General features: G+C 46.7%; 2 long non-coding RNA genes across 2 annotated transcripts in view; one reads left to right on the plus strand and one right to left on the minus strand.

The window, feature by feature from the left end:
• The window catches only part of LOC125940830 (uncharacterized), a 13,276-nt gene extending 2,776 nt beyond the window's left edge, over positions 1-10,500 (plus strand). Inside the window, exons 2-3 of the long non-coding RNA XR_007464036.1 lie at positions 8,412-8,512; positions 10,374-10,500. This is a non-coding gene — a long non-coding RNA (uncharacterized LOC125940830). The remainder of the gene's footprint in view (positions 1-8,411; positions 8,513-10,373) is intronic.
• A 17,519-nt stretch (positions 10,501-28,019) lies between these two features.
• On the minus strand, positions 28,020-39,382 carry LOC125940827 (uncharacterized). Its single transcript, XR_007464033.1, has 4 exons — positions 38,059-39,382; positions 37,294-37,403; positions 32,719-32,844; positions 28,020-28,341 (listed from the first exon to the last, which is right to left on the minus strand). It is a non-coding gene; the product is annotated as an uncharacterized LOC125940827 (long non-coding RNA).
• Between the last annotated feature and the right edge of the window lie 32,707 nt (positions 39,383-72,089).

Genomic DNA, 72,089 nt, shown 5'->3' on the forward strand with positions numbered 1-72,089 from the left:
ATAGGAATGACAATGGCCTCTTTCCAGGCAGAGGGGATCTTGCCGGAGGTCCATATAGCATTGTATAGGGAGAGGAGAGTTTTCTTTGTTTCATGAGAAAGGTGTTTCAGCATTTCATAAGCTATGCGGTCAGAGCCTGGCGCAGACTTATTGCAACAACTAAGTGATGCATACAGCTCAGCAATGCAGAATGGCTGGTTGTATGCATCGTTTCCCGTACCTTTTCTTTCTAGTTTCTGTTTTTCTATTGTAGCCTTGTGCCTTTTAAATGTTTGGGAATAATGAGATGAGCTGGCCACATGTTCAAAATGTGCTCCCAGGCAGTTAGCTTGGTCTTCCAGACTGTGGCCTTGTGTGTTTACCAACCGGAGTGAATAGGTTTGTAGCCCTTTTATCTTATTAACTTTCTTCCAGACTCTTTCCTCGTCTGTATATGAGTTTATGCCTGATAAAAACTTTTTCCAACTTTCTCTCCTGGCGTGTCGGCGCGTTCTTCTGCCCTCCGATTTAATTTTCTTAAAATTAACAAGATTTTCCGGCAGTTGGGGAGTCGCGTAGCAACCCCCAGGCTTTGTTCTGTTTCCTACGAGCGTTCCGACATTCCTCGTTCCACCATGGGACACGGCGTTTGCAGGTCGCACCATTCATTTCTGGTATACATTCAGTAGCGGCATTGATTATGAAAGATGCAAGATACTCAACCGCAGCATCAATTCCCAGCAAAGATATGTCAGGCCACGAGATACCACTTGTAAGACTTTTGAATTTCTCCCCAATCTGCCATATCCAACTTCCAGCGGGGTGCCTGTGGTAGAGGTTCGTTTTGTAGTGGTGATCTCAGCAGTATCGGGAGGTGGTCACTCCCGTAAGGATTTTTTATAACTTCCCATTTAAGTTCAGCAAATATAGACGGGGAAGCTACACTGAGATCAATGGAAGAAAAAGTTTTGTTTGCGAGATTGTAGTAGGTGGGCTCCTTCTTATTCAGGAGACACGCACCAGAGGAGAAAAGAAATTGTTCAATTAGGCGTCCTCGCGCATCAATACGTGTGTCGCCCCACAAGCTGCTGTGTGCATTGAAATCGCCAAGAACGAGGTAGGGTTCTGGTAATTCATCTATAAATGGCTGAAATTCATGCTTGTGTAAAGAATGGTGTGGGGGTATGTAGAGTGAGCAAATGGTTATGAGCTTACCCAGAAGTACAGCACGAACGGCTACCGCCTCAAGTGCCGTTTTGAGTGGAAGTGACTGACAGGCTACACTTCTGTCGAGTATGATGGCCACACCACCAGATGATGCGGCAGAATCCTCGCGATCTCTTCGGAAAACAATATTCTGACGTAGGAAGTTGGTGTTTCTGGAGTTTAGGTGCGTTTCTTGAACACACAGCACCTTTGGATTAAATTTATTGATAAGTTCTTGGATGTCGTCTAGGTTGTGGATTAGTCCCCTAACATTCCACTGCATTATTGTGTGTCTCAAAAGGGAGGAGAGTGACTTTATTTTACAGGGCCTTTGTTAGGCCTTGTGATTGGTGTTTTGTCTTTTTTGGAGCGGTCGAGAGAACCTCGCCGCTCCTTCGACGCTACCTGCGCCGTTTGGCTTGGACTGGTGTCCATAGCCTCTTGCGAGGCACTGGACACCCGCTCCAGAGAGCTATGTGTGCGTCGCGTAGACTTCATCTCGAGCGACGAAGTTTTTGTCCCCACCGGGCCGGAGGTCGAAAGGACCCCTGTGGCCTCTGCGGTGCCCTGGCTGCTGCCGGAGCTTGTAGATGCCACTGGTGTGGAGACTGAGAGATGGCAGGGCAGTGTTGGCTGCTCCCACCGTAGGGGCGGATGGCGTTGACCTCGGTACGCTAGGCGTGGTCCGGGCTGCCGCCAGAAGCCGTTGTGGTGCCGCCCCCCGTTGCACCACTTCGGCGAAGGATGTTTTCAGTGACAATAATGATGAGATCCGTTGTCGAGCTTCACGGAATGTTATATTCTCCTTAACTTTTACTGTAATTATTTCCTTTTCTTTCTTCCAGGCTGGACAAGCTCTGGAGTATGCAGGATGACTGCCGTCGCAGTTCGCACAATGTAGCTCATCATTATTGCAGTCGTTAGCAGAGTGAGCGGTTGTGCCGCACTTTGCGCAAATAAGCTGCCCTCTGCAGCTCTGGGATGCGTGACCAAATCTCTGACATTTGAAGCAACGTCGCGGGTTTGGAATATAAGCTCGAACATGAAGTTTTACATAGCCGGTTTCGAGAGTCTCAGGTAAAGTAGTTGAGTTGAAAGTGAGTATTAAGTGCTGTGTTGGGATTTTGATGTCATTCCGCCTGATTTTGATGCGCTACACGTCAGGCGCGTAGCCAGGGGGGGGGGGGCTGATGGGGCTTCAGCCCCCCCCCAAAATTTTTTCGTGCCGGCATGCACCGCCGACCAAAACTACCACCGACGCCGGGAATAATAATAATAATAATAATAATAATAATAATAATAATAATAATAATAATAATAGTAATAATAATAATAATTTATTTCCCATGAAAAGAATTACATGGTGGGGTTCTGGATAAAAAGTTGCACGCTGGCAACTTGACCAGCCCAAAAACCCATCAAAGGCAACAGAGGGCGTCGGGCGCTCACATGTGAGTAAACAGATGGGAAGGTGTCAATTTACAAAAAAAATGTGTATACGAGACAGGTAGTAATACACTTTAACAATTAGAAAAACAAGTAGTCTGCATTAACAAGGGAATATTCAATTTATACATGGGCATTTAGATTACATAAAGAAAGTCTTATTATACACAAACAGGAAGAAATATAGGGAGAAAAAAACCTAACATAGCACTATATTCAGGGCAGTATAAACTAAAGCAAATAAAGGGGGGGAAAGTCATACAGTATTGCATATGAACAAACTCATTAAACAACAAGGATTAGGTTGACTGAAAGTAGTTGTGCAGGCTGCATAAAGACAGAAGGTCTATTCTCGCAAGGCAAGGTTATTGAGTAAAGTCGGAAGTGTATGTCGAAGCATTTGTTGACCATAATTTGTTCTTGAGTGCGGAATGTTCCATTGTTCAGGTGTCTTAGTGTCATAGGCTGCGACATGTTCGTGTAGGCGAGTTATGTTCAATCATTCTGCATTCTGTCTACAATGTCTTTTTCACGCTCGAAAGACATTTCGGCACGAACATTGCGAACTCGGGCTGGATTCATGGCACCTGGGGTGGATTTCGTGGCACCTGGGGTCACGTAACGCAAGGAGCCCCATCCGAGCACGAACTTTCAAGGGCTTTTCGATAGCGTGCGGGCGCGTTGCGGCATCTCGCAGCGGCCGCGGAATCTACGGAGCGCATGGATTTCAATTCCGAAACTGTATGGGTGTAACGTTCTCTTAAACTTTTGACGCGAAAGGTGCACTGACATTTCCAAAGGCGTGCTTAAAAAGATTTTCAATTCTGGAACTTTATGGGGTTAATGCTGTTATAAACTTGCACCAACATGCGTGCACTAGAGCCCTCGTGTCCAAGCCGTTCCAGAAATGAAAGCACGCGCTCGCAATCTTCCACACGCACGAAAATACCAAATATTACCGTGACTGTGAGCTAGCAGCTGATAATTTTCTCCAAACATTTGCAGGACGTGTGCCCAATGTGATCGATCAGCTGGACCAGGGCCGGCAAAATAAAATTTGAGAAAACAGGTGAAAGGAAATGGCCAATTATTGAGGAAATTATTTTTGCGGGCTACAAGGTCTGGCTCTTGTTGGCCACAGGGACAGTGGTCCTATGGATTTAAGCATAGGCCCCGCTGAAAATACAGGTATTTTCAGAGCGCTTCTTCGCATACGAGCTAATTGTGGATATACATATCTGAAGAACCATTTGGAAAGTTGCCCTAGTAATGCCTCGTATTTAAGCATAGATGCACAAAACCAAATTATCGAAGTTTGTGGCGAAATTATCAAAGAAAGCCTAGTTGCAAAAGTAGGCTGCTTCTCCATACGTCCTGACGAAATGACGGACATCGCCGGAATCGAACAGCCTACTGTTTGTGCCAGGTACCTAAACAAGGATGAAAACAACATAGAAGGAGTGTGTTTAGGTTTTAGCACCGGAATAGATGCCCTCTCCCTTTGCGACTGCAGGTTCTATGTAAATGTGTACAAACTGTTCCAGATTCTAGTCACCCTTCCAGTGACCACTGCCAGCGCAGAGAGAATATTTTTTAACAAGAGTTTAATAAAAAACTACTTGCGCTCTACAATGTCTGTCGAACGCATGGTTAGACTGGTGCTTCTATACACCCACAGAGACGTCGGCATCAACGTGTCCGAAGTCATTGACCGCTTCGCTCAACTTCCCCGCCGAGAGAAGTTTGTCCTTTAGATAGCGAAGCAGCAAAAATCAATGCAAGTAAAGAGCTCTGTTCCTTCAGGTCCATAATCTCGTAATTATGAAAACGTATGAGTGTTCGTTAGCTTTTAAAACCGGAAACATTTTAGCCGTTTATTCTAGCAGTTAGCATCATGATCAAAATTATCATGCGAATACGATAACTACGAGGACATCAATAACCAATTTTGACCGACCTTGCTCATTGAAAGCCCGGCCCACGCGGCGTTTGCCGAAAACACACTCGGATATTGGGTAGTATAACTTGCCGCATCATCTGTGGCTTTAGTTTGCCTTTTTCTTTCCTTTTTTAGCTACCTGCTTTTACTTCTTTTTTGAACCGAAGCAATACCCAGTTTAATTTTGGGTGCAGAATATTTGTTGCTGCTGTGCATTCAGTTAAATTACACATTTTCGTACTGATTTCTGCATTATTCCTCTATTATTCTACCCACATGGCGCTGTCGCGACCGCCGCATGGCCCGAATACATAACACGGTTTCTGCGATCATAGTTTTGTTCTAGCATAGATCATCTGTCTTTCTGTACGCAAAGTTTACTATCTCTGACTCCGCCACGTGTTTATTTGTCTTGTTTGACGCATAATATACAGTGACGTTTGCTTAAATACGTAGATTAATTGGAGACTTAGACGTATATTTAAATATCTCGTTGCGAGGTGTTGTGTATACAAGCAGTGAACTTTGTTTCCAGCGACTCGTTTTTGCCCTTTAGCGAGTTGTATCTTCGCATTTGTATATTCCATTCTATCTTCGCATTTCTAATGTATATTTTGCAGAACTCCTACTTTTATGTGACTTCCACAGATAGGAAGATGAGAGGATTGCCCTTCGGACGGCTTTGGGGCACTTAGACGACAGGCCTTTTACGGAGGAAACGATCTTGGGCGCGTGGCCTCGTGCGTCTGCTGTGTGGAGGGCTACAAAGGCGCGGCTGTGTTTTTTGAAGTGCGCAAGCCTGTATGACCGCCTGTGACGAAACTCAGCGATGAACGCTTAACTTTAAATGTGCAACGTGTGAACTGTGAACTTCTCTCTTCCTTCTCTTTCAATCCCTTCTCCCCCTTCCCGCGTGCAGGGTAGCCTACCGGGCTCAGCATAGTTAACCTCCCTGCCTTTCCCTTATGTCTTCTCTCTCTCTCTCTCTCCTACTTTTCATTTGTACTCACTGTTGCGAGTATAATCTCGGTGTAATTACAATACACTACCGGTAACACCTGCTCCTGCGCAATCTATTGTAACGACGGACAGCGTCATTGAGGTTTTTTTCCTGGCTGTTGCATATGTTCAAAAATGTAAACAAGGTTCTTGAATGACGAAGATTCATCAAAATATTTGTCCTCAACTTATTCATTTCATGGCCTTTACGTTCTTCATATCAGCTGTATACACTGCTTTGCTGGTTTCGAACTGATAATAGTTCTAATGTCTGTGTGATATTTTCTTTCCTTATTAAATAGACAAAAAAATAAACGCGGCCGCATTGATATCAGTTATTTCTGCCAGAATTTTTAGGACATCCGAATATATTCTTTTATGAAAAAATACATATTTTACTTGACAGTGCGTAGCGTTCAATAATTCGTTTGCAGCATCTAATATACAATGGCATTAGCAATGCAGTTATTATTCATGTATTTGATCCCTCGACAACTTCTATAAGGAGGAGGCCGCGCTGCAACCTGAGCCCCCCCCCCCCCGAACAAAATTTCTGGCTACGCCACTGCTGCACGTGGAATACGCCTTGGTCCTTCCATCCATCCAGGCGTACTTCTTCATTCAATGTCATTAAGTCTTCATCTGATACCACGCCTTTCACTGTGTTCATAGTTCGATGTGCGCTCACAGAAACAGGTATGTTACTAAAAGCTACGAGGTGTGCGAGTTTGTTGTGTTGTTCCTTGTCGTTTAGTTCGAGGAGCAAATCTCCACTTGACATCTTTATTACCTTATAACCAGCTCCAATGGTCTCTTTTAGGCACTTGGCCACAAGAAATGGGGAAATTGCTCTAGCTTTCGTAGATGACTGTTCACAGTGAAGGACGTGGAATTTGGGGAAAGTTTCTTTGTTTTTGGGCCAGAATAGCGAGGTTGCGTCGGTGCGTACCCTTTTCGAGGCACGATCGGTAGAAAAGGGGTTTGAGGATCCCATGGAAAGAAGTGATTTATTCGGCAACGGCGTCTGCCACCCACCACGGAGCCCAACAAGGGGACGTGGCAGAACAATAAAGTCTGCACAGCGCCAGCAGTATGCCGTTACTATAACCCAATATGGTATACCCAAGGTAGCACAGCCACACCAGGTTAACCCTTGCCGCAAGGAAAAGTGGAAGTGAATAGAAAAGATGAGAAGACAGGAAATATGAAAAGTGGGAGAAAAGACGAAGATTGGAGAGGAAGACAGGAAAAGGCGACTGCCGATTTCCCCCGGGTGGGTCAGTCCGGGGGTGCCGTCTATGTGAAGCAGAGGTCGAAGAGGTGTGTTGCCTCCGCCGGAGGGCCATAAAGGTCCGAACACCCAGCATCGGCTGAGCCTCCAGGATCCCCCTTTCCCCAGACACGGCTAAGCCGCGCACGCTACACGCGGGAGGGTCCAACCCTCATGTGCTCGGGTCCGTGGTGTCGCAACACACCAAACGCCTGCCCACGCAGACGCCCCTGCGGGGGTGAAATAAACGTTTCATCAACAGCATAAATACATGAATCAGAAATCCGGAAAGTGTGTTTCTCCATTACACTAATTTCGATCGTGAAACGTGTACCTTGGGTTAGCCCACATTTCCTTGAAGTAGGCAACTGCTTATGGGGCGGCGGCGGGCGAAATGCGGCCGCCCTTTTCGCCCGCACAAAAAATATTTTGCCTACAAATGCAAAAACGCCCGTGTCTCGTGCATTGGGGGCACATTGAAAAACCCCTAGGGGTCAGGATCAATCCAGAGTCACCCGCTATCCCGTGCCCCTTAATCAAATTGTCGTTTTGACGCGTAACACTCCCGAATTCAAGGAGACAACTGCTTAAATTATGAATAGCTGGTTATTTGCGATATTCCGCATATAGCAGTTGGTTTAAGCAGCTTTTACTGAAGATATGAAGTGCTAAGATTTAGGTCTCTCTGGGGTGGTTCTCATGCCCTTCGAAAATTGTCCACTATAGCCCAATTATAATTCGTAAAAATGGAATTTATAAGGCATGCCCTCGGACTCGAGAATGTGTTTGATTGAGCTGTAGGTTTAATTGAGAAGGTTGCAGTGAGTCCAATAAATTTTTTTAATGCTTTCTCAGTAGGAGTGTCAAAGTGTTAAAAAAAGCGTGTGTGTGTGTAAATTGTTGAAAGCGAGTCATGTGGTGCAGGTGTGCGTGTGTGTGTAAGACTTCGCTCCTCGAAAGGGCAGGACTTGTGTAAAGTGACTTGTTGAACAACACTTTGCAAATGTGGTCAACATGGTTTAAATAATGGATTTGAGACCTGCAAGGAGTTGCGACATTCTAACGCATTCCTCTTGCATTTACCACGGATTTGCCACTGAATTCTACAACTCTCTGGTGCTGTTTGGCCAGAAAGGGCAAGGAAACAATAATTAATCAAATTTGCTTTATTCACACTATTTATAGCCAACATAGTAGCCCAAGTCACTAGTGTGATCGAGTATATATTTGCAATGTGGCACTAAGATTACTCATTACATTCAACTTAGCCGCTTTCATAGCTGGTAATAAACTTAGTGAGCACTAAAAGAAATATTAAACAATAGAAATACCGCTGGCACAGCACTGGCAACAGTGTATGAGCAGGCAAACGTATATGTGTGTGGAAATTTCAATGCAATGAACTTTCACTGCAACATCCGTGGTATGAGGCTTTTTTTTTCTCAGTAAGCTGTACTGAGTCCATACTTTGATTTTTCTCTTGCCAACCAAAATCACCTTTATTGCCAGTGATCTTGTCTCTCGTTCTGGTAGCATTTGTTTATGTGGAACTAAAAATGTCATTTCTTGCAGGTCATCCAGATGACAGCCTCACAATTCGCAGCCTTTGTGCTCTCCATCAGAAACCCATCAGGGGCAAGCCACTTATGTTTGCCTTCAGACAAGACAACATTGTAAATAGATATAGGCGTGTAGTCGAATATTCTGAAACAAGTTTCCATTTAATACTGTGGGGCTCCTTTGATAGCCTTAGGTTCATATTTTGTGCAGTTGTGTGTATGCAGTTTTTAGATATTGCCGATGGCACAGTGCAGATTGCAGATATGACGACTATGAAGTATATACTTGCAATTTCATTATTGCCTTTCATAATGAAGTTTTTCTTTTGTGCAAGGATATTCAGAGATCGGGGCATTTCAGCATCATATTCTGTATTGTGCATTCAGTGCTCATTTCAAGTTACCTTCCTCCTACCAATTTATTTGCGGGAAAAGAGTATTTGTTCACCCTCTGCAATGCGATTCTTATTTGCTCATTGCGTGAAACTCCTCTACGTTTGATTATCACATAATTATCACAACCTCAAAATTTCGGCTGCTATTGTTTTGAAAACAGTATCAAAATCAAAATGTGCTAGATTGCTATCAAGACTGCAAGGGAATTGAAGAAATTGCAAGAAACCGTGGCTTCTTATGGTAGTTGAAAACCTCTTTTCAGCAAACCATGTGCCTATTTCGTTTACTGAGCTGCTCATGAAATTCGCAAGCATGTTTGATTTAACACAGTCGTTACAGGAGAAGAGAAAAAAAAGATTAACAGGAGCACTTTTCATGACGATGCAATAGTTTTGGATATTCTCCAGGTGGCAAAATGTACATTTAGGAGAGAGAGTGACCTGGAATCGGAGAGGGTGGGGCAGGGAGCCAATTTGCAGCCATTGTGACTCTTGCATGTAGTGGCAACACAGGATGAGAAATAGTTGCGGCACTGCGGTCTAGTAAATAGGTCAGCACTTACATAAGCTCCCCCACAGTGAGGGGGACACGTAGGATATGTTGTCCAATAAAGATGGTGCTTTTAGGAGACAGCAGCAAATATTTTAGGCTCTAGATGAGCAGCTACAATATGAAGGACCACGTAAATTGTAGGAAGCCAACATAAACTGAGTAGAAGGACATACGTCACTGTTCGGAGCACGAAGTACAAATTCGGAGCATCAGGAAGGATTGTAAGTATAAATAAGGGAATAGTACTTGTCAGTGTATTGCCTAGCTAACAAGGGCAAAAAATAGTTGGCAGGACGTTCTATATTTTCCAGGGAAATGTGGTGAAACACTGATTCTTACTCAGTCAGTAAAGAAATATACATCAATAAATAAAAGTAACTACGTATACAGAAAAGGCGTTATAGACTGCAGTGGAGAGTTGGACATTGTTGAGCTAGATGCAAGTACTGCTTTGCTACTGTAATGCAGGGCAGGTGAGATTGCAGTTGGGGGTTTCGTCATTTTTGTCTGTTGTGCACTCTCTCTGTACAATAGTGCTCTTCATCTCGGAGTGTATAAATGTTGCATTCAAAACAATTATCATGCCTTGAGCACAGCAGTCTTATTGTGTCTTCTCCCATGAAGTCTTCTGCTGCAGTGCTTCTGAAGTGTAATGCACAACTACATTGCAGATTTTATATTGTGAGTTTTATATTGCGGTCACATCCATGCTCCTGGAGAAATGCCCATTGCTGAGAGATGTCGTTGGTAGAGTCTACATTTTATGCTCTTATTTTCCATAGTGAAAAGGCTACTGTATATTCATCTTTGCTTCTATGCCATCTTGTATTCACGATGACTTAGTGATCGCGGTTTCTAAATTTGAAAACTGGAACTTTTGCCCAATTGAGCTGTGCCTTGTGTTCGGTCACAATAATTAGGGTTGTTGTTTTCAGAAGCTTGATGCCTTATCAAATTCCCCGCAGTGTATAGGATCGTAATGAAATGTAGAGTCAACTCTCATGATTCTGTTATTTTGCTAATGCAGGAAGCAGGATTCCAGCACAGCCATCTCCTGCACTTATGGTCAGGATGCTCAGACAATGGAGTCCCTGTTCCTCGTGGTTAACCGTGAACAGTATTCTTGCTTTTATGAAAGCTAAAGGTGATTTCCTGCATAAATTAGAATTTTGCAGCTCAAATGTATACACTTTATTCTAATTTGAATCAACTAATATATGCTGTTTAATATTTTTATAGTGTTTGATACAATCATTTCTTGTTGGAAAATATTAACAATGATGTTTAACATTTATTTATGCATTACTGGCTGATGCATGATTGCCTGTGTTTAAAAAATGTGAACTCACACATTTGAAGCTTCATTCAGTAACCAGAGTATGGCTGATTTAATAAACATTATTTGCTCATTTATGTACAAGCCCTAATCTTCCATTATCGCACCAAGTACAAATAACTGAGAAATTGGCATTGTATTATCTGCATGTGGCCAGTAGAGTACCTTAATGAACAGTGGTTTGTTTTTATAAGGCCGCCATTGATACGGCCCTTCGCACCTAAACAGTAATAAATCTGGCATATTTAGGCTGTCTTGCAGTAGAAAAAAAACATTTTCAAGCAACATATTGTGAGCGCATTTTGCGCATATCGTCGTCGTCATCTGTACATACGTCTCATCATCTTGTGCGATCGCTATTTGTGCATATCGTCGTCGTCATTTGTACATACGACTCATCATCATCTTTTGTCTCGTGCGGTGCTTCGTCTCTGACTCGGGCAGCTGCTCGGGAATAAAGGCATCGCATCGGCCGACGTCTCACAAGTGGTGGAGAGTGCTTTCGATTCCCACGTCCTCTTACTTTCCCGATTCCCCTGGAGCTCCGATCCGGTCGTCGTTTGCTCTCGCCTACCACGGTGATGGCAGAAACCAACCCGTCCACCGGTGCTGCTACCACCTCTGCTCAGCCCGCTGGGCCTACCTGGACGGTGAACACCACACACCGAGATCCTCCCGTCTTTGCCGGCCTCCGCGGCGACGACGTCGACGATTGGCTCGATCACTGCAACAGAGCCAGCGACGCCAATCATTGGGACGACACGCACAAATTGCGGTATGTCGCTTTTTACTTGACCGAAGTTGCGAAGACATGGTTTTTTAACCACGAAAGTGACTTTTCGGACTGGCCATCATTCACCCAGCAATTTCGCCAGATATTCGGCATGTCCTCTGGACGTTCCGCCGTCGCGAAACAGAAGCTGGCAACGCGCATACACGAGCAAGACGAGTCCTATACGTCCTACATTGAGGACGTCCTCTCTCTCTGCCGCCGCGCACAGAGTGACATGGCGGAAGCTGATCGCGTTCGCCACATACTGAAAGGCATCAACACGGTCGCCTTTAATGCTCTCGTCATGCAGAACCCAAACTGCGTTGGGGATATTATCACGGCCTGCCAGCGTCTAGACACGCTCCAGTCTATTCGCCTTCCACGCGCCTCTACCGACCCTCATCTCAACGGTGATGCTGAGCTGCGCGCCCTGATACGCACTCTCATCAGGGAGGAGCTTCACGGCCATCTTTCTGGACCTACGACGCTTGCAACCGTTCGCCCCACTCCTACTGGACTGCGTGACATCGTCAAGGACGAACTCGCGTCGATGACAAACGTCCAAATGGACAGGTCTACTGCACCATTTCGTCCGCCAAGTTATGCCGAAATTGCCTCCCGGCCTCCCTCGACCGTTCAGTCTCCACCTGCCGAAGCTTACCGCGACCCCCTAGCTTCGCTGGCAGCGAATACTCCTGCACAGTCGTACTACTCTCCGTGGCGGTCGTCGCGCCCTGTTTGTTTCTACTGCGGTATTCGCGGCCACATTTCTCGCTTCTGCCGTCGGCGTCAGCAAGATGAAAGGCGGGGCTATGCTACCTTTGAGCGAGACAGCGCACATAGGTTTGACTCCTACGTTCCCGGGCGTCACCCAGGTGAAAGGCGAGGCTATGACACCTTTGAGCGAGAAAGGATACCAGGGCTAGATTCGTACGTTCCCGGACCGTACACAACCTCTTCTGGTCGCTCTCCTTCACCTTCCCAGGACATGGCTCGAGCATTCCGCTCGCCCCGGCGTCGCTCTCCTTCACCTTACCGCCGTTCCTCATCGCCCTTGCGTGCTGCTTCCCACGTTGTGGACCCCCGTTCGGAAAACTAGAGGCTGCAGTTTTCGGAGGAGAAACTGCATCGTATCGGACTGTCCTAATTCCTCCTGCTCGCCCCGCCAATTTGCTCTCAGTTTGTGTGGAAGGTGTTTCCGTCGACGCCCTTGTAGATACTGGAGCCGCTATTTCTGTTATACATCGTGAACTGTGCTTCCGTCTGCGAAAAGTGCAAACGCCGTATGTTGGTCCGGTCCTATGTGGTGCCAATGACGTTCCCATCTTTCCTACCGGACAGTGCACAGCTCGCGTCCTGATAGACGGTATTCGTCACCATGTGCAACTTGCGGTGCTTTCGACGTGCGCTCATGAGATGATATTAGGATGGGACTTCCTGTCCGCTGCTTCTGCACTAATTTCGTGCGGCGACCCAAGCATCCACATCAGCGACACCGAGACTTACCCTGTTTTCGATTCCCCGTGTCCCAACCTCATTGCAGCAGCGGATTTTATTATACAACCAGACGAAGAACGTGTTCTTACCCTTGAGTCAACAGACATTGTCGACGGAGACGCATTGGTTGTACCTTCTCAGCGCTGCATTTCTCGAGGACTCGCCATCGCTTCTTGCTTGGTCCGGTTCTCGAGTGGCTATGCCAGCCTCACAGCCTTTAACACGACTCCTGAGCCACTACTACTGCCCAAAGGGTCTACCGTCGCCAAGCTCGCCGACACTGCGCCGGTATGTGTCGTCAGTGTTTCGCCTGCCACATCTTCCGCGCATTGTACGCCCGCAGAAGGCCACACTAGTGCTATTAAGGCCACCTTGAGTGGAGATCTCAATCCGGCCCAGACGGATGCACTCCTCACCATTTTAATGAAGCATGCAGCTTGTTTTGACGTTTCTTCGCGAAGCCTGGGTCAGACCACTGTAACTACTCATCGAATTGAAACAGACGGCTCTCGCATCATTCGCCGTCGCCCGTACCGTGTGTCACCTTCGGAGCGAAAAGTTATAGAAGAACAAGTGAACGACATGCTGACACGCAACATTATAAGGCCTTCAGCAAGCCCTTGGTCTTCTCCTGTTGTGCTTGTGAAGAAAAAGGATGGTTCTGTGCGCTTTTGCATCGATTATAGGGCGCTAAACAAAATTACCCGCAAGGATGTTTATCCTATGCCTCGTATTGACGATGCTTTGGATACCTTACAAGGTGCCGAGTATTTCTCGAGCCTCGACTTGCGCTCAGGATATTGGCAGATTCCAATGCATGAGCAAGATAAAGAAAAGACTGCGTTTGCTACACCTGATGGCCTTTTCGAATTTAACGTGATGCCTTTTGGACTGTGCAATGCGCCAGCTACGTTTGAACGTATGATAGATACAGTACTCCGTGGCTTAAAATGGAAGACATGCCTTTGTTACTTGGACGACATTGTCATCTTTTCGTCGAGTTTCTCCCAGCACCTACAACGTCTAGACCAAGTTCTGACGTGTCTAGCAAAGGCTGGTCTCCAACTCAATACTAAAAAGTGCCGCTTTGCAAGCCGAAGCATTAAAGTATTGGGCCACGTCGTCAGTAAGCATGGCATCCAGCCTGATCCCGATAAAATCGCTGCAGTGCTGCAATTTCCGCCACCAACCACACTTAAAGAACTCCGCAGCTTTCTAGGACTCGCGTCCTACTTCCGCCGCTGTGTCCGTGACTTCGCCACCATCGCCGCTCCTCTACACAAACTTCTGACTACGAGCGCGTAGTTTGTTTGGTGGGACGACTGTGAAGCCGCCTTCCAGACCCTCAAACGACTTCTCACTTCAGGGCCCGTGCTCCGTCATTTCGATGCAACCGCCCCTACTATTCTACACACTGATGCCAGTGGGCATGGAATTGGCGCTGTCCTGCTGCAGCGGAATCAGAAATCTGAAGAGCAAGTCGTGGCTTATGCAAGTCGTACTCTTTCTCCTGCTGAGCGCAACTACACAATTACAGAACAGGAATGCCTCGCCATCGTGTGGTCAATACAAAAATTTCGACCCTATCTCTACGGCCGCCATTTCACAATTGTGACCGACCATCATGCTCTCTGTTGGTTGTCGTCCCTGAAAAACTTGTCTGGACGGCTAGGCCGTTGGGTACTGCGCTTGCAGGAATATGACTTTACTGTCACGTATAGGTCCGGCAAACAACATCAAGATGCCGACGCTTTGTCACGCTGCCCGCTGTCTCCAAACGCCCATGCTTCACCTTCGGTCTGCACGTCCCCATCTAGCCACACGTCTCAGCACACGTCCAGTAGCCTGGGACAGGCGGTTGCCTCAGTTCACTTTCTTCCATCCACTGACCTCGTCTCACTCCAGCGTACTGACCCATACTGCCGAACGCTGATCGACCGACTTACTGGCTTGGCACGACCCCCCAACAGTCGCTTAAGACGACAACTTTCACGTTTTAAGCTTCAGGGTGGAGCGTTATTTCGATTAATCTACCATCCTTCCGGTAACCGGTGGGTACCAGTCATACCTCGCTCACTTCGACTCCGAGTATTAGAAGCATTTCACGACGACGCGACGGCTGGCCACTTGGGCTTTCTTAAGACCTACTACCGCATCAAAACGCGTTGTTTCTGGCCGGGTCTTTCCGTCTCTGTCGCCAAATACGTTAGCTCCTGCGCGTCATGCCAACACAGAAAACGCTCGACATCCCTTCCAGCCGGTCCTCTGCAGCCTCTACCATGCCCGTCCACCCCCTTCGAAATTGTGGGCATCGACTTGCACGGACCCCTCCCACTCACGCCCGCTGGTCATCGCTGGATCGTTACCGCAGTGGATCATCTCACGCGGTACGCGGAGACAGCTGCTCTCCGCTCTGGTACTGCCTCCGAAGTCGCCGACTTTTTCGTGCACGCTATCGTTTTGCGCCACGGCGCACCTCGTGTCCTCCTGAGTGACCGTGGCAAGATGTTTCTTTCGCATGTTCTTCGTGAAGTCCTCCAGGCCTCTGACACCACCCATAAGACCACATCAGCGTACCATCCGCAAACAAATGGCCTTACCGAGCGTTTTCATCGAACTTTGTCCGACATGATGTCAATGTATGTTCGACCCGATCACACCAACTGGGACACCATCCTACCTTTCGTGACGTTTGCGTACAATACTGCCGTCCAACGTACAACCAATTACAGTCCCTTCTTCCTTGTGTACGGTCGTGCGCCGTCTTTCGTCTTGGACACTACACTCCTTTCAGCACCTGCTGCTCCATCCGCGTCTCTTCCTGAAGAATTTGCTGCTCGCATCGCCCGCTGCCGTGAAATTGCCCGCGCCAACACCGCTACCATTCAGGACAAAAGGAAAATTCGTTATGATGCGACGCGTCGCGTTGCTTCGTTCCGCCCAGGCGACGAAGTTCTTTTGTGGACACCTGTTCGCGCACCGGGCCTCTGTGAAAAGTTTCTCCAGAGATATCTCGGCCCCTACACCGTTTTGCAAAAAACTTCGGCCGTTAACTACCGCGTCACTCCTGTCAGCTCAGCTACTGACCGCCGCCGCCGCTCTACGGAAATCGTTCACGTCTCTCGCCTGAAACCTTACATTCGCCGTACCTACCCTTTCTAGCTTGCGGTCTTGCTGACCGCTTTCCTGAAGGGGGGAAGTTAGTGTGAGCGCATTTTGCGCATATCGTCGTCGTCATCTGTACATACGTCTCATCATCTTGTGCGAGCGCTATTTGTGCATATCGTCGTCGTCATTTGTACATACGACTCATCATCATCTTTTGTCTCGTGCGGTGCTTCGTCTCTGACTCGGGCGGCTGATCGGGAATAAAGGCATCGCATCGGCCGACGTCTCACAATATTTTATAACAGACCATGCATTGCCTTCGCATTACAAAATTTAAGGAAACCAGAATTGTAATTGGAAAATCTGCTACACAGCATTTTTAGCTCAGAGAACTCTATTTACATTTAAAAATAATTTAGGTGGGAAAAAAATTTTCTTGCTCAAGGAATCTTGTTGAGGAGCGAAAATTCATCTTGATGCTCCTGGATCAAACCTTATTTAAAGCAAGTTCATGTGTGAAACATACAGTGTTTCAGTATATAAAAAATGTGCGCCAGTCAAGCTTTATAGCGACTTTCCAAATCAGCTTTTCACAATGATTTGCCATGACATTGGTGTACAAAATAACAGGGTGTGTTTCTTGTGTGCTTGCTCTGCATTTCATGTACTTCCCTAATTGACCTTTGCAATATATTTTTTTTCAAAGCCACGAAAACTAGAATTTTTGTACCTGAAATTTAATATTGAAAATTTATTCTATTAAGTGGCACCAAACAGGCTGTTTTACGGTTACCACATATACAGGTTTTTTCAGGTTACAGGTTGTTTCAGTTAACTTAAGCTAAACATTAAATAAATACAAATGCTACGTAGCTGGACAGAAACAAGGTAATGTTGTTCGCCGTCGCTTGGAGATACTCAGACTATTTTTTGTACTCGGCCTAATTCGATAATTAGACCTATTTATTTATTCAACTTCTCAATTATTATAATTACATGAAAAGTGTCAATGAGTAAATTGTAGAGCAACATGAGAAACTCCCAATACAGCTTTCTGTTGCTCAATACGTGCAACATAAAATGGTTTTTCCGAGCGTGAAAGAAGCCCGTGATTATACGCAAAATTTTCGTCCGACTGGCCGCTCGAGGCACTTTATGCATATTCGCGGACATCTTTCACGCTCGGAAAAACACTTTTGTGTTGCACGTATTGAGCAACAGAAAGCTGTATCGGGAGTTTCTCATGTTGCTCTATACAATCTTCTAATTGACAATTGTCATCTAATTATAATAGCTGAGAAGTTGAATAAATAATTAAGTCTAATTAGGCGGAGTACAAAAAATTGTCTGAGTATCCCCAAGCGACGGCAAACAATATTACTTTGGTTCTGTCCACTTACGGAGCATTTGCATATTTTTAAAGTTTGTCCCAAGTTAACTGAAACACCCTGTATATAGGACAGATTTGATCAGTTATATTAAAAAAACATTTTGTAGGAAATGTAAATTTTCATGTACTTACAAATGTATTTGGTGATTGCACATTTTAGGTTGTTATGTATTTATTATGTAGTTATGTACTCTAGCATGGAATAAATATATTTACTTTCCTTGAAAATTCAGTATCGTATATGTCTTGCTGGTTCGTATTACATTTTATATGGATATGTAAAGCGTAATAACCATTGATGTAGATATACACGCTCAGAAGTTATAGTTTGCTAGGTTGCATTTGTGCAGTGAAGACAGGTTTTGCCCCGAATTACAAATATTTATTGTCATCCACACGTATAAATGTTGTGTATGCCTATGGAAACTTCAAGCTTGGTTATTGGACGCCGTGCTTGGTAGCTGAACTTGAACCTTCTGGCACACACGAGTTATGCCTGGATCGCTCTATATAGTCATAATTAAAGGTATGTACAGCTGAGCCTGCCTTCCCTATACTGTAGAAATAAAGGGTGTACACCCTTTCAACACCTATGAAAATGGGTGTTAATGAGGACTAGCACCCTAACACCCTTCATAATTTTTGCTGGACACCCTTCCTCTAGGGTGCTATAATAGCACCCCAACTGTAGGGTGTAGGAAACAGCACCCTTAGGGTGTCCGTCTGGCAACAAACTGATCTACACCCTTAAGGGTGTTAAAATGTTTAGTTAGTACACAGCTGTGCCTAGTTCCGTTAAGTTAAGCTGGGATATCTGCAGTCCTCCTCTTGGCCTGATGACTATCTTGTATTAGCCTGTCTGCAATCTTAGTATTCTGCTAACCCTGTTTATTTTGGATATCAGTGGTGTTGTATACATGGTGTCGTATGGACAAGAAATTAAGGAAAGTTAAATACTTCATAGTATGAAGAAGTTATGTATATTGAAGTTCATTATATCGAGGTCTAACTGTATAACCTTCCTCTGAAAAATGTCAGAGGCCTGCGCGGCACACGCAGCCAAGTCACGGCGTAAGCTGGAGGAGCGGCTCTATAGCAGCTCCGTTTTCAGCACCACGCACGTCAGGGTCTTCGCGGCGCAGTCTCTTCAAGTCATTTTTCACGAAAATGATCTGAACTATCCGCACGGCGTCGACGGCGAGCTATGGTTTGTGCTGCTCTCTTCACAGTAGCCAGCTGAGCCCGATGTTGCCTGGTTTCGGCCGCTCGCGTAGCTCTACAATTCGCTTTATAAGGATGTTTATTGGATGGCACTCTAAGCAGCTCAAGGGCGACTGTCCGAAAAGCGCAGCACGGACTCTCAGCACGAGCGGCGCTCGAGAGCCGAAGGAAACGACCCACTAGAAGGTACTGGAGAAGGAGACCCACTTCAAGGCGCTGGAGCGGATGACTCACTTCAGAGTTCCAACGCTTCACTACAATTACCCCGGGTGTGAAAAGGGAGCCGCCCGGCGACTGAACAGGTTGTCACCATGAGTGGGTCATGGTATATCTTGAGGCGCTCCACATTGACAATGTCGCGCCCTCGACGGCGCATGTCCGAAGAGAGTTCAACGGGTTCGATGAGGTAATTTACTGGGGACGTGCGTTCGACGACATGGCAGGGGCCTTCGTATTTGGGCAGCAGTTTCGAAGAGAGTCCAGTTGCGGTGGTAGGGACTGAGAGCCAGACGAGCGCCCCAGGAAAAAACGTGGGCGCAGAAGTGCTGGTGTCACCGCGAATGCTCTTCTGCCGATCTTGTTCATTTGTAGTAAAGGTCCGGGCCAGGTCGCGACACTCTTCAGCATGTCTGGCTGTGGCAGATATAGGGGTATACTCAGACGTGTCTGGCTTGTATGGAAGGATCTGTCGATCGTGTGCGATGGGTGGCGGCCGTACAATAATAAGAACGGTGAGAAGCCAGTAGTACTCTGAGGGGCGGTATTGTAGGCGTAGGTGACGAAGGGCAGAATGGGATCCCAATTGGTGTGGTCCGCAGCGATGTACATTGAGAGCATGTCGCCGAGCGTGCGGTTAAATCGCTCTGTGAGACCGCTTGTCTGTGGGTGGTAAGCAGTAGTTTTGGGGTGAACGACGTGACACTCTTTAAGAATGGCTTCGACGACTTCCGACAAGAAGACACGGCCTCCATCGCTGAGTATAGCTCCTGGGGTGGACAGTAACGCAGTATGAATCGGTGAAGAAGGAAAGAGGCAACATCTCCTGCTGTAGCCGCTGGATGGGCGGCTGTTTCGGCGTATCGCGTGAGATGGTCAACAGCGACGATGGCCCAGCGGTTACCAGTCGACGTCAGAGGAAGAGGTCCGTATAAATCGATGCCAACGCGCCCAAACGGCTGGTTAGGACATGGCAAAGATTGTATACCTGCTGGCGAGAGGTGCGGCGAAGATTTCCGACGCTGACAATCTAGGCAGGAGCAAACAAATTTCTGCACGTACAGGTACATTCCCCGCCAAAAGTACCGTTGTCGAATTCGGTGGTAAGTTTTGTATACCCCAGAGTGTGCACACTGCGGATCAGAGTGGAACGATTCGCATATTTTAGAACGGAGACTGCGGGTTACTACCAGTAACCACGGGCGGCCGTCGGCGCTGTAATTGCGTCTGTGAAGGAGCTCGTCGCGAACGGCGAAATGGTGGGCTTGACGACTCAATACGCGAGAGGGTGGTGTGAGCAAGTCTATCAGCGAGACAATCCATCGGTCCTTGAGCTGTTGTGTAGCGATGGTGTGAAGGCCGATGGAAGAAACGGCCAGCTGAGTTTGTGAGCAGCGGGCGTTGTCGTCGGGTAAGGGGCGGGGGTGGGGGGCGAGAGGGCGTCGGCGTCGGCATGTTGGCGTCGGTTGCGGTAGAGCACGCGGATTTCGTAGTCCTGCAGACGATGTGCCCAACGGGCGAGACGGCCTGAGGGATCCTTCAATGACGACAGCCAGCATAGTGCATGGTGGTCAGTAACGACATCGAACGGGCGACCATACAAATAAGGGCGAAACTTCGTAAGGGCCCAGACGATCGCCAGGCATTCTTTTTCGGAGACGGTGTAGTTGGCCTCGGCTTTTGTAAGCGTACGACTTGCATACGCCACGACATATTCAGGGAACCCTGGCTTGCGCTGCGCAAGGACAGCGCCAAGGCCAACACCGCTGGGCGTCCGTGTGTACCTCTGTTGGGGCCGTAGCGTCGTAGTGGCGTAGTATGGGCGGAGACGTCAACAAACTATGGAGCTTTGCGAACGCCTCCTCGCACACTGACGACCACGAGTCGAGGGGCCCCGTACTGCCAAGGAGCTTCGTCAGTGGCGATATAATAGTGGCGAAGTTTCGAATGAAACGTCGAAAGTAGGAATACAGTCCTACGAAACTGCGCAGTTCTTTGACGGACGTAGGTCTGGGGAACTCGGCTACGGCCGGAAGCTTGGCAGGATCTGGGAGAATTCCATCCTTGGACACGACGTAGCCCAGTATTGTCAGCTGCCGTGCTGCAAATCGGCACTTCTTTAGGTTCAACTGTAGGCCGGCGCTGCTCAAACGCGTCAAAACATGCCGGAGACGTTGAAGATGCGTGGAGAAGTCCGGCGCGAAAACGACGACGTCGTCGAGGTAGCACAAGCACGTGTGCCACTTCAGGTTGCAAAAGACGGTATCCATCATGCGGTCGAAGGTCGCGGGCGCATTACGCAGTACGAATGGCATGACGTTGAATTCCTACAAGCCGTCGGGCGTGACGAAGGCTGTCTTCGGTCGAGCGTCCTGAGCAATAGGGACTTGCCAGTACCCTGAGCGCAAATCGAGCGATGAAAAGAATTCAGCTCCTTGGAGGCTGTCAATCGCGTCTGCGGATAGACGTCCTTGCGGGTTATCTTGTTGAGCCGTCGGTAGTCCACACCGAACCGTACGGAACCGTTCTTCTTCGCAACAAGAACGACCGGAGACGCCCAGGGACTGTTTGATGGTGGAATAACATCCCGTCGAAGCATGTCGTCGACTTGCTCGTTAATGACACGACGCTCTGCAGGAGATACGCGATAGGGACGTTGCCGCAGTGGCGATTGGGAGCCAGTGTCGATGCCATGCGTGACAGTGGACGTGCGGCCCAGGGAAGTCTGCGCGACATCGAAAGATGGGCGAAATTCTTCCAATAAACATAGAAGCTGTGAAGGCTGGACTGGCGTAAGGTTTTCATCGATGGAGGAGCCAAATACATCTTTGGGCGACGAATCGGACTTCGAAACAGCACTGAGCGTACAGGAGCTGGGCCAGTGCGTGTCATCGGGTGCGTCCACAATTTGTGCGTCTTCAAAGGATTCCACTGTGCCGAGACATTCCCCTCGCAGCAATGTGACTGTAATGGGGGATGGATTGCTAACAAAAATAGCACTGTCACCGTGAGTGAGTTGCACTGCCGCAAAGGGGACCAACAATCCTTTCTTAGTGCGAACGCGATCAGATGGCGAAAGGAGTGCAATGGTGTCGCAGAGACCGTCGCAGTATACTGACACAGCCACTGACGCGTTCGGAGGCACTTGGGTATTGTCTGTGACGAGTATCTTCTTCGAAAGCGATGGTCTGTCTGGCGGCGTCATCTCTGAGAACGGTGAGAGTTCGATTTCGGCGGGTGTGCAATGAATGACGGCGTTGTGGCGGGAGAGCAAATCCCATTCCAGGATGATATCGTGCGAGCATGCAGGAATGATGATGAATTCGACGGCATACATGGCGTCCTGAATAACGACGCGAGCTGTGCATACTGCTGTTGGGTGAATACTTTGGGCGCTAGCCGTACGAAGGGATAGTCCCGAAAGTTGCGTCGTCACTTTTCGTAGGAAACGGCTAAGTGTGGCGTCCATAACGGATACGGCGGCTCCAGTATCAATAAGGGCAGATTCGCGAACACCGTCTACAAACACGTCTATTATGTTCGAAGGTCTCTGCTGAGGGCTTTCACAGTTCGATAGTGTCACAGCCCTGGCCTCGTGGACTGCGACGTGTAGTTTTCTTGATCTCTTGCGACCTGACGTGGCCGTTTCGGCGACATTGAGCGACGTCGTGGAGACGGTGAACGGCGGGTAGATGGAGCTGGGTGGAACGTCGGTGACGGAGGCGGCGGTGGTTCGTAATTAGAGCGCCTGGACTGCCTAAATACGGGTGATGCGACTCGAGGCGGCTGCACGCGATTGCAAAAACGTGCAACGTGGCCGGCGTAACCGCATGCAAAGCATATGGGACGGTTGTCGGTAGTGCGCCAACGGTTTGCCGGAGACGGTACCACCCTTGGCTCAGAACGCGGTGGACATAGCGGCTGCTGATATGGCTGCATGGTGGGGTGCAGACGGAGCCTAGTGACATCGGCGTACGTAGGTGGTACAACCGCTTCGAACGACGGTGGTCCAGCGACGGCTTCGGCGTAACTAAACGGGGCAGCCGCAGAGATTGCTTTGGCCGGTCTAGCGACAACTTGAGCGTAGCTAAGTGGCGCCGGTCAGGAAGGCGCTAGTGATATTCGGGCATGACTTCGGCGATTTGCTGTGCAATCACTCGGCGGATGGGAGGCGGGAGTGTGGTTGATGGCTGTTCCACATGCTGCGGGTGGGCAAAGGGCAGCAGAGAGAGCTGGCGTGCAATTTCTTCGCGCACAAATGTCTTCATTTCTGCCAGCAAGGTGGTGTAGTCAGAAAAGGTTGACAAGCCAGCGAGATCTGCGTCCCGTGCTGGCGGCGGACGGGTCAACGACCGATGCCGGCGTAGCTCCTCATAACTCTGGCACAGCGTTATTAGCTCTGCCACCGTGCTAGGATTTTTGGCGAGGAGCATGGTGAAGGCGTCGTCGTCGATGCCCTTCATGACATTTTTGATCTTATCCGACTCGGACATGGTCGTGTTGGTGTTCTTGCACAAGTCCAGGATGTCCTCTATGTAACTGGTGAAAGATTCCCTGGCCTGCTGAGCTCCTTTGCGCAAACGCTGTTCTGCTTGTAGCTTACGAACAGCAGGGCGGCCAAACACGTCGATAATTGCAGTCTTGAAAGCGGACCAGGTCGGGAAATCGGATTCGTGGTTGTTGTACCGCAGACTTTCTACTCCCGCCAGGTAAAATACCAAATTGCTCGATTGTCCTACCTCGTCCCATTTGTTGGGTACGCTCACGCGCTCGTAGATGGCGAGCCAGTCCTCCACGTCGGTGCGATCCGCGCCAGTGAAGATAGGTGGATCGCGTTGACGAGGGACACCGGGACATGGGGGTGGTGCGGGAGGAGGCGTTTGCTGGGAGGCGTCTTGCGGCATGGCAGATGGTAGTGCACGGGATCGAAGCTCCAGGGACATCGAAGGGGCTTCGGAGTGGTTTTGAGGGTACAGCACTCTCCACCAATTTATAAGGATGCTTATTGGATGGAACTCGAAGCAGCGCAAGGGCGACTGTCCAAACAGCGCAGCACGGACTCTCAGCATGGGTGGCGCTCGAGAGCCGAAGGAAACGACCCACTAGAAGGTACATGAGAAGGAGACCTACTTCAAGGCGCTGGAGCGGACGACCCACTTCAGAGTTCCAACGCTTCACTACAGCTTCTTCATCAGTGGTTCGTACCTTGCGAGGAGGTGGCATAACGTGTACCGAAGTGTAAACAGGTATCCAGATTATGTGGCACACATGTCATATCCCTTGACCCGTGGCACGGTACCTTGCTGTGGATGATGATGTTTCATTTGTGCCTCCTTCGAAACGGGTGGTGACAAGTAGTCACCTAGCCTGCTGGAGTTAACAAGGTCCAGCTGCATGCAGCATGCAGCTGCTATATGCAATTGTTATATGTCAGGACACGTGGTGGAATATAACCGAACTGGAATGCAAAGTTTATGCGTATCGACGCTACGCGGCAAGCATTTAAGATCGCGTGTCAAATGGCTTGATGCGATGTTAATGATGATGATGGTGATTTAATAGCATTCCCTTTGAAACGGGATGGTTACAGTCATCTAGCCTGCTGGAATTTTTCAGGTATGCCACACACGCTTTTTCATTACCGCAATTATTATACATCTCCATCATTTTCTTTTTACAGCGAAGCTGTTAAGGGCCCAGTTTTCGATGGTCGCGCCCGGATGTAGAAAAAAAACTCTCATCGACCGTATGCTGTATGGGCGAGTGAAAGTCCGTGAGGGACGCGCGCTGTCACGGGGAGCGAACGCACGGTGGAGAGCAAACGCGACCGCGTGAAAGGCCGTGGGGGAGGGGAGGCAACGTTTAGCTGCGGCACCAAATGCGTATCTTGCGACCGGGCGCGAGGGAAACTGGCGACTCAATCTCCCACGCGAAAGGAGGACAGCGGGAAGGCAGCGCGGGAGGGAAGGGTTGCGGTTTCTGCTCTGCGAGTAACTTGAACTTTGCGTGGCGCAGGGCGTCCGTGCGCACCGTATCTTGAAAGTGATCTGCAACACGGCTCCTACCTTTGTATGCGCTGTGCTACCGCCGCTAACTTTCTGTTGAAGCGATAGACCGCATGAACCTTCGATCGCTGCTGCTGGTGCACCTGCTCAAGCCAGCGTTCTGACAGCGGTTGTGTGCGGTCACACAAACAACGCGCAGAACTGTTGACGACGGCAGCGGCGTTTTGCCCGCGTTCGCACCGAACGCGCGCGGCGTTAGCGACGTGTTTATGAAGAACGTGCCAACCTTTGCCATACACCCTATGGCGGTGTACCGTAGCGACCATAAGACCATGGTCCCTGTGGTCACTAAATAAATGAAAACCACTGGATCAGATATATTTCTCATTTTTAATAGATCCAACAACCAAACACACCGTCACATCTTCATAGTCATAATTTAAAATACATAATTCCAACCATAGTACAGCTTCGCTGGTCTTCCATCTCCACCCCAGTGCTGACAGTTTTATTCTTCCTCAGTACTTCTCTATCTACTTGCACCGCTACGTGCATCAAATAGTAGCCACGGCAGTCGCATTTTGGTGGTGGCCAACTGCGAAAACACCTATCTACCTAGATTTAGGGGCACGTTAAAGAACCACCAGATGGTCCAAATTATTCCGGAGCCCCCCATTACTGTGTGCCTCATAATCAGATCGTGGTTGTTGCACGTAGAACCCTATAACTTAAATTTTAAATTATGCTGATGAAGATGGTGTTTTAATGGCATCCTATTTGAAATGGCGCGGTGACCAATGGTCACCTAGCCTGCTTGATTTAATCAGGTATGTAATATATGTTGTTATCTAGTATTTTTGTATACATGTATTTAATCTTTTTTTCCTTCGAGATCTACCTTGTACCGTTACCTATGACTGTAAGAGATCCGGTCGTATCAATTTCTTCCCTGCTGTTTTTCCGCCAATACACTAACCGTCTCTTGCTTTTCTCGACTGCTGTCCGGTTGATACTTCCGTCCAATTTAAACCCAAGTGCTTCTGGAAGGTGTACGTTACCTATGGTTTGCACGGGGTGAATCCCTTCGCATTTCATTGGGATGTGTTGAGTGATCTCCGGATTTTCGCTCCAGTATACACATTTCTGAAGTAGTTCCGAATATTTGCTCCGGTAGGCTTTTGTTCTTAGGCAACCGACTCGAGCCTGAAATAGCAAGGCACTGTCCGGTGTTTTATCGTATAGATTTCCCTTCTAATTTCTTTCTTATCATCCCTGTAAATCTCCATAGCCCTTTTTGCTTCCATTCTTTGCATCCAACCACTGTCTCTGTTTCTCTCACTTTTGTTCTTCTGACTCCTGGTTGTCAGTTTACAGTTTAAATTACCCTGTACTTGGTTGCCAACTTTCTTGACCTCTTCCTCCATTGTGTGCCAATGCTTTTCAGGTACAGATACTTGTAGACTTTAGCCGCCCATTTATTATGGCGAAAGCTTGAGGTGTTCATGTTGGCAGTGTTCTTGGCGTGCCATTGGCGATGACCGTGGCGAACTGCTCCGTAACGAAAAATGGCCGACGCCAGAAAAAAAGCTCGAATTCACGTCACATTTCTCAGAGAGGTTCCTGTAACCGAAGTAAATAATTGGCTTCAAAACTGAAATTTGGTACATTTCGGTATGGGTGGGAATCGAACCCGGGCCTCCGGAGTGAGAGACGAGCATGTATCCCTGAAGCCACGGCTGCTGAATGGTTCTGGATTGCTATATAGGTGTGCCTAGTGCGTGCATGATTGAACATGTCACGTCACAGCCATCTCGCAGACTAAAGGTGTGGTCTAGTGCGTGCACTAGCAGGTTGCACTTTAAGTACTGCGTTAAGTATTCCTATGTGGCGTTCACGAGGTGGCGTTAGTGCCTGTGGTAGGAGGACGACAATTTAATGTTTGTGATCGGTGTGCGGAACCGATATTTGAAATGCGCGGGCTTTTCCGTGCTTGTGCTCGGCGTGCGAGGCCGAAAAGCGCGGGGGTGAGCGTCGCTGGTGCGCGTGGTCGGTGCGCGTGCCGGGAGAGACCATCTGGAACGACGGGGCAGCCAGGCTGACAGAACGGGCAGTGCAGCGAGATGGAGCGGACCGAACGCCGGCCCACGTCCCGGCATCCCGGTCCTGCACTGCGAACCGGGCGCCGCCCCGGCTTCTACCATTGTCGCGGGTCCTGCTGAGCTGGGCCTCGTTCCCGCTCGCACGACCGCTGCCGTGCTCTGCCGGGCTCGGGCCACGTCCCAGAGGCCTGGTCCGGTTCTCCAAACTGGGTGTCGCCCCGGCTTGTACGATCGACGCGGGTCCTGCGGAGCTGGGCGTCGTCCCCGCTCGCACGACCGCTGCCGTGCTTCCAGGCTCGGGCTACGACCCAGAGCCCTGGTCCTGTTCTCCGAACCGGGCGCCGCCCCGGCTTTCAACCACTGCCGTGCTGGGCTTCGCCCCGGCTCTCATCCCACCGCTACGGTGCCGAGCTCGGGCTATGACCCAGAGCTAACGCTCCGGAACCAGGCTACGTCCTGGAGCCATCCTGAGCTTCAACCGCCGCCAGTACTCACCGCCTTCAGAGCAAGTCCGCCGAGCCGTGGCCACAAGGCCGGACTCCTGATTAGAACTGTGAGTGCTCGCCAGTGACAGTTAACCCAGTTATCTGTATAGTTCGTGTTCCCGTATTCGTCCCATGTGCCGTTCGTGTCATAAATACGTCTCTTTGTGTCTCTGGTTGTTTTCCCTATTGAAAAAAATGTGAACGAGAATGTACGAGAAATAGTGTACGCGATTATTGCTCCGTAGACTGTGCGAGAAACTCGTTCAGTCTGCGAGAACTCGTTGAGTCTACGAGAACCTCGTACAGTCTACGCAGCAATCATCGCGTACATTTCTCGCACACGTGTACGAGATCGCGTTCTTGTCACTGAACGAGATTCCCGTACATTATGAACGAGTTCGTTTCTACGAGCTGAGTGCGTACAAGATGACGAGCTTGTACAACCTGCGAGAGTATGCACCCTGAAAAAGATACGCACCTCATATTCATATTTAGTATAATAATGCAAATACAATTTTTGTAAATACAAGTGTTCATGCATGAACACTTGTGCTGACCTTACTGCAGTGTTGTGTCGCTGTAATGGTTTGTTCAGAAATCTACAGTAAAGAGTTATGTTGAGGTGAAAAAAAATGTCAGGTGAGGTAATGGTTTGTACTTGTTAATAAACAAGTACACGTTACACAGGTTCTTCAGCACACCTATTCAAGCTTACATTAATAGTGAAGTCCTCCGATTTTAAGCAAGAGCACGTCACACATCTCGCAAGCGTTGTTTATTGGACCTTGTAATGGTACTTCAATAGACCCAGTCTGTTGACAGAAGACCACTGGAATGTGTTGCTTGAGTGAGAGCTTGCCGCGCACCTGCAAAAGTAAACAAAAGCCAACAGTTTTTTTTTTCACACATGCAATAAGATAACACATAGGCAAAAGCAGTTTAGCTGACATTCACACAGGTAAGAATGCTGTAGCATTCAGAACATGCGTTACTGAACAAAATTTATTAAAAATAAGTGGTTTCCTGCAATACTTATGACTCCTAAGGAAATGTGCATTATAGTGTCGTAGAATAACCTGTTACATTAGCAGATCACTGAAACAAGTGTTATTACAGTAAAAAAGGCATTATTTGAGTAATAATAATTAGTAGTACTGAAGCAACATAAGTAACATGCATAAAATCTACTTTTAGAGAGCAGCATCAACAGGTCGAGCTAATTAAATTACTTAGAAACTGCTATTCTGCCAGCAAAACTAAAAATCGTGGTGGCGTAGTGGCTTTGACATTGCACTGCTAAGCCGAATGGCGCAGGATAAAATACCATACACAACGGCCACATTTTGATGGCAGCAAAGTGCAACAACACCCCCATAAGGTGCATTGGGCACATACCCCCGGTGTTCAAAGTTAATCCAGAGTTCCCCACTACAGTGTCCCCCATAATCATATTGTGCAGAAGGACTTGGTGTTAGGCAAGTTGCTGTTTGCTGAACGACATAGCGCAAAGGCACAAATACACAGAAGATACACAGACACACGTCACAGGGGCTACTAACAACTTTATTTGAAGCACAGCGAGATACAGTATATGTACTCCTCACAACGCGCAGGCGCACCAGCTACTTCGGGCAGAGCACAGAGGGCGATTATCAGGGCTAACACGATCATTTTGAAGATCTAAAGAAAGCAAGCTCCACATCATGAAAACAATATAGGTCAACTTTCACAAGCACTACTTTTTTTCTTTTATGTAAAATGCTTCCAACAGCTCACGTGATGTTTTATCTTTAGTTCTACCCAGGATCTTCCCATCATGAAATCTCGCACGACAAGGACAGGCTTTACATTGTGCTGAAAGATGCGCATTCAAGTATTTCGTCATGTTGTTAGCATGCTCCATGATTCGATCATTGATGCAGCGGCCAGTTTGTCCTACATAGGACTTTCCACAAGACAGTGGGATTTCATAAACCCCTTTGGTAGCACATCGCCAGTAAGGTGTGACGTGTTGTACTTGGCAGCCTACCTTAGATCTGCCAATTATGCGGGGACACAGTTGGGCCAGCATATTGGGAAAAGAGAACACTACAAAAGCGGGTACACTGGTGAATGAGGCCAGAGCTGGTGAGCCGAGTGGCCCAAGAACGCAAGTTGTACCGTATGTGCATAAGTTGAGCCACAATTTAAAGAAAGTGGCGAACAGGCATGGAGTGCTTCTATTGTTCTCTGTTCCCAATAGGCTGGCCCGAACGTGTCCCCGCATAATGGGCAGATCTAAGGTAAGCTGCCAAGTACAACATGTAACACCTTACGGGCAATGTGGTCCCGGTGTGGTTTATGAAATCCCACTGCCTCTGGAAAGTCCTATGTCGGACAAACTGGCTGCTGCATCAATGATTGAATGAGGGAGCATGCTAAAAACATGACGACAGACTTGAATACGCATCTATCAGCAAAAAAAGCCTGCCCTTGTCGTGCGAGATTTTATGATGTGAAGATCCCAGGCAGAAGTAAAGATAAAATTGCATGTAAGCTACTCAAAGCGTTTTACATAAAAAAGTAGTGCTTGTGTAAGTCAGACCTCTGTTGTTTTGTACGAGGCGGAACTTGCTTTCTTTAGATCTTCAAAATGATTGTGTTAGCAGGAATAATCGCCCTCTGTTGTCTTCCCGAAGTGGCTAGTGCGCCTGTGCATTCGGAAGAGTATATATACAGTATCCTGTTGTGTTTCGAATTAAGTTATTAGCAGCACCTGTGACATGTTTTCATATATCATCTGTGTATTTGTGCCTTTGCCCTACAATATGTCGTTCAGCAATCATATTGAGCTTTTGACAAATAAAACCCAAAAATTTTATTTAAAGCAAATAGTACTGCATAAGGCCAAATGCTTATATAGAATCATCTGACAGCAGCTACGTTTAACAAAATTTAATACTTTCTAAAACAAGAAACTTTCAGATGGTTTGAGCGAAAATCTACTTATGCCAAAATTATTGTCATTAATTTTATATGGTCCATTCCGCCTTACTTTCTTTTTAACCAAAATTATATATGCAGTGCAGGTGCTCCCCACACCTAAAGAAATTGTCACCGTTCCTTAAAGTGCGTGGTTTTGTTTCAAATGACAACACAAGTATGCTTTGCGATTGTTAGCCAATGAAATGATTGTCAAACTCCTTGAAATCATGGACTCCTGGACAGGATAACTAGTCACATTAGGCACCCTTTCATCAGTTTTTGTCCACAAAATCAAGCAAGTAAAACATTACCCTGAGTCTGCAACTGTTAATGCGTTCTGTTTGGTAATGATAATTTTATGGTCATTGACCCAAGTCAAGCCAAAAAAGCTCCCTTTCTGGAGCCGAGACAGGTTCCTGAATTACACCATGGAAGGTAAGCTCGTGGGCCCTTCTCCTGCTTCAGAAAGAGCTTACTGCGGGCACGTTACACGATGCAGCTTACGTTCGTCAGTGTTGGGTGAAGTGCCAGTGTTGAAGTTGTATTTTGCGCAGAATGGCAGTTTCAGGTTTAGTGGGCTTGTAGGAAGACAAGCTCAAGATAACTTCCTGGTTTGAACAGGCTGTTTTGGTTATAATACATCAAGCTTTCTTGTGACTGCCCGCACAGGTGGTCCGTTAGTCTCGCTGTGAAGTTGACATTCAGCTGTATGTCCCAGAAGACCCGAATAATGGTCTGCTCTAGTTCACACGCTCTTGATTTTCTGTCAGCACTCTTGAACTCTTGCTGCCAGTAATTTCTTCCCAGCTGGCCGAATTATCTCGAGGCCCCACGCTGACACTACCGATGCTTTCAAGTGTAGACTTTTCAGGATAAGGTTCTTTGCAGGAAGGTGGCACTTACAGATTTCTATTCTGGACGCGAGTGAGACGAACCAGTAAGTCTTGGTAACAATGTTTTGTACATAAGTTCTGTAGAAGGTATTATCAAGGGTTCGACGAAAATTCATTTAGCCAGGTAACGACTATGAAGTTGTGGTGAATGACTAAGTGCTTATCATCGTGTTAGTGACGACACAATTTTTCGTAAAACGTTTAACTCCAACAGGACTACACACAAGATGTAACCAAGACTTGTCGGTTCATTTCACTCAGGTCTTGAATAGCCACCTGTAAGTGCCACCTTTTTTTAAACCACACTTGCAAAGCCAGGAGTCTTATCCTGAAGGCCTCAGGATAATTCAGCAAGCCGAGAAGAAATTGCTAACAGTACAAGTAAAAGTATGCCAACAGAAAATGAAGGGCTTGGAAGCCGATGTATTCTTCGCAAAGTGTCAACTACAGGGTCATTGTTCACGAGTTCCCGGATGCGTAACTCCATGCCAACTTCATGCCGACGCTAAGGAAACACCAGGGCAGGCAGTTGCAAGAAAAGAAATTCAGTGCTCTAAGAAAAATGCGGCCACTCAAACCATGAAAATAATGTTTAACTTGTCTTCTTACAACTACACTGAACCTAAACATGCTGTTTTGGGCAAGAGAACAAACATCAACACTGGTGCCTTGCCTGACTCTATGAGAGTCATCTGCGCCATGAATGGTGCCGTCAGTGCACTTCCTTCCGAAGATGAGGCCCGCACCTGCACTGGCAGTGTGCTGTACAAATTTCAGAAGCACATCCCACAAGCTTGTCTGCCTAGCAAAGAAGCTGTGTGGGGCTCCAAAACCCATAGAACCAACGAACACAAACCCCAAACCTCGTCCCTTCAACTCTCGCTTTATATTGTCACCTGTAGTAGTGGGCATAGGGCAAGCGCAGAGGCGCAAGAAGAAAGAAGTGCGCGTGCTAACCGCCCCGCTCGATAGCTGCCTCTCGCTGCCGTTTTCGCCAGAGCCCCAGCCGCTCCCAATAAACGTCGTCAGCCCCTTTTGAAGACCCGTGGCAATATTGCTGTGCAAGCAGTAAAATTGGATGGTGTTAGTAGTGTTCTGTCCTGTCACCTCCTTGCCTTTCCTATGAATTTTATGCTAAATAAGGCTTTTTCTTGGTGAAAGAGTGTTAGTTTAAGGCATAAACCAGCTCCATGGCAGTTTGCAATTAAGGAATGTAAACATTTGCTGAAAATAGGTCCATGAAGAATATTTCAAAAAGAGCACTTTAAAAAAACACACACGTGTATCTATCACCAAGGCCAACCCTTGTGTCTTCTATCTCAACATATTTCTCAAAAGTCAAGCTCAAAACTGATATCAAGGTGCAAGCTCTCCATATCATATTACCTTGTCAATGATGAAGCAAAGCACGCTGGTGCCTGGATGTTGTGGGACCAACTCAGGCGTGGAGATCAGCACTGATCAGCAACACAGCACAGTCTGCTTACACTTTCTCTGCAGGCCCAGCCATACCTGCATTAATACAAGTGGGCTTAGTGTCACGTGAGTATAATATAAAAAGTAACACCGTGAACGAATCAATCCTTGTTCGGTATACATATAAAAAAATGTAGATATTCTCCATATAGCAAGCTTCACTTTGAGTAACAAATCCTGCACTATAAGAAAAATATGATGCATGAGCCATCTATGCAAGAAAATTAATTGAAGATCCTTTTTTTTGCCTCCCTCCTCCTCCTTGTGTATAGGTGGCAGTCAGGTTAAGTAGGCCAGAAGGCCACATAGTGTAAGCAAAGGTGGTCACTTGGTGGGCCAATTCTGATACCATAGCACGACATGCATTCTGCAGGCACTGCAATGTTAAAGCACCCATAAGCCTAGCAGCATTACCCAATAGGGCTAACCAATAAGTGTCCCCAGCAGCATAACTCAGTATGTCTACCAGGAGGCTTTCATTACACTTTGACAACTATCCTCCTACGGCTTGAGCCCAATTTTTGTCAACAGAAGACAAGCTTCTGCATCTGCACAAGGGCACTTTAAACAGTACCACAATAGCTTCCTACCTAATCCCACCTTTAAAATGACATTGGTAAGTTCAGTACCATGTGTAGAACCAATCAAATTGTTCTGCAATCAAGTAAGCATCTCCTTTTCATACACGCAAATATCAGCAACACTACTACTGCCATATGGACATTTTGTAGACAAAAACACCAAGCGCAAGAGCTGAAGCTTGGGCAAGTTGGTAACAGTTCATTTTGATGGTGTTCATGGCACACACATGCCAAAAGAATAAGCGACAGGCCGACAGTGAAAAATAACTGTCTTTTTTCACACTCTGTGTGTCCATTATCTCTTTAGAAAGTGTGCACTGTGAATAGCATGGAAAGGAACATAAGAGATCAGATAATGCTACAATAGATATAAGAAAACATGCTCTCTGATGCAACACGTCTTTAAGCAAATTAATTTTCAACCAACATCCTAAGCCTGCCGCGCTTAAAACTCACTGAAGTTGCTGTGTAAGACAACAGCTTGCTTTTACAAAAAATAGAGTTAAACTTATTCTATTATTTTTGCAAACTGGTGCTTCAGTACAGTGAAAAGGTGGTATTATTGAAAACCAGCTTAATTTTTGTGTAATAAAAAACCTAGTCAGCTACAGAGATCAGGCTTGATATAAATCTGCCAGTGAACACGGTAAATCAATATTTCCATGACTGTTGAGGTAAAAAGAATCGTTGACAAATTCCCAACACACTATGCATGCTTTGGAGAAGACAGTGCTTTTCTACTGCAAGCATTTAACAGAGCCCCAGTGAATACAGTCTTATATAACTTATTGCAGGACATTTCAGATCCTCTTTATGGCTTCTTAGGGACTTTGGTAATGAAGAGTAAGTGCAGTGACACCTCTGAGCACCTCAAAGACAATACTGGTGATTACATGGCAACACAACTGCTGACATGCAAGATAACTTTCGGGCAGTGTTGTCTCATGCCACATCAATCAGACAAAACTTTAAAGGGACACTTAAGGGAAAAATAATTATTTGAGATGCATTATTGAATTACTCTTCCGCAAACCCAGAAAGACTGCAGTTATCCAAAAGTAGAGGCTTGATAAGCTAGAAAATACACAAGAACGATGTACAGGGGGTGAAACCACAATAAAGTTCCCACACCTGCTGGCTGTCTGCTAAGGCCTAGTTAATTTGTTTTTGGCAAAAATTGACTATATTGCATTCTAAAAGAGGCAAGAACTGAACTTAGCAATTTTGGAGCAAGTGTACTGAACCGCAACAGCCAAAATATACGAAAATACTCTGGAATGCATGATGTCCTCTAACGTACGATGTTTCGCCACAAAATTTGGCAGGAAATGCCACTTTAACCTTCATTTTCTTTTTGCAATAAATAACCTCTCATCACAAAACTAACACAAAAAGAAAGAATACATGATGCGTCTAAACTGTCTCCAAACAAAAAAATGTGTCCGGAGTCTTTTTGTACACATTCAAACCACTTATTTTTCGCCTTGCTTAAAGTGCCTTTGTGTGTCATGCAACATGAAACTGAAAAACAGGATTCACTGTAAAGGGAGAAATAAATGGGGCTCGCCTAGCGTGACGTATCTGCACAGGCTTAAGAGAAGTGTGACTCCATGGTCTAAATGAAAAAATAAAAATAAAATCACACTTTGGGCGGGTCTCAGGTTTGAGTACTACTCAAAATCTTGACAAGTGCTTATTCAGTCTGTACTTATCCCAAAAGCTTGGTAATGACATACGCCCCTTTTGCACTATTGGTGTCTGCGCCAAAGGGGCTAAGGCTAAATGTCAGGTAGCCACACACATTTTAACAGTGAAATTCAAGTGCATTATGACTTTTGTCTGCCACTTTTAATAACATGTAACGATCGATATAGCACATTGTGATCTACATATTGTAGGTCAGCATGGCCTGAGCACGGCGTGCCTCAACACTTTTGTTAGGTGAGAAAGTATTGTTTCTGGTACTCTTTCGGGAAGCAGCCTATGCCTTATTCAGAACAAAAACCTTGTTTCCCTGAGAATGTCAGACAATCGCATATTTCAAATTGACCATTTGAAATGCACACAAAGTACAGCATGGTTTTGGGGGTCCCACTAACTATTGAAACGCACATCATCCAAGTTCAGCAATCAACATCATAACTAAGCTTGTAGAAGTGCATATTAGCAAGTTGACAATAATAAAGAGAAGGTGAGAGAGATGGTCCCAACTATAAGAGAAGCAATAGCAGAGTTCAAGCTCCCTCCCATGTCAGATGCGGAAGGGCAAAGCATACCCAGCTTTCGATTACACTCTCACCTCCGACCACTGCACCAGGCTGACTGACATGCGTAACCAGCAGTTTGTGATACCACATTATCAAACCTGCAATTTATGGGACATAAGAGATCAGCTTCAAGCTTGACGCTATGCTGCTCTAGGGACGTATTATGAACTGACTACATTTAAATATTATGCTTCATGGTTTGTTGCAAGCTTCAGGAATTTACTTATTCATTTATAAACATACCTCATAGGCTCCAGCTGGAGTACTGCATAAGGTGGTAGGTAGAACATTGTGAGCCAAATAAAGAACATACAATAAAACAAGTAAAAAAAAGAAATAAATACTCTTTCACACTGTGGTTTCTTATCTGGCAGCTAGCTTATAAAAGTTAACAGAAACGTGTTCATGCTGGTAGTGCTTTAGAAGAATAAATAATAAGAGGTTAAACAGAAAATTCAAACACTTTCAAGCCACCTTTCGTGGTTTTTTCTTTCAACGTCCCTTTAGGAATGGGAATCAATGAACAGCCCCCCCCCCAAAAAAGAGAAAAAAAAGTGTAATAAACGATTTTTGACTACTTAGAGAAATAAATCTAGGAACACAGAATCTGTGCAGGCATGTATGTAAGGAATTAAGTGCAGTAATATATGCAATAACTTGCAATGCCCTTCTGCTTTCGTCGGGCAACTCAAAACAAGACATAAAAGGACATGTGTGCCTCAAAACACAGTTCCTTAAAAAAATACGTCACTATACAGTCAGAAAGTAGCATATCATGCATATCTACTCAAGCCCCCAATTATACTTGACTCAGAGGAGGCTACTTAGGTATATTGATTAAACTGAAGGTAGGCGATATTTTAAAATATACAGTTCAAGTAGTACTCGAATATTATGTCGAAACTGGAAGTTATGAATATGGCATCTAAAGCAAAAGTGTTGTACGTTATGCCAAACCTGCCAGCCTGTGAACTTTATATTTTGGAAAAATCCTAGACACAATGCTGTGTTGGAAAGTCAGCATGTGTTTTCTTAGTTTTCTCTCAGCGCCTACATTGTTCAATAGAGACACATTATTAACCATTAACTTGGAACAGCAAAAACTGACAACATTGTTTTTAGACCAGTGTGCTTTTTTTCAGTGCTTTTGCTGTTGCCGATTCAGCCTGCTTTACGAACTTATCTCAATAAGCTCGTCTAATACGGGTGTCATACAGTGCACTTTTCATTGCGATCAAGCCCAATCCGGATGGAATTTCTCACTTGTGATTAGCTCTTTTGTGCAAGCTGCGCGAGGAAGCCAATTGCAGTAGCTAATTTTGATCTGAATCGGGCTTGGTAGGAAGTGCCCCTCTGGTATACTCGTTAGGGATTTTGCATTGCTAATAAAGCAGCACAAGTGCCATCACAATTTATTGTTTTAGATGCAATTTTGTAATCTCATACCACCCCATTTTTCAAGATTCTTACAACATATTCCCAATAGAATTTCATTCTCATAACTCAATGCAACAATAGTAATATTGTAGAACGAGTCCAAATTCCTAAATCTCACCAAAAGATTCAGGACCGATGGCACGTACGAATTATACCAACAACCTAGAACTCATAAGTGGCAGTGACTGTTTTGTACACACCTTGTCAAAGCAAGCAGATCAGATTCCTTGTCGGGCTGCTCAGACTGCATTTTGCCACAGGCTCCCATGTGGTGCAGAGATTGCATCCGTCTCACGAAATCGTGACATCCCTAAACAATAAGAAATGTTCAGTTTATTGCAATTACTGCTGAAACTGCAAACTTGTGATTTAACAACACCGCGTTAAATTGTGAAAAGACCTCAGCCAGCTACATGGTTGTGCAAATATCTCATTCTGACATCACGGGCAGTTATTTAACCTGTCAAATGGACGAAGACATACAGAACACTCAACACAAGAAACACAGGTTGTCTTGACAATATATAAGCAGAAAAATTTGCATACAAGCTAAAATGTGCTCATGAGTCAGACAGAGCAATCCGGTGCCGTCTCGCGCAGATGTTAGCTGTGAAGACAACACGTCAACGTACTTCACCACATATACCATTTCTTGCTGAGAAATTACGTACAGAAGCAGTGACATTCGCGGCATCTATCTTTGTGCCCGTTCAGACTGAACGATTCTCGGCGCTAGTGTATTTCATAACAGAAAGCAAAGAAACAATATATGAAGCTCTTGGCAACATCCTATACTTGTCTGAGGGTAATTTTCATAAAACGTTTTGCTAATTGTGTACTACGGGATTAATAACAAACATTAGGAAATCACTTTTATAATTTTTGTCGCTGTACTAATCATCTTGTGCTCCGCCTAACAAGGCACACTACACGAACTATAAAAATGCGCCAAGCGCCGGACTTACCTTTCGAGACATACTCGGCAAACGCTCCTTCGTGTCAGGTCCGGCGGCATCGACTGCACGAACGGTCCTTCCGGCATAAACACTGTTAAATTGCGGATGAACCTAATAGTACAATTTCCAACACATTCTTCCGTGCACTGTGAACCGCTGCGAGATCGGCGAGAGTACCAGAGGCTGCTAATGAGCCGGGAACAAAGAGCACGAATGGACCGAACTACGATAACCAACAACGCCGCACCGCACGAGAGATACAGCTAGCTAGCAGCGTTGCAAAGGCCCAGGGGCTTAGCGATCGCTGATGCGCACAAAAAAGAGCACATTTTCTCTCGGCAAAGTGTAAATATGATTAAACTACCACATCGACCGTCCGCGAGGAAAATATTCATGCTGCGCTCACATACCGACAGCCCAACGTTTCTAGACTGGTAACATTTTGACAGCCGAACACGGGAAAATGATGTCATTTCGTCAAGATAGAGGCACCGAAAGCTTTGCAAGAGCCGGATAAACGTCATGGCGGCCATATTGTTTACATCGTCGTCTACCGTTTTGTCGTCTCAGGCAACGTTGGTCTCTGGCTCCTCGGCACCACTGTATCGGCACGGTGCTCCATGGTAATCGTGATCGCATCGATGGTGGCGGCTGGTATTCACATGTTATGCGAGTGATGCGGCGTGTTTCAACAACGTTTCTTTCAACATCGAGGACAGCAACCTGCGGAGCAGCCGTATCAACCGGTCAGGGCCGTTAAATCGCAGCATATCGTGGTTTGGCTTGTGAATTCTACGAGGTGTTGGTGTTTTATGCGGCGGTATCGACCACGCATTTGGTGTCGAGTGGCGTCGTCGACGCACTTTGTTCTGGCTTGCGTGCCGTTTTGCGGATGTGTATAGTTCATGAAGAGTGCCGTCTGTGCATCGGACGCTGCTGCCACGCCGGCTCGATTTGCCAACGCGCGAGAACGTCCGCACTGTCTGTCGCGAGTGCTTTCGGACACTGCTTGTGTTCTGTCTGTGTGTGTGTGTGTGTGTGTGTGTGTGTGTGTGTGTGTGTGTGTGTGTGTGTGTGTGTGTGTGTGTGTGTGCGTGTGCGTGCGTGCGTGTGCGCGTGGGTGCGTGCGTGCGCGTGTCTGATATTCGTCGTTATTGTGTCAGCGATTTGCAAAAGTGTTTTTTAGTTTGTTTCCGGCGTGCGCGAACGCCAGGATATGCTGCATGTTCGTCATTTAACGACCCTGCTTGAATGTAGGGACATTGACATTTTGGTCGTGTCGAGGTCAGCTTTTAACGAATCGCAAAGCGTTGCCTTGCTCTGAACCATCACTGCACGAACTACTTAGTTATTTCTCCGTTAATTTCAAATTCAGTTTTGTGTAGTATATACACAGATAATGCTCCGTTGCCACGCTAAACTCGTATTTGCCGCTGTTGCGCGGCAAATACGAGGTTTTTTTACTACGTCAAGCTCTCTCAGCATACAGTGCAGAAGTTGTGAAAGACTTAGTGCAAATAATTTTTCAAGCAGCAATTGGGCAAAACGTGCTGATCGTATGACAGCATTAGTGATTGATGGTTATGTAATTTCGTTATTTTTTTCTGTCAAAGTGCGATAGATTTTGGCTGCTATTTTGGCTATTTATTCACCAATTTATTTACACTGAGTTTGTGGTTCTTTTTATTTTTTACATGTGGGCATGCATGGCCAGTTTATGCCTGCCTGCTACAGTTTGGCATAAACAGGCACTAACAACCTCTTAAAATATGGGCAATAAAAAGTGACTAGCAGATTTGATAGTCTTGTGGGGGCTGTGACATAATTACTAACGCGAACAAGACTAACGGAAAAAACGTGGGGTACGAGAGAGGGCTCTGTCCTGTCCCACCTTTTTTTTCGTTGTGCGCACTAGTCACAGCAACTGCATCAACACCAACTAACCCAACTTTCTTCGTGAATTACTCGTCTTATGGGGGGGGGGGGGGGGGCACACTTAGCTGTTTGGAAAATGTGCAGCTTGAAATTTCTGCATTGCTACCTCTGACTGACAGCTCTGACGCAAGCAATATGATCAGGCTGTGACAAAGCGCGTGCATCTTCTGTTACTGATCAAACCGCATGCAATAAAATCATTTGCCAACATGTCCATGTTGGATGTGTTTTCAGTGAGCTATAATCGCATTGCCAGCTTCTTTTATTCTGCTTAAAAACAAACCTATAGCATTTTTTTCCGAAACTGTGAAGGTACTCAATTCTATATTGCATTAAAAGCTTCGGGTGATCCACTCTGAACAAGGGACGTACTCTCAGACAACAGCTTTTGGCTATATCACTGTCAGTGTGCGCTTATTGGCTGGTTGAGCAATGCGTCACACGAAGGCACAGGAGTATTGTCGTAAGTGATTATCCGAGAATATGTCCCCAAGTTAAAATCATTGCATCATTAGGTCTGACATGGGCTTTGATGGAGATGTGTGTCCATTATATAAAATTGCAGAAAATCAACACTGGCGCTCTTATTCATTCTGCAGTTTATGCTGCTATATGTGGCACAATGGTTCGACGTCGTCATACAGCACATTGATTATGTCTTTGCATGTGCTACAAACGATTCATCATAAAATCTTGCTGTCATTCACGAGCTTTTGTATACACTACGACTTAGGTGGATGCACTTTGTATGCAATTCGTAGTCATCGGCCAAGATCTCGTTGCTCATATGACTACAGTGCGTACTCATCACACACTATCTCGCACACCTCGTACAGAATCTCATTAGGCTGGCGCAGCACATCGCACACATCTCGCACATGCGTACATATCGCACATGCATTCGCGTAGCACCTCGCATAGATCTCGCACACTTTGTGAAGTCTACGCAGCTCATGCGTGCAGATCTCGCACATTTTCTACGATATCTCGTTGAATGTGCGTAGCACATCGCCCACTTCTCGTCAAATCTGTGCGATATGCATACATCTCGCACATTTCTCGCACAATTCGCGTACAAATTTTTGATGATGATGATTGTTGGAGTTTAGTGGCGCAAGGGCCAGGTATGGCCAAAGAGCGCCATGACAGTATTAGTTCGCGCAAGACGATGGTAATGGCTTGTTAGTGGTAGATGAATAGGGAATTATATGAACATTAGATGTGGCATGGCTGTAAAGGGGCCTAAAATCAGTCGCTGTAAAGTGCGTAAAATCTATAAGTAATAAGATTATGGCAATGAGTGATTATGTGTACTTTGGACATGAACAATGCATTGCGAAAGAATGAAACGAGTTACAAAAAATTAAAGATACAAGAATTGGCCATAAGCACAAGTGCCTAAACAGAGCCCTTGAAACACAAGGGCCTGGAGGCATGTGCAGTGAAAAAACTATCGCAGCAACATCCTCTAGAGAGAGGATGCACTACGAACTTATTGGGCTAATAACATGTAGCACAACATCTTTCAAGAAAGCAAGGACTGCGTTGGTGCTAAAAAGTGGTTCTTTACCGAGAAACATAGCGGGATGCAGAGGGACACAATAGCGATATGCGAGAGGAAAATGTTTCTTTCTTTCTCTTTCGGCTTCCCGACACTCCAAGAGGACGTGGAGGACGGTGAGCCTGTCGCCACATCTACCACATGTTGGAGGATCATTTCCATTCAATAGAAAATTGTGAGTACCATATGTGTGTCCTATTCTGAGACGACAGAATAGGACATCAGTTCGTCGTGTTTTAGTTGTACAGGGCCAGAAACCTAACTGTGGCTTAATCAAGTGGAGCTTATTAGTTGTTTCAGCGTCCCACAGACGCTGCCAGTGGCCTCGCAGTTTCCTTCGCAAAAAAGGCTTCAGATCTGTGGAGGAGATAGCAGCGGCAGGATTAATAGCTTGCGATGTAGTTGATGTGGCCAACTGGTCTGCTAGCACATTGCCTTCGATGCCTCTATGGCCAGGCACCCAGCATATTATTACATGTCTGCGAGATTGGTAAATGTTACACAAGAGTGAGTAAAGCTCGATAACAACAGGATTCTTATGCTTTTGGAAAGATGTTAGCGCTTTTACAAGACTCAACGAGTCTGTGAATATTATTGCCTTTTGTAGTTTCAATTTCTCTATATGCTTCACCGCAGACAGTACTGCATAGGCTTCTGCGGTGAAAATGCTTGTTAGGGGGTTCAATACGTCGGATTTAGAAAAAGAGGGGCCAACCGCGGCGTAAGATACGCCAGCATGGGACTTGGATGCGTCGGTATAGAATTCCGAGCACGAGTACTTCGATTGAAGTTCGCGGAAATGCATTGCAATTTCGAGGTCGGGAGCATGCTTTGTGACCTCTACAAAGGATAGATCACATTCTATCACCTGCCACTCCCAGGGCGGTGACAGCTTAGCTGGAGGCATTTGGCGATGTTCTAGAAGTGTGACATCCATCTCCTCGCTAAGTTCTCTTACACGCAGTGAGAAAGGCCGCCTCATAGAGGGTCGATTAGAGAAAAGCGTTGAACACTTCAAATCATTCAGGGTTGTAAAACAAGGATGTTCCCTATCGGAGTGCACTTTGAGAAAATAGGTGAAGCTGATGTATGTTCTCTGGAGGTGGAGTGACCACTCATTCGATTCTACGTATAGACTTTCAACGGGGCTTGTTCTGAATGCGCCAGTGGCCAGGCGGATACCTAGATGGTGGACGGGGTCTAGCATTTTTAGCGCGCTCGGGGCGGCAGAGTGATATACTACGGCACCATAGTCCAATCGTGACCGAATGAGGCTCTTGTGAAGGTTCATTAAACACTTCCTGTCGGTGCCCCAGGATGTGTGAGATAAAATTTTCAGTAAGTTCATTGTTTTTAGGCATTTCGCCTTTAGATGTTTTATGTGGTTAATGAAAGTAAGCTTAGAGTCAAGTATGATGCCTAAAAATTTGTGTTCTTTGTTCACAGGTATTTGTTGTCCATACATTTCGATAGTTGGATCTGCAACAAGACCTTTCTTCCTGGTGAAAAGAACACAAGAACTTTTGTGGGGGTTTACTTTGAACCCGTTTTCCTCTGCCCACTTAGACACTTTGTTGAGCCCCTGCTGTACCTGTCTCTCGCACACTGCGAGGTTACAGGACTTGAAGCCTATCTGTACGTCGTCCACGTAGATGGAATAAAAGATAGCTGGTGGTAAAGAAGCACGAAGCGTGTTCATTTTAACGATAAAGAGTGTGCAACTGAGCACGCCTCCTTGGGGTACACCAGTTTCCTGCACAAAAGGTCGTGATAAAACATTGCCAACTCGAACACGGAATGTGCGATTCAGCAGATAACTCTCAATCACATTTAACATATTACCACGTATACCAAAGTGGGAGAGGTCTCTGAGTATGCCAAACCGCCATGTGGTGTCGTAGGCCTTCTCTATGTCTAAAAATACAGACAAGAAGAACTGTTTGTGAACAAAAGCTTCGCGTATCTGCGCCTCAATACGTATCAAGTGGTCAGTGGTGGATCGACGCTCGCGAAAACCACACTGGTATGGATCAAGCAGTCTGTTTGATTCTAGGAAATGTAATAGGCGATGGTTTATCATTTTTTCGAAGACTTTGCAGAGACAGCTTGTTAGCGCTATGGGCCGATAACTCGATACAGAGGATGGATCCTTCCCCTGCTTCAGGATAGGGATCACTATGGCCTCTTTCCAGGCAGAGGGGATCTCGCCGGAGGTCCATATAGAGTTATACAGACAGACAAGGGTTTTCTTCGTTTCAGAGGGTAGGTTCTTCAACATTTCATATAATATGCGGTCAGAGCCTGGGGCAGATTGGTTGCAACAGGCGAGTGATGCCTGAAGCTCTGCTAAAGAGAAAGGTAAATTATATGGCTCGTTCCCGGTGCTCTTTCGGTCTAGTTTTTGTTTTTCTATTGCTGCTTTGTATTTTGTGAATTCTGGAGAATAGTGCGATGAACTCGACACATGTTCAAAATGTGCACCCAGGTGGTTCGCTTGGTCTTCCAAGCGGTCACCCTGTGTATTTACCAAAGGGAGTGAATATGTTTGTCGTCCTCTCACCTTGTTAACCCTGTTCCATACTTTGGCCTCATCTGTATACGAGTGTATACCTGATAAAAACTTCTGCCAACTCTCTCTTCTGGCCTGTCGGCGCGTTTTCCTGCCTTGTGACTTTATCTTCTTAAAGTTGATAAGATTCTCCGCAGTAGGTGAATCACGTAGCAACCCCCACGCTTTGTTCTGTTTCCTACGAGCGTTCCTACATTCGTCGTTCCACCATGGGACACGGCGTTTGCATGCCACACCACTTATTTCGGATATGCATTTAGAAGCGGCATCAATTATGAAGGCAGTGAAATACTCTACAGCAGCATCAATTCCTAACGAAGACATGTCAGCCCAGGAGATATTGCTAGTAAGAGTTCGAAATTTCTCCCAATCTGCTGTATCAACCTTCCATCGAGGGGCTTGTGGTGGAGACTTATTTTCTGTGGTTGTTCTCAGTAATATGGGGAAGTGATCGCTCCCGTAAGGATTTTTGGTAACTTCCCATTCAAGTTCAGGAAATAGACACGGGGAAGCTATGCTAAGGTCAATAGAAGAAAAGGTTCCGTTTGCAATACAGTAAAATGTAGGTTCCTTCTTATTCAGGAGGCACGCACCAGACGAGAAAAGAAATTCTTCAACAAGACGACCTCGCGCATCGATACGAGAGTCGCCCCACAGACTGCTGTGCGCATTGAAATCGCCAAGAACAAGATAAGGTTCTGGCAATTCGTCTATAAGGGACTGAAATTCATGTTTGTGTAAGTGGTAATGTGGCGGAATGTAAAGCGAGCAAATGGTGATGAGTTTGTTCAGAAGAACAAGTCGAACTGCCACTGCTTCGAGGGGCATTTGTAGCTGCAAATGTTGACATGCTATGCTTTTGTGAATTATAATGGCAACACCGCCTGATGATGCGATAGCATCGTCACGGTCTTTACGAAACGTAACATAGTGTCGGAGAAAGTTTGTATGTGTTGATTTTAAGTGCGTTTCCTGTACACACAGCACTTTTGGATTGTGTTGGTAAAGAAGTTCTTGGATATCGTCGAGGTTCCTAAGAAGGCCTCTGACGTTCCATTGTATAATTTGTGTATCCATAATGAAATTAAATTGGTGCTGTGTGTACTAAAAACGGAAGTATTGCCTTAGATTACAGAGCCCTTTCCAGGCCCTGTAACGCGGGATTTGTCCTTTCTGAAGCGGTCGAGGGAGCCTCGCCGCTCCTTAGGCGCTTGGTGCGCCGTCGGGATGGGTGTAGTGTCCATTGCCTCTTGAGAGGCGCCGGACACGCGCTCTTGCGAGCGAGAAGTTTCGCGAGAGAGTCTCGCCGCGAAGGACGAGACATTTGTGCCCACCAGCCCGGAGGTCGATGGGGCTGCCTTTGGGCCTGAGCTGCGCCGGGTGTTACCACAGCCAGCAATGGCCGGAGAGGGTGAGGCAGCCTTGACTGCACCCACCGTGGGAGCTGCTGGTGGGCCTGCGGGTTCGCTTCGCGTAGCGCAGGCTGCCACCGAGGGCTGTTGTGGTGCCGGCAACCCTAGGGTAACCGGGCCTGTTTGCTGGTTAGGTGGAGTAGACTTAGCTACTTCCACCCTGGGGGCAGGAGCCACAAGCGACAGCTCGCTGCGCGCGGGCTGGGCTGGTGGCAGTAGCCGCTGCGACGCTGCCCCTTGACGCGCCGCATCAGCGTAAGTGGTCGTGTGGAATGGTGAGCACCTTTTGCGTGCTTCCCTGAACGATATGTTTTCACGGACTTTCAGTGTTAGAATTTCTTTCTCTTTTTTCCAGCTTGGACAAGACCGGGAGTACGCTGGATGGTCACCATCGCAATTTACACAGTGAGGTGTAGCCTCACAATTGTCTGAGGCATGGCCTTGTACTCCACACTTGGCACAGGTGAGTCGACCACGGCAGCTCTGCGAGCCATGGCCGAATCTTTGGCATTGGTAGCATCGTCTAGGATTTGGTATATATGGTCTTACTGCTATTTTTGTGTAGCCTGTTTCGATGCTTTGTGGCAATTCGCTCAATTCAAAGGTAAGTATCAGATGTTTCGTGGGGATTTCTTTGTTGTCCCGTCTCATAACGATGCGCTGCACATTCATGACGTGTTGCTCCTTCCAACCTTCCAACAACTCGGTTTCAGATAGGTCGGTGAGGTCTGCTTCGGATACTACCCCGCGTACTGTGTTCATGGAGCGATGCGGTGAAACAGTAACTGGGACATCACCAAAAGTCACAAGCTTGCCGAGTCTGTTGTGTTGTTCCTTATCACGTAGCTCAAGCAGAAGGTCCCCGCTTGGCATTTTGGTGACTTTATAGCCAGGGCCTAGCGTGTTCGTCAAGGTTTTCGCAACTACAAATGGGGATATGGTTCTTGCTAGTCTTTCCGTTCTCTCACTATGTACTACTTGATATCGGGGGAAGATGTCTTTAGGCCGGGTGAACAAATTCAGAAACTCATCGGTGCGTCCCCTCTTCTGAGGGAGACGATCAAGAAGTCGAGGAAAAGCGGGCGTTCCCATAACAATTTTGTGTTGTTCGGCAGCAATGGCAGCCACCCACCACGGAGTCCAACAAGGGGACGCTACAGCACTTCACGTGTAAGGCTGTAGGCGCCAGCCGTACATTGCTGCTATAACCTCATATAAAAACCCAAGAGAGGGCACCTACACAAGGTTAACCCAAGCCGCCTATGGAAAGTGTGGAAGTAACAGAAGAGAAGAGGTGACAGGACAGTGAGGACAGAAAAATAGAGAAGAAAAAGATCGGAGAGGGGGACAGGAAAAGGCGACCACCGATTTCCCCCGGGTGGGTCAGTCCGGGGGTGCCGTCTATGTGAAGCAGAGGCCAAAGAGGTGTGTTGCCTCAGCCGGGGGGCCTTAAAGGTCCGAACACCCGGCATCGGCTCAACCCCCAGGATCCCCCTTTCCCCAGACACGGCTAAGCCGCGCACGGCTACACGCGGGAGGGTCCAACCCTCGTGTGCTCGGGTACGTGGTGGCGCAACTCACCAAACGCCTGCTGACGCAGACGCCCCTGCGGGGCGTACAAATTTTTCAATAGGGTTCTTGTGCGTCTGGCTGACCTGCGCCCACACATAATCATCACAGTGCCACAAGTGTACTTGAAGTGTTGTATTTAAAGTAGTTTGGAGCGTAGAGTTAAAATAATACGTTCGAACGTTCCGTGTTAACACAGATTTGATTTGCTGGTGTGTCGGTGAGGCGTTCTCCATGTCATACATGGATCCAGTCCGAGAGAGGTGTTCAAGATTGTCTTCCTGGCACACTTTGCATTCAACGTTACTTACAGCAAAGAGACGTCTTACTGTGGAGTTCACTCATAGGGGACAAAAAAGTAGATCTGGTGGGTTTCAATTAATCAGTTGGACGGAATACTTCAGTCAATAAGCTTTTGCCTGTATTATAATATTTGTGAAAAGCTGTATTGACCGCATAAAATGCCTTCAAGGCACACTGCTTCATTTATTAAAAGGAAGAGAAAGTGTTTTGTAACAAAATTGTCACCAAAATCGAATCACCATTTGTCCAATGAGAAGGTTGCTAGTGCTTGCTGGTGACTCCAAAATGTTGACTTTAGTGTAAGCAAAATAGTTCCATGAATTTAGTGTGTGTCATTGTCAAATGTGTGCCTAAAGTATAATTGCAATAGGCTTCAGGTAATCAAACGCTGTCATCCTGTGTGAAGAAGGAAATGACCTAAGTCAATTGTGCAAGTTTTTTTAACATGATTTCTTGATTACAGTGTATGTCACGGAGCATAGCAATGTGTGCTTTTGCTGCATATGAAGGCAATTTGTAAGATCTGTCCACTAGCAACTATTTAGTGTGCCACTGTATAGTGAGCCGCGAAGGGGACGGCTAGGTATACAAAGGAACAAGCTTCGCTTATGATCCATCTACGTGGAGTGGAAGGGCCGATGGATTTTTTAAAAATCACTTTTTTTGCGTGTGAACGCCCATGAGAGGGTCCACAAATTTCACGCTGTGGTTGACGATCTCTCAATGTACATTCAGCTTTTTCCCGTTCACTTTTTTGATCATACGGCTTAATCTTAGTGATGTCTCCGCATTACATTATCACCTCCAGTCTCCTCTCCTTGGTCGCTTCTCATATTGAGCTATCGCACGGCGTAACGTCGTCCCAATAGTGCATCACGGCTCCCGATGTTCTTTTACTTTCTCTCTTCGCTCATTCCGTGGTTAATTGTAACTGCAAAGGTTACGCGCCTCCGCCGCATTGAGACTGCATCATCACTTCCAATCTCGCTCTCCTTTCTCTATCTCACGTAGTGAACTTATTTAAGCTCTCTGCGCCGGTAGCTTTCAGTTCATTGTTTTTGGTCGGATTTGTGCTCGTGTTTGCTCGAACGGCGCATGGTATCCGCAACGGTTTTATCGGTGCTCGGCTCCGGCTGTTCCCTATCCATGAAGAAGAGCAAGTCTGAACCTTTTTATAGTGTATATTTGTTCTCTAATGTTATATTTTGTCAGGCATGGTACATAGCAGATCTCTGTATTTGTTGATTATATTTATTATTTACATAGAGCAGGATTTTAATCCTGAACATTTTTCGAAAGTGATTGAAATGACACCTTTACGTTTGTATATTGCTTACCGTATTTTTGATTCACGAGTTATGTAGCTTATGCAGCAAAAATGCTGCTATATATGCCTTTAAGTTAATTTATCTGGATATCTGTAAAGCCTCTTTATATGGGACACCTCTTGTGTAAAAACTTGTGGAATAAAATTTATTTAGCTGAAATTTTTATTTACTTATTTATTTATTCATTCATTCATTTATGCAATACCCACAGTACTTTTACAGGCATTACAGTGGGGGGAAATACATATCAAGCGGATTCATGCTCCATGACTTAAAAGTATACAATATGGTACATAACGTAAGCATAATGTTCAAAGATTAACAGTCACTATACGCATGCAGAGAAAAAAAGGAACATAAGTAATGTCGCATCAGTTCAAGAAGGCATAAAATGTATCATTGGATTATTACATCTATAAAGGGGATTTATTGGGGTTCGTAGCGACAGCGGGTCGTAGGATGCACCGAGCACAGTCCTCTCGCTCGAGCTTCTGCTGCGCGCTTGATGCTGCCGATGCTGCTGACTCTGCGTCATCGTTCGTCATCTTCCTTACAAGGGCCCCGCGGAAATAAAGGAGCCATCCTGGCGACTTAGTTGTCCGGAAGGACGATAGAAAGGTGATACGGCTTGAGGCGCTGAACGTGAACGACTTCACGGTTCCGACGTCGCATGTCGGACGGCGGCGTGAGCGGCTCAACCAGGTAATTAACGGGTGATGTTCTCTCGAGAACGCGGTATGGCCCGTCGTACTTCGCAAGGAGTTTTGAAGTGAGGCCAGGCGTGTGGTGTGGCACTAACAACCAGACGAGGGCGCCCGGGAGAAAATTGGGAGTCGAGTTCCGGGCGTCGTGAGCGGCTTTTTGACGGTTCTGGTCGTCTGAGGTGAATTGGCGGGCCAGCTGGCGACATTCTTCGGCGTGTCTGGCTGCTTCCGAGATCGGCAGGCATTCGGATGGGTCTGGCCGGTAGGGCAGAATGGTGTCTATTGTGTGCGAAGGATGACGGCCATAAAGAAGGTAAAAGGGTGAGAATCCGGTAGTGGCCTGAGTCGCGGTGTTGTAGGCGTAGGTGACAAACGGAAGAACTAGGTCCCAATTAGAGTGATCAGGTGAGACGTACATGGCGAGCATGTCACCAAGAGTTCGGTTGAAGCGTTCCGTGGTACCGTTAGTCTGTGGGTGATAGGTAGTGCCTTTACGATGAACAATAGCGCATGCAGCAAGCAGTTGTTCGATGACTTCAGATAAGAAGGCGCGGCCTCTGTCGCTCAAAAGTTCACGTGGACCTCCATGACGAAGGAGAAAACGGCGTAGTATGAAATTGGCGACCTCCTGCGCTGTAGCATTTGGTAGAGCAGCAGTCTCCGCATAACGTGTTAAGTGGTCTACCGCAACGATGATCCACCTGTTGCCGGTAGGAGTCAACGGAAGTGGCCCGTAGAGATCTATGCCCACGTGATCAAAGGGTCGGGATGGGCATTGTAAAGGCTGGAGTTCACCGGCGGAGTTGTGCGGTGGCGCTTTGCGGCGTTGGCACTCATGACAAGAGCGGACGAAGTTGCGAACAAAATTGTACATTCCCCGCCAGTAATAGCGGTGTCGAAGTCTTTCGTAGGTCTTGAAGACTCCCGCGAGGCCACACTGATGGTCGACGTGGAACGAGGAGCAAATCTCTGATCGCAAGGTTCGCGGAATGACGAGTAACCATGTGCGACCCTCTGGGGCATAGTTGCGGCGATACAGTAGCTGGTCTCGAATCGCAAAATGAGGAACTTGGCGCCGAAGCGTTCGGGACGCTGGAACTTTCGACGTATCCGAGAGAAGGTCGAACAGAGATGCACTCCAGGGATCATCACGCTGTGCAGAGGCGATAGTGTCAAAGTCCAGAGATGACAATGTGCACTCGCAGGAGGAGTCGTGACTGGCCTGCGAGGGAAGCGGTGATCGGGATAGCGCGTCAGCGTCGGAGTGCTTTCGCCCGGAACGGTAAACCACGCGGATGTCATATTCTTGAATTCGCAATGCCCAGCGGGCAAGGCGGCCCGATGGGTCTTTTAGCGTCGACAGCCAACATAGTGCGTGGTGGTCGGTCACTACGTCAAAAGATCGGCCGTATAAATATGGGCGAAACTTGCCAAGCGCCCACACAATGGCCAAACACTCCTTTTCTGTTACGCTGTAATTGGCCTCCGCCTTGGTTAACGTGCGACTCGCGTATGCGACGACGTATTCTGTGTGGCCAGGTTGACGTTGTGCCAACACAGCACCAAGGCCTACACCACTTGCGTCAGTATGAAGTTCGGTTGGCGCTTGAGGGTCAAAATGGCGAAGAATGGGTGGCGTCGTGAGAAGACGGCGCAAGGTTGTGAAGGCGTCGTCACACTCTGGAGACCATGATGAGAGATCTCTATAACCGCCAAGGAGCTGCGTGAGAGGTGATATAATTGACGCAAAGTTTCGAACGAATCGCCGAAAGTAAGAGCAGAGGCCGATGAAACTGCGTAGCTCTTTGATAGTGGTAGGTTTTGGGAACGCAGTAAAAGCACTTAGCTTCTCGGGATCCGGGCGAACGCCCTCCTTTGACACGACATGGCCTAAAATTGTGAGCTGACGAACAGCAAATCGACATTTCTTCAGGTTAAGTTGCAACCCGGCGTTGGTCAAGCAAGTGAGTACGTGCTGGGGGCGGAGCAGGTGCGTTGCAAAATCAGGGGCGAACACCACAATGTCGTCAAGATAGCAAAGACAAATTTTCCATTTGAGGCCACGCAGAACATTATCCATCATTCTTTCGAACGTAGCAGGTGCGTTGCAAAGTCCGAAAGGCATGACGGTGAATTCATACAAGCCGTCTGGTGTAACAAAGGCAGTTTTCGGGCAATCGGCCTCTGCCATCAGAACCTGACAGTAGCCTGACCGCAAATCCAGCGAAGAAAAGAACTCGGCTCCCTGCAAACAGTCCAGAGCATCATCGATGCGTGGTAATGGGTAGACGTACTTCAGTGTAATCTTGTTCCACCGTCGAAAATCAACACAGAAGCGGATGGAACCGTCTTTCTTCGTGACGAGTACCACGGGAGAGGCCCATGGGCTCTGTGAAGGTTGAATGACGCCCCGACGAAGCATGTCATCGACCTGTTCTGCAATGACGCGACGTTCCGTAGCAGACACGCGATATGGTCTTGACGATGGTAGCCTATTCCATTCCCGTATAGTTCTAGGAAATAAAGACATCCTGAATAGTTCTGTGTGGCAAAATATTTCTCGAACTTTATGAGTGTGGTCACCTCGAGCTGATGCTTAATAAGGTTCAAGTATATACCGTTGCCCGTCTATGCCTATTGTTGAATGAAAGATACTATGAAAAAGCGGTACACAAAGTTTTTTTCTCCGATTGTCAAGAGATTCCCATTGTAAATTATTCTTTGCTTGTGTTGCGCTAAAAGCAAAACTATAATTTCCAGTGACAAATCTTGCAGCTAAATTTTGTATTCTTTCAATGCGTTCCTTGTCACCAAGCATCGGTGGGTCCCATAACTCGCATGCATATCCTAAGACAGACTTGACAAACGTCTTGAAGAGTAGCTCTTTAGTAGCCATACTGAAGTGTTTAGCGTTGCGCCGTATAAACCCTAATGCCTTGCCTGCATTTGCTATTATATGATCAACGTGACGATGCCATTTTAAATCAGTGGTAAAATAAACTCCTAGGTATTTATATAAGGACACCCGTGACAATGCAATGTTATCTAAGGTATACTGAAACAAACATGGTTTTTTTCTTACTAAATGCATGATAGTCGTCTTATCTCGATTCAAATTCATGTTCCATTTACAACACCACTGAGCAATGCGGCTGAGATCACATTGTAATATTCGACAATCATCTTCACAACTACTAGGCTTATACAAGACGCAATCATCAGAGTATAGTCTCAAATACGACAGGATTCCTTCACCGATATCATTCATGAATAAAAGAAACAAAAGTGGACCCAGAACTGAGCCCTGAGGGACGCCAGAAGTGACGTCTACTCTTGATGACTCAGAACCACTCAAAACTATGTATTGTTTGCGCAGTCTTAAGTATTCTGCAATCCATGCAATAACTTGTGCATTGATACCGTATGTATGAAGTTTCCCAATCAACAAAGATTGGGACACAGTATCGAATGCCTTCCTGAAATCTGAAAATATACACTCTATAAAAAATCGTTTATCCATAACACTGGTAATATCATGCGTGAATTCAATTAGTTGTGTTACGCAAGAGAAATTCTTTCTAAAGCCATGTTGAGAGGGATTAAATAGGGAATACAGATTCATATGTGCTACCATACTCGTATATAAAAGGTTCTCTAAACTTTGCATGCAACACACGTTCAAGAAATTGGTCGATAATTAACTACGTCACTTCGCGTACCAGACTTATGAACTGGAACCACTGCGCCAATCTTCCAATCATTGGGCAAGGAAGGTGCCCAATGATTGGAAGATTCCAATGATTGGAAGCTGCCCAATGATTGCTTTTCTTTCTAATGCCGGCATTTAATAGAAGCTTCTTCTAAGCACGGCTAATGTTGTTGCTACATGCTATCTCTGAAGCGAAATACGCTAACATTATTACGGCGCTACGGCCGTCTCTACTCTTTCTCGCGTTTCCCTTACGACCTCTTTCTGAGCTCTTTGCATAATGAAGTACGAGTCGAGGCTAACAAATTGTCGAATGAAGACATGTGGATATGGCAGTAATGGTAGTGGTGAGCGAAGCTGTCACTGCACCTAAGTACTGCAGTTGACTGCGTGAGTAATTTACTTTTTTTTGTTACTCTAAATTCGTGCGTGCATCACACTTCTGCCCGCTTATCCATGCGAAAAACATCGTTTTCTTCCTCTCCTTGTGCGTATAACTTCATTTTACACCTTTCCACGCACGCACAGTTCCCACATTATGGTTCCCGAACTCTGGCACCAGAACTAGGCCGCGCTGCTGCCCTTCGACACATAATTTTTGCATTATCTTGCTGTCCCAGCACTAAGATAACGCTTAAAGATGGGCAAGTGCCATGCCGTACCACATCATTGAAGTTATATAGCCTCCATGCGTCTTGCGTAGAAAGTAAACGCGAAAAGCTACAGCGTGTAGCAGACGCCCCTCGCTTTCCGCGTGCTTCCAGTGCGCAGAAAGCCCACGAGTCTGGCACAGCAGTGGCGCGGCGCGGCAATTACCCGCAAAAGCTTCACGCGGAAGCCGGCACTTTGGACACTCTCCCAGCATTCTAGGTCACTCTAACCAAGGAAAAAGATGTCACAAGCCTGCGCGGCACACGCAGCACAGTCACAACGTAAGTTGGTGGAGCGGCTCAAGAGTAGCTCCAATTTAGGCACCACGTACAACAGGGTCTTCGCGGCAAAGTCTCTTCGCCTCGTTTTGACGAGAAGGATCTGAACTGTCCGCCCGGTGTCGACAGCGAGCTGCGGCTTGTAATGCTCTCTGCACAGCAGTCTGCTGAGCCCGATGATGCCTGGTTGTAGCGGCGCACGTGGCCCTACGATTCGCTTCTTCAGCAGCGGTTCGTACCTTGCGAGGAGACGCCATAACGTGTACCGAAGAGGTATCCAGAATACGCGGCCCACAGCTCACATCCCTTGACCTGGGGCAAGGTACGTTGTTGTTGTTGATGGCGATGATCATGATTGTTTATTGAAATCTTCAAAGCGGGCTGGTAACAAACAACCACCTAGCCAGCTTAAGTTAAACAGGTCCAGTTATATGCTGCATGCAACTGCTATGTGTAACTTACATTTCGGGCACGCTGCGCTTGCACGCACCGTAACTACATGGCGCCACCATAATGGCGTAGGCTCGGGATCGCGTTGATTGCGCACCTCGTCTGAATCGCATCTCGTCGTCTGCGCCGGCACACGTTGCGTTTGCAGGCACCTTAACTAGATGGAGCCACCATACTGGCGGAGGCTCGGGATTGCTCGGGATCGCGTTGATTACGCGCCTCGTCTGAATCGTATCTCGTCGTCTGCGCCTGCGTGCCTGTTAGTTATGTAGGGTTTTATGGCGCAAAAGCGACTATGGCTATGATGCGCCAGCGACAGGGTAGTGCTCAATCAATACAATGCAGAGCTCAATCAGTGAAATGAATAAAAAGATTAAGACCTTCCTTTACAGTTTATTTACAAGACTCGTGGCCTCTAAAAACCTAAACACGTCATCAATGGATACTAGTGCATGCTCTGATAGTAGTAAACGTGGATGAAGTGGTGTTAGTGTTTTGTATAGTTCGCGAAATGCTGTCTTTCTTTTTCGAACGCCGGACGTGTGATTAAAATATGATTCACATTGAGAGGTTCCTTGCATTGTTCACACTCCACTTGTTGTTCTCCTCTTACTAAAGTTGTGGGTCAAGTGTGTGTGTCCTATACGAAGACGACATAAAATCACTTCAATAAAACGTTCTTGGTGGTAACACGACTTCCATTCTTGTAGAATAGGCTTAATGGTTTGAAGTTTGTTGTGTACCCTGGAGTCCTATTCGTCCTCCCACTTTGATTTAAAAGCTGTGCGACATCTGTGGATAGAATCTTTTATAAGTACCTTCATAGCTATTGATCTTTTGTGTGCCGCCGCCGCTGCTAATTTATCTGCCCTTTCATTTCCTCGGATACCAGTATGGCTCGGCAGCCAGGCCAGGCGGATTATCTTGCCATGCTCCTCTGCTCCTAGTAGCATCCGCAAAATGTCTCCTAGAAAAGGTTCACATTCAGATTTTAGACGTAGGGTCTTTAGTGCACTTAGAGAATCTGTGTATATAACTGCCTTTTTGTAATTCCCTGATACTATTTCGTTTACGGCTGTAAACAAGGCGTATACTTCAGATGTAAACACAGAGACGAACTGTGGCAGTCCAAAGCAAGATTCCGAGTGTTTCTATACAAAGGCACTTCCAGTGTGTTCGTGTGTTTTTGAGCCGTCCGTATAGAATTTAATATGGTCATTATATTTTTCTTGTAGAGCTAGAAAATCCTGCATTATGTGCTCACGTGGTGTTTTTTTCTTTTTGTGATGTGTCAGCGCAAAGTCACAGAAATGTGTGAAATCGCACCATGGAGCCAATCTGTTCGGTGTATGAGCAACTTTGAGCGCCTCGTTTGGTATTTTATATTCTTTGCATATTTCTTCAAACCGGAGAAAAAGTGGCCTTATAGTGTGCGGTTTATTCATGTAGTGTGTTCTGTTCGTGATACAGGAAACAATGGTGTGGCATATATGATTCGGTTTAGCTCTAGTTTTTAGGACATAAGAGACTGTGAGCAGGGCTCTTCGGTGTTCCAGGCAAGGTTCGTTGCTCTCGACATATAGACTTTCGACGGGTGAAGTTCTGTACGCACCAGTTGCCAAGCGTAGCCCGTGATTATGTATGCGATCGAGACGTTTGAGATAGGACTGCCTTGCTGACCCATAAACTATGCAGCCGTAGTCAAGTAAACTTCGCACGACAGAGCGGTAGATACGTAAAAGGCACATTTGGTCGGCGCCCCAATGTTTCCGCGATAGAACTTTCAGGATGTTAATCGCTTTGATGGCCTTCTTTTTAATGTTATTAATGTGGGCAATAAAGTTTAACTTACTGTCGAAAACCAGTCCTAGAAACTTATGTTCTGGTTTAAGTGGTAGTGAGCTTTGATTTAATTTTAGAACCGGGTCTGGGTACAAGCCGCGCTTCTGCGAAAACAGAACTGTGACGGTTGTTTGAGCAGAAAACCTAAATCCATTTTGATCTGCCCATATTGTCAGTTTGTTAACCGTTAACTGGAGCTGTCTTTCACACGTGGATATACTTGAGGCCCGACATGCAATTTGAAGGCCGTCAACATACAATGAATGCATGATGGAAGGCGGAATTACTGTGTTTACTGAATTCATTTTTACCACGAAGAGCGTTGTGCTTAAAATGCAACCCTGTGGCACACCATTTTCTTGTACGAATACACGTGAGAGTTCGGAGCCCAAACGTACCTGAAAAGTTCTGTTTGACAGAAAATCTGACAAACAGTTAAGCATCCTGCCACGGATTCCCAGATTTGCCAGGTCTCTCAAAATGCCATACCGCCACGTGGTGTCGTAGGCTTTCTCTAGGTCAAAAAATACCGCTAGGCAGTGTTGTCTATGTAAGAATGCTTCCCGTATTGTGTGCTCAAGACGCGCGAGATGATCTGTTGTTGAATGACCTTTCCTATAACCACACTGGTGAATGTCTAGTAAGTTCTCTGCTTCAAGGATGTGTGTTAACCTGATGCTTATTACGCTCTCAAATGATTTTGCCAAGCAGCTTGTAAGCGCTATAGGCCTATAGCTGCTTGGTGACGTTGGTGGTTTTTCAGCTTTTAGAAAGGGAACTATGATAGCTGTTTTCCATTTGGCGGGCATTTTGCCTGTTTCCCAAATCATGTTAAAGAAATGAAACACTGCCTCTACAGCAGCCTGGGATAGGTGGGCAAGCATTGCGTAATGAATTCTGTCCGGACCAACAGCTGTCTTCTTTCCAGCTGAAAGTACTCTATTTATCTCAGGGAGTGTTAGAGGGAGATTGTATGGTTCATCTGAGCCTCCGGTTACTGGTAGTTATTGTTTTTCTGCCGTCTGTTTGTACTTTAAAAAGGATTGCGTGTAATTATCAGAGCTGGATATCGTGTAAAAATGGTGTCCTAATATGTCAGCTTGTTCCTGTAGGGTTGTTTAAGTGCCCGGATCTGAGAGTATAGGAATTGTGTATGGGGAGTAGTCACCACTGAACTTCCGAACCTTATCCCACATTTTTTTCGACGTGGTTGAGCTATTGATTGATGTTATGTATTTCTGCCAGGATACCTTTTCTGCTTGACGACGGGTATACTTTGCTTTAGCTTTCGCTTGTTTGAAGGCCAGAAGGTTATCTTGCGTTGGGTACCTCCTGAAGATGCACCAGGCCTTATTTTGCAGTTTTTTAGCAATTGTGCACTCGCTGGTCTACCAGGGTTTGAGCCTTTTTCCTACTAGTCTCCTGGACTGAGGAATAGCTTGCTCTGCTGCTGAGTGTATGCAATGAATAAACCTGTCATTTATTTCGTCTATTGTTAACAGGTCAAGAAGCTCGTTCTTAAGGGTAGCTTTCTCTGCGAATAGAGACTAGTTAGCTAGATGCAGTTTCCAACGCGGCGTTCGAGAGGGTATGATTGGGAGTGGAGAGGTTAGCTTAACGACGGCAGGAAAATGGTCACTACCATAAGGATTGTTTATCACCTCCCATGTAAAATCGAGAAGCAAGCAGCTGGAACACAGTGCCAAGTCTACACAGCTCGTAGTCCCTGTACTTGGAGAACAGTACGTAGCAGCGCCAGTGTTTGAAAGACATACATTGTTAGTTATAATAAAATCTTCGAGTACCGGCCCTCTAAGGTCAGTCTTACTGCTTCCCCATAGTGTGTTATGTGCATTAAAATCTCCTGCTATGACAAAGGGTTCGGGAAGCTGTCCGACAATGAGCTCTAGATCTTTGACAGTGAACTGCGTGTGTGGTGGGATATATATCGAACATACGGTGATAGTTTTGTGCGATAGAATGGTGACAGCAGCGACTTCTAAAAAACTGTTAATGGTTACTTCTCTGGCGGTGATACCACTTTGAACGACGAATGCAACACCGCCCGATAGTCGGTTAGCCTGGGCTCGGTCGCGACGTATGACAGTGTAGCCTTTTAAAAAGTTCGTGTTTTTGGACCTAAATTGATTTCCTGCAGACATAAAGCCACAGGAGAGAAGTCGGTTAGAATGTCCTTAATGTCGCTTAAGTTGTGTATGAGACCTCTGCTGTTCCAGTGTGTAATGTACGCCATGATACGAAAAAAAAATGTGTAGCGAATGACGTTGTGACGCAGCACAGTCACAACGTAAGTTGGTGGAGCGGCTCAAGAGTAGCTCCAATTTAGGCACCACGTACAACAGGGTCTTCGCGGCAAAGTCTCTTCGCCTCGTTTTGACGAGAAGGATCTGAACTGTCCGCCCGGTGTCGACAGCGAGCTGCGGCTTGTAATGCTCTCTGCACAGCAGTCTGCTGAGCCCGATGATGCCTGGTTGTAGCGGCGCACGTGGCCCTACGATTCGCTTCTTCAGCAGCGGTTCGTACCTTGCGAGGAGACGCCATAACGTGTACCGAAGAGGTATCCAGAATACGCGGCCCACAGCTCACATCCCTTGACCTGGGGCAAGGTACGTTGTTGTTGTTGATGGCGATGATCATGATTGTTTATTGAAATCTTCAAAGCGGGCTGGTAACAAACAACCACCTAGCCAGCTTAAGTTAAACAGGTCCAGTTATATGCTGCATGCAACTGCTATGTGTAACTTACATTTCGGGCACGCTGCGCTTGCACGCACCGTAACTACATGGCGCCACCATAATGGCGTAGGCTCGGGATCGCGTTGATTGCGCACCTCGTCTGAATCGCATCTCGTCGTCTGCGCCGGCACACGTTGCGTTTGCAGGCACCTTAACTAGATGGAGCCACCATACTGGCGGAGGCTCGGGATTGCTCGGGATCGCGTTGATTACGCGCCTCGTCTGAATCGTATCTCGTCGTCTGCGCCTGCGTGCCTGTTAGTTATGTAGGGTTTTATGGCGCAAAAGCGACTATGGCTATGATGCGCCAGCGACAGGGTAGTGCTCAATCAATACAATGCAGAGCTCAATCAGTGAAATGAATAAAAAGATTAAGACCTTCCTTTACAGTTTATTTACAAGACTCGTGGCCTCTAAAAACCTAAACACGTCATCAATGGATACTAGTGCATGCTCTGATAGTAGTAAACGTGGATGAAGTGGTGTTAGTGTTTTGTATAGTTCGCGAAATGCTGTCTTTCTTTTTCGAACGCCGGACGTGTGATTAAAATATGATTCACATTGAGAGGTTCCTTGCATTGTTCACACTCCACTTGTTGTTCTCCTCTTACTAAAGTTGTGGGTCAAGTGTGTGTGTCCTATACGAAGACGACATAATATCACTTCAATAAAACGTTCTTGGTGGTAACACGACTTCCATTCTTGTAGAATAGGCTTAATGGTTTGAAGTTTGTTGTGTACCCTGGAGTCCTATTCGTCCTCCCACTTTGATTTAAAAGCTGTGCGACATCTGTGGATAGAATCTTTTATAAGTACCTTCATAGCTATTGATCTTTTGTGTGCCGCCGCCGCTGCTAATTTATCTGCCCTTTCATTTCCTCGGATACCAGTATGGCTCGGCAGCCAGGCCAGGCGGATTATCTTGCCATGCTCCTCTGCTCCTAGTAGCATCCGCAAAATGTCTCCTAGAAAAGGTTCACATTCAGATTTTAGACGTAGGGTCTTTAGTGCACTTAGAGAATCTGTGTATATAACTGCCTTTTTGTAATTCCCTGATACTATTTCGTTTACGGCTGTAAACAAGGCGTATACTTCAGATGTAAACACAGAGACGAACTGTGGCAGTCCAAAGCAAGATTCCGAGTGTTTCTATACAAAGGCACTTCCAGTGTGTTCGTGTGTTTTTGAGCCGTCCGTATAGAATTTAATATGGTCATTATATTTTTCTTGTAGAGCTAGAAAATCCTGCATTATGTGCTCACGTGGTGTTTTTTTCTTTTTGTGATGTGTCAGCGCAAAGTCACAGAAATGTGTGAAATCGCACCATGGAGCCAATCTGTTCGGTGTATGAGCAACTTTGAGCGCCTCGTTTGGTATTTTATATTCTTTGCATATTTCTTCAAACCGGAGAAAAAGTGGCCTTATAGTGTGCGGTTTATTCATGTAGTGTGTTCTGTTCGTGATACAGGAAACAATGGTGTGGCATATATGATTCGGTTTAGCTCTAGTTTTTAGGACATAAGAGACTGTGAGCAGGGCTCTTCGGTGTTCCAGGCAAGGTTCGTTGCTCTCGACATATAGACTTTCGACGGGTGAAGTTCTGTACGCACCAGTTGCCAAGCGTAGCCCGTGATTATGTATGCGATCGAGACGTTTGAGATAGGACTGCCTTGCTGACCCATAAACTATGCAGCCGTAGTCAAGTAAACTTCGCACGACAGAGCGGTAGATACGTAAAAGGCACATTTGGTCGGCGCCCCAATGTTTCCGCGATAGAACTTTCAGGATGTTAATCGCTTTGATGGCCTTCTTTTTAATGTTATTAATGTGGGCAATAAAGTTTAACTTACTGTCGAAAACCAGTCCTAGAAACTTATGTTCTGGTTTAAGTGGTAGTGAGCTTTGATTTAATTTTAGAACCGGGTCTGGGTACAAGCCGCGCTTCTGCGAAAACAGAACTGTGACGGTTGTTTGAGCAGAAAACCTAAATCCATTTTGATCTGCCCATATTGTCAGTTTGTTAACCGTTAACTGGAGCTGTCTTTCACACGTGGATATACTTGAGGCCCGACATGCAATTTGAAGGCCGTCAACATACAATGAATGCATGATGGAAGGCGGAATTACTGTGTTTACTGAATTCATTTTTACCACGAAGAGCGTTGTGCTTAAAATGCAACCCTGTGGCACACCATTTTCTTGTACGAATACACGTGAGAGTTCGGAGCCCAAACGTACCTGAAAAGTTCTGTTTGACAGAAAATCTGACAAACAGTTAAGCATCCTGCCACGGATTCCCAGATTTGCCAGGTCTCTCAAAATGCCATACCGCCACGTGGTGTCGTAGGCTTTCTCTAGGTCAAAAAATACCGCTAGGCAGTGTTGTCTATGTAAGAATGCTTCCCGTATTGTGTGCTCAAGACGCGCGAGATGATCTGTTGTTGAATGACCTTTCCTATAACCACACTGGTGAATGTCTAGTAAGTTCTCTGCTTCAAGGATGTGTGTTAACCTGATGCTTATTACGCTCTCAAATGATTTTGCCAAGCAGCTTGTAAGCGCTATAGGCCTATAGCTGCTTGGTGACGTTGGTGGTTTTTCAGCTTTTAGAAAGGGAACTATGATAGCTGTTTTCCATTTGGCGGGCATTTTGCCTGTTTCCCAAATCATGTTAAAGAAATGAAACACTGCCTCTACAGCAGCCTGGGATAGGTGGGCAAGCATTGCGTAATGAATTCTGTCCGGACCAACAGCTGTCTTCTTTCCAGCTGAAAGTACTCTATTTATCTCAGGGAGTGTTAGAGGGAGATTGTATGGTTCATCTGAGCCTCCGGTTACTGGTAGTTATTGTTTTTCTGCCGTCTGTTTGTACTTTAAAAAGGATTGCGTGTAATTATCAGAGCTGGATATCGTGTAAAATGGTGTCCTAATATGTCAGCTTGTTCCTGTAGGGTTGTTTAAGTGCCCGGATCTGAGAGTATAGGAATTGTGTATGGGGAGTAGTCACCACTGAACTTCCGAACCTTATCCCACATTTTTTTCGACGTGGTTGAGCTATTGATTGATGTTATGTATTTCTGCCAGGATACCTTTTCTGCTTGACGACGGGTATACTTTGCTTTAGCTTTCGCTTGTTTGAAGGCCAGAAGGTTATCTTGCGTTGGGTACCTCCTGAAGATGCACCAGGCCTTATTTTGCAGTTTTTTAGCAATTGTGCACTCGCTGGTCCACCAGGGTTTGAGCCTTTTTCCTACTAGTCTCCTGGACTGAGGAATAGCTTGCTCTGCTGCTGAGTGTATGCAATGAATAAACCTGTCATTTATTTCGTCTATTGTTAACAGGTCAAGAAGCTCGTTCTTAAGGGTAGCTTTCTCTGCGAATAGAGACTAGTTAGCTAGATGCAGTTTCCAACGCGGCGTTCGAGAGGGTATGATTGGGAGTGGAGAGGTTAGCTTAACGACGGCAGGAAAATGGTCACTACCATAAGGATTGTTTATCACCTCCCATGTAAAATCGAGAAGCAAGCAGCTGGAACACAGTGCCAAGTCTACACAGCTCGTAGTCCCTGTACTTGGAGAACAGTACGTAGCAGCGCCAGTGTTTGAAAGACATACATTGTTAGTTATAATAAAATCTTCGAGTACCGGCCCTCTAAGGTCAGTCTTACTGCTTCCCCATAGTGTGTTATGTGCATTAAAATCTCCTGCTATGACAAAGGGTTCGGGAAGCTGTCCGACAATGAGCTCTAGATCTTTGACAGTGAACTGCGTGTGTGGTGGGATATATATCGAACATACGGTGATAGTTTTGTGCGATAGAATGGTGACAGCAGCGACTTCTAAAAAACTGTTAATGGTTACTTCTCTGGCGGTGATACCACTTTGAACGACGAATGCAACACCGCCCGATAGTCGGTTAGCCTGGGCTCGGTCGCGACGTATGACAGTGTAGCCTTTTAAAAAGTTCGTGTTTTTGGACCTAAATTGGTTTCCTGCAGACATAAAGCCACAGGAGAGAAGTCGGTTAGAATGTCCTTAATGTCGCTTAAGTTGTGTATGAGACCTCTGCTGTTCCAGTGTGTAATGTACGCCATGATACGAAAAAAAAATGTGTAGCGAAAAAAATGAACGGTTTTTAGTTGACTATTCCACAGACTAGAAGGCGATGAATGTGTTTTTCAAGTACTTTTCTTGGGGGCCAAAACAGGGTTTCGACCCCCTTTTCCTCCTCCTTGGGGAGGGACGACGAGTTGCCTGGGTGGCCTGCTAACAGGAGCAGGGTCTCCCATGCCTTCAGTGTCCAATGGACAGACTTCCATTGAATCGGCACCACTAGGGTGCTCATCACTATTGGTGCTCTGCGAGGCTGCTGGCCTCCTAAGAGGAGGCTGGCTCCTCGGCACCGTCACTGAGGTCTGTTTCACCTCGATGTTGTGTTGGCTGCCACCAACGCTTGTCGAGGCTTCCGGACCTCCCTGGGAAGAGGCACTTGGTGCCTGTTTTGTGGGTTTGAGGGACAGACTGCGGCCACCATGTCCTGGAGTTGGACCTGTGTGCCTACAGAAACCATTTGCGGTGCCTGCCCCCTCTGCACCGCTTGAGCGTAGCTACCCTTCTGGGTGAAAGCCATCCGTTTGCGAGCTTCTTGGTAAGAGATGTTTTCTTTTGTCTTGAGCGTGATTATCTATTTTTCTTTTTTCCATTCAGGACAAGAACGAGAGTATGCAACATGTGGGCCCTTGCAATCGATGCATTGCAATGGGTTCGTGCAATGTTCATCATCGTGATCGTTCTGGCCACACTTTACACAGGTTGGATTCCCACGGCAAGACTGTGACCCATGCCCGTACCTCTGGCACCGGAAGCACCTACGAGGGTTGGGTATGTAGGGCCTAACACGCAGATACAAGTATGCGGATTTGACAGCTGTAGGGAGAGTTGTGCTGGAAAACGTTAACACTACATTCTTTGTCCGGATTTCTTTGTTGTCTCTGCGGATGATGATCGTTCGTGCAGCGAGTACACCTTGATCTGCGAGAGCCTCCTCAATTTCTTCGTCACAGCATTTAAGTAGTTCTCTGTCAGATATGACACCTCGTGTGTTGTTCAGTGATCGGTGTGCGGTTACTGAGACCTGGTGTTGTCCGATTTTCTCTAATTGTTTGATCTTGTTGCTTTGCTCTTTGGTTTCTACTTCAATAAGTAGATCTCCTGAATTCATCTTTTTCGCGTTGTAGTTGCTGCCGATACATTCTTGGATTGCTTTGCCTATCGGGAAAGGCGACATGTCCTGGATTTTGGTTTCACTCATAGATGTGATGACGAAAAACTTCGTATATTCATTCTTCTTAATGAAAAACTCTTTACTTGCTTCGGTGCGTCCCCTTTTCAGGGGCCGATCATTTCTGGAAGGAGGGGGGGTTCTTAATGCCATAAAAACAAAAAACTATTCGGTAGCTCTGCTGGCCACCCACCACGGAGTCTCACTAGGGAACGTAAAGAGACGCTAGCCATACATTGCCACTATAACCCTATAGTCCTGACCAAGAGCGTTCATTTCCACAGGGTTAACCCTTGCCGCCAGGAAATTGGGAAGTAAAATGAAGTGAAGAGAAGACAGGAGAGATGGAAAGTGAGAGAGAAAGATGAAAGATTGAAGAGGGGGACAGGAAAAGGCGACTGCCGATTTCCTCCAGGTGGGTCAGTCTGGAGGTGCCGTCTATGTCAAGCAGAGGCCGAAGAGGTGTGTTGCTTCCGCCGGGGGGCCTTAAAGGCCAAACACCCGGCATCGGCTCAAACCCAGGATCCCCCTTTCCCCAGACAGGAATAAGCCGCGCACTTTACACGCGGGAGGGTCCAACCCCCATGTGCTCGGGTACGTGGTGGCGCAACTCACCAAACGCCTGCTTGCGCAGACGCCCCTGCGGGGCCTGCGTGCCTGCCTAGGGTGCGTTTATAGGGCATTCTTCCGTTGCCTGATTGTAAGTGCTTGCGTGGCTCAGTGCTAAAGTATCCGAGTCCCGCGCGGCGGACCTGAGTTCCATCACGGCGGTTACCGGGTATTTTTCGCATTTCTGGCGATAGCAGTTACGGTCACCAGCGGCGGCTGCGGTGGCGGACACCATCGCAAATCGAAACGGCTATTGAAATGAGCTCATACCAGCTTACGCTTTAAAGCCAAAGTAGCGCCATTTGTGTCACTGTGCAGGTCATAGAGTTTCTCACTATAACACCTCGTGGGAAATCTGGCGCCACCGTTTGTGCGAGTTTCTTAAACGGTGGTGTGCCGTCATGGCAATGATGGGATATGTGTCTGCAAGGCTTGTGTTGGCTGGTGTTGTACGAGGCTTCGTCTTAAACGTGGAAATGGCTTCACGAATAATGTGTTCTCAAAATAAAGTCTACATAAAAGGTTTGCATTCACATCTGTCAATAATGTTTACTCACCTACAATGCAGAATCAAGCGAAGAAAAGCAAGGACAGACGACAAGCTGTTCCAAAGCGAGCGAGAATTTTCTCGTCTGTCCTCCAAATTTAGCGGCCAGCTGGTACTTTTTACGCTTCATATATTTGTCTATATATAATCGTGTCTTCATATAATCTTCTGTGCCTGCTATCGACCACCACATTCTCTCGTCATATTTTGCGCTGACCTACATGATGCACTAAACGAGCTCGTCATGCGCTCGCTGTCATCTCGTCTTTTTCTTCTTGACGGTTTTAATTTTCCGGCTATTAAGTGGTTCAATGGTTCTTTGCCTACATGTGATAGTTCTTCAGGGTGTTATCCTTTCATCAGTCTACATCTGCACTTTAACCTTGTGGGATATTGCGTCGGGTGGGGAACGAATTCAAACATAGAAAAACGGAAGGGAGATTATTTGTAGCAGCAGCGGCTGACCGCACTGGCGCTTCGCGCGTCTGGTTAAATTTCCTTTTCCAAGCCACGCAGGCTTTGTAGCTTCCCTGTCACTGGTGGTAGGCGGTGCCGCTGCGGTGGCAGAGCTTCTTATCGGCTACGCAGAGCAGCACGCAGCCGTGCTTCGCCGGCGTGGACGATGACGAGGCAGAGGCTGCGCAAAAACGCAGCGTAGAGCGCGTCGCTATATCGCCCCCCCCCCCTACCGCCGAGTGGAAAGCCCTGAGGGGAGGGGCTTGTAAAACTCCGTGGAACGTACCCGACGTCCCTAATTTGTAGTGACTGGAGCGGGCTGCAATGTCGGGGGTTGAAGTTGGACACCTGAGGGTGCGCTGGGGTTCCCTGATTCGTCGGAAGTAATGTATGCTGGTTTCAGCCAGTCAATAGAAACGCGGACGTCCTTCCCGTGCACATGCTGGGTGAAATTTTTGACGTCGCGCTGGACAACCCGTTAGGGTCCGCTGTAAGGTGGCTGGAAAGGCCTGTAAACTATGTCGTCACGGAGGAAAGCGTGGGTGCATGTTGTCAGATCCTTAAAAACGAAAGCCGTTGGCTTGCAGTGATGCACTGTAGGTGATGGGCGGAGGGCGGCGATGGTGCGTCAAAGCCAGGCGCGGAACCGGTGGATCTGATGTGGCAGTGTTGGATAGTAGTGCGACAAGGAATTCGCATGGGAGACGGAGTGGTTCCTCGTAGACGAGCTGTGCGGGCGTAGCCTGAATGTCCGGCTTGAAGGTGGCGCGAACACCTAGGGTGGCGGCTGGGATAGTCTCGGGCCAGCCTGAGTCCGGGCGACCCATGATCGCTGCGTTGAATTGTTGGTGGAAGCGCTCGATCATCCCATTGGCGCAACGGTGGTAACTGGTAGTCCTCAAGCGTCCAAATCCGATGGTGATCCCGAGGAGCCTGAAAAGTTGTGATGCAAGCTGTCGCCAATCGGCTGTGAGGGGAGCCGAAGCGAGAGATATAACCGGTGAAGAAGGCTGAGGTGACGTCTTCCACGGTGATTCTCTCGAGGGCCATGCCTCAGGCAATCAGGTATATCGATCGATGGCGGTGAGGCAGCAGCGATAAGGTCCGGGGGGGGGGGGGGGCAATGGTCCTATTATGCACGCTGCATGGCCGTCAGGCTGGAGTTCCGCGTCCGTTGTCTGAACCTGAGCGAGGACCTTTGCTGTTATCGACGAAGAGCTGATAGCTGACACACGTGAAAGCGCGTCGGCGACCGTGTTAACTTTCCCGCTGTAATGCTGCATGTTGCTGCTAAACTGGGCAATGAGCGAGAGCTGGTTCTGCTGGATCACGGCGTTGAGAGAAGGCGTAGGTAAGAGGTTTGTGGTCGGTATAAATGGCGCAGAGATGTACTGCTTTGTATATGGCGTGAAGCTCTCTGTAGTAAGCTGACCAGTTCTACTTGGCGGTGTTCGTAGTAGTGTCGGTGGAGCTGGCCGTGGATGGGGACGTCTTCCGAGTGGAGAGTTTCTTGAAGAACACCAAGTGACGTCATGTGTTACATAAGTTTTGCATAAGGCAGGCGCCAACGGCGGAGCTGGAGGCGTCCGTGAGGAGCCCCAAGGGAGCGTCTGGCACGGGAGGAACGCAAGGCAGCGTCGACGAGTGCACCCACAATGAGCTCCGAAATACCCATGTTTTCGTGGGCAATAGCTTCAGTAACCGACTGAAATTGTGTTTCATCGTCAGCCTGAACTTCTACATAACCCAGGGACACCATCTTTCTAGACCTACGTACGTTTTCGCGGATTCACGACCTTGAGAAGAACCAGCCACGCGGCGTTGAAGGTAGCCTGAATCAGGGATAAAGCGTGGCGGTTGCTGCCGCGCCACGTCGGTGCAGCGTCCGTCATATGACATCGACGCGTACGGCGTCTCAACGCCTCGTCTCTGTTGCGGCAGGCGACTCCCAACGAGGAAGACGACATGGTGGTGGTAACGATCGGTCATTACTAACTTTCCGCAGTGAGTGCTCCTATCATAGGCAATCAGTCACGGACATGCCGTATCGCCACAGTAACTGACCCATCTGACAAAATCGTACGTCGAGATAAAATGGGAAACGCTGTTGATCGAAGCATTCAAAGGACTAAAACGACACTCCCAGCAGTCACCGGTGCTTGCACACTTCAGCAAGGACGCTGATACTGAAATCCATTACGACGTAAGTAGTGGACGTCTTGGTGCCATTCTATTCCAAAGGAAAGACACGATTCAAAGGTTCATAGTTTTATGCTACCTGCTCACTGTTCATCATCATTATCATCACCCTATATTTATGTCCACTGCTGGACGAAGACCTCTCTGCGATCTCCAATTACCTCTGTCTTGCGCTAGCTGATTCCAACTTGGGCCTACGTTAGTTTTCCTAGTTTTCTGCCGTCCAAGGCTGCGCTTCCCTTCTCTTGGCACTCATTCTGCAACTGTAATGCTCAACCGGTTATCCACCCTACGTATTACATGGCCTGCCCAGCTCCATTTCTTTCTCTTGATGTCAGCTAGAATACCGGCTATCCCCGTTTGCTTACAGATCCGCATCTCTCTCTTCCTGTCTCTTAAAGTTACGCCTAACATTGTTCGTTCCATCACTCTTAATGCGGTTCTTAAATTATTCTCGAGCTTCTTTGTTAACCTCAATGTTTCTGCCCTATAAGTTAACACCGGTAGAACGCAATGATTGTAGATGTTTATTTTCAACGACAGTGGTAGGCTACCAGTCAGGATTTGGAAATACGTGCCGTATTCACTGCAATTTAAATTTATTCTTCTGCGAATTTTCTTTTCATCATCGGGGTGGCCCATGAATAATTGACCTAGATAAACATTGCCTTTGTTTTATGCATATTAATTTTGAACCCCACTCTTCCACTTTCTCGGTTAAGGTTCTTAACCATTTGTTGTAATTCCTACCCATTGTTGCTGAATAGGACAATGTCTTCTGCAAATCAAAGATTGCTGAGATATTCGCCGTTAATCCTCACTCCTAAGCCTTACCAGTTTAAGAGCTTGAATACATCTTCTAAGCATGCAGTGAACAACATTGGAGAGATTGTGTCTCCTTGCCTGACCACTTTCTTGATAGGTAACTTTCTACTTTTCTTGTGCGGAACCAATGTAGCTGTGGAATCTGTAGATATTTTCCAACATATTCATGTTAGCCTCCTGAACTCCTTGATTACGCAATGCCTCTATGACTCGCTGGTATCTCTACAGAATAAAATGCCTTTTTGTAATCTGTGAAAGCGACATAGAGAGGTTCATTGTACTCCGAAGATTTCTCGATTACCTGAGTGATGACATGGATGTGATCCGGTTCGCTTATTGAAGCCAGTCTGTTCTCTTGGTTGGTTGAAGTCAAGAGTTGCCCTGATTCTATTGGAAATTATCTGGGTGAATATTTTATACAATACTGAAAGCTACCTAATGGGTTTATAATTCTTGAATTGTTTAACGTCTCCATTTTTATGAATTATTATACTGTTCACGTTCTTCCAGCTCTCTGGTACACTTGCAGTCGTGAGCCATAGCGCATAAAGGGCCGTAAGCTTTTCAAGTGTGATATCTCCTTCTTTGAATAAATCGACTGTTATTCGATCTTCTCCAGCAGCTTTTCCCCGGGTGATGCCTTCCAAGGCCCTTCTAACTTCATCGCTATATATTGAAGGAGCCTCTGTGTCCTGTTCATCACTACTTCGAATGCAAGTAGTTTGGTTGCTCTGGAACCCTACAGGTCAGTATAGAATTCTTCCGCTGCTTTTGTTATGGAATCAAAATTGCTGATGATATTACCCTGTTTATCTTTCAGTGCATACATCTTTCCTTGTCCTATGCCAAGTTTTCGTCTCACTGATTTAACGCTAGGGCCATATTTAACGGCTTCCTCAATCTTTCCCACGTTATAATTTCGATTATCACTTGAAGCGGTATGAGCCTTCATATTGAAGATGAAGAAGGGCAGGAACCTGGGGATGGCAGAAAAGGATGAAGCTGGATTCAATGAAGATAAGATGGACCCCAGTCCCACGGTAAACCTACAGGAACGCTACATCATTTTCTCGCAGCAGATAATCGACTCCATCATGTGGGTGACATTTTTCTTTCAGGGGACTTCCCCAGGGAAGATCATCTTTTCGAAATTCCAAGCTCAAGATGAACCTGAGGGGGACCTACCTCGCAAATGTAACTCCGCGGAACTCGTGAACCTGGTTTTGGAGAAATCTTCCATGGACACTACTGAACTACGTCCGATAGATGCTGTGAAAGTGAACTTACGACTGGCGACCTTCAACGAGCTAGTTCTTAACTGATGCGTCAAAAGGACTCTGGATCACAGTCTATGGCGAAGGAGGTAAACCTCATTTTGAAAGCTCTTCGGATACAGCAGCAACAGATTGTGGAACAGAACCAAGTGGTGAGTGACATCACTTATTAGCTCGCTAAACACTGAGAAGTCGGTGACTAAATTTGTAGAACCCGACGCGTTCGACGGCGTGTCTTCAAGCCCAGAAAGTTGGCTTGAATTCTATGAATATGCTGCTGGGAAGAACAAGTGGCACTCTGATGAGGACACGATCACTAACATGCGTAGTTACTTCAGAGGTGTTGCACGCAAGTGGTACGAGCTGCACATTACTGAAGAATTTGACAACTCTTGGAGCCAATGGAAGGAAACATTCTTGATGACATTCCGAAGCAACCCGGTACAGAGATGGGACTCCGCGCTTAATTTTAAGTTCAAGCAGGGCTCTCTCGTCGAGTATTTCCTTGAGACGCCGCCTTTTAAAGCTGGCCAAACCCGTGCTTCCACATTCTGCCGCAATAGCCCTAATAATGCACGGACTGCGTGCTCAAGTTCTCAAGAAAATGCAAGTGCGATCACCTAAAGCTATAGACGAGCTCCTGGAGTGCCTTCAGCACATACCACCTACTTCAGAAGAAAAAAATAACTGCTAACCCAATCACTCGCTTCAGACGCGCAAAAACAGGGGCACCGTGCAAGGATCACGGAGAAATTGCGTTGGCGCGCTCCCACAGATCGGGTTAACAATGTCGACAACAACGCTCAAGAGTTTCCGACGACAAACAAATAACCAAGGGTAATCAGTCCAACCCGATGACCACAACTGACACTGTTTCTCTAACTTGCTGTAGCCTACTTCACATTCCTTTCAAAGTGGGAAACATACATATGATGGCTTTGGTGGACAGCGGCGCTTTTGTGTCTATAACAAATGTCAAGCACGTGGATGCAAGTCACCTGCGTACTGGAACAGTGCTACGGGTACAAGGTGACGATGGAAAAGAGACATTTCATAATCAGTGAGACTCTGTAAACATTGAGCTCCAAGATTATAAAGTAGAGAGTGAAGTATTGATGCTAGTAGGTCTGACGTACGACTATCTGCTATCAAAACCAGGTACCAAGAAACTGAAAATAAACGTATACTGAGATGATGTGGTACCAAGGGACGAGGGGAGTACCAAGGGACGAGACACATCAGGGTAGACAAGATAACCTACGAATTGTCAGGTGCGTGGAGGATATTCCAACGACCTACCCTGAGCTTGTATACTTCGGAAGCTATCCACAAGCGATGAGGGCACACAAGGTCCCTTTCTAACTGTCTGGCAAGACCGTAATCCGCAAATCACCTTATAACACCTCAAGAGAGCGAAAGACATGGTTGAAGAGAAGAATTGAAGGAGTTACTTAACGTTGATATAATCCGACCTTCGGTGTCACCCTTCGCCTCTCCCATAACAATCGCACCGAAAGAAGATAGTAACGATTATAGATCGCACAGTTGGTTGCCGACATTTTTCACGTACTGACTTGTGCAAAGGTTTCTGGGAGATCCCGCTAACCAAAAAAAAAATGTACACTGCTTTTATCCCGCCCTTCGATCTCTACGAGTATAAACGGCTTTCTTTCGGCTGGAAGAACTCGCCAGCTTGGTTCCAAAAGATCATTAACGAAGTCCTGAAGTCTTTCCTAGGTATATTTTGTAACATGTTCACAGACGATATTATCATCTTCTCCA

The sequence above is a fragment of the Dermacentor silvarum genome, chromosome 10 (assembly GCF_013339745.2).
Source record: "Dermacentor silvarum isolate Dsil-2018 chromosome 10, BIME_Dsil_1.4, whole genome shotgun sequence".
Classification (NCBI taxonomy): domain Eukaryota; kingdom Metazoa; phylum Arthropoda; class Arachnida; order Ixodida; family Ixodidae; genus Dermacentor; species Dermacentor silvarum.